Here is a 71,613-nt window from a genome sequence, read left to right as displayed (position 1 = left end):
GCTGCTCCTTACTGCAGTGTTTTTCCACCCTGACCCACCATGCTCATGTTTTGGTCCTAAGAAGAGAGTGATCTCACTAGAGGACCAGCACTGGGAGATTGAGGTTTTGGGCTCTCAGGAAAGCCAACTCTAATGATACAGAAAGGACGTTTCTATGTTGCATCATGGCCATTGCATAGTCCCCATGATCACCTGGGGTATTTTTTTTCTTTAAGATTTAGTATTGCTAATTTTAAGTCTGTGTGTGTGTGTGTGTGTGTGTGTGTGTGTGTGATCTTGCACATGGGAATACATCCATCTCAGGGGTTAGAGTTCATAGAGGCCAGAGGTTCGAGATTCCATTAGAGATGGAGTGACAGGCAATTATTATCTCTCATGCATGGAAGCCGGGACAAGTCAAAGGTTGTCCGCATGTGCACTAAGGACTTAAAAGCCAAACCATCACTCTAGCCCCACAGCAAGTTGCTTACATTGTGGAGCTGTTGTTCTGTTTTTAAAATATTTGTTTTGCTTATGAAAATTACATGTTTTTGTGTGAGGGTGCACATTCCCAATGACAGTCCACACTGGACTTTTATATGGGTCCTGGGATCAGAACACATGTGGCTTAATCTTTAGACACCAGCCATCTAGGATAATTTAAACCACTTTGTACCTTTCACAGTTTAAAGAAAAATTTCTTCCATGGAATGTTGAAAATTACCTTCTACCCTGCGTAATGAGATGTTTGCTGACAATCCCATAACCCCACAGATTGAACTGACAGACAATGAAATGATGTCAACCATGTGCACAGCACTCACAGAGGGGCAGGGAGTGGTGACGTCATCACAGAGGGAGGCTGAACTGTGATGGGCTTGGTGCATGTGAGGGGGATGATGTCAATGGCATCCTGTGGGCACATTGAGCTGGAAGGTCTCAGCCAGAGTCTCTAGTGGTCTCTGCCCACTGCCTGCTCAGTCACTATGGACACAGAAGAGGAAGGCTTGTACAGACACCCCACCTCTCCTCGTCAGCTGAATCAACAGTCCCGTGTCTTAGAACATGCCCTGAGCCACGGAGCTGGCGTACAGACACTGGCACCCAACTATTCATGTATTTGAAGCAATCCTCCTGGGCTGGCACTAGTGAGTCTCGGTTCTTATGCACTCCTTCATTCAGAAAGGATCAGCTGAAGCCCTGTTCCTTTAGGAATGGAGGTGGATTTCACACCTGTGGGAAACACATTGCCATGACACTGAGGGAGGACACCAAAGTCGACTTCACAGGACACCACTTCATCTTTTACCCTTCCCATTCTGCTCCTGTCTAAGGAGGACAAGATCTCAGGCAGCTTCCAGGACTTACTCTCAGGAAATGCCAATAGCTGAGCTCCCCTGGAGTGAGCTGGGAAGAGTTTTTCCCAGTGACGCCTCTAGAGGGCAGCACTAGGTCTTCCAGAATTTTTTTCTCTAAACCTTGAAAGAAAGCTTTTAACCTCAGAATGTTGCTTCAACACTCACTTAGACCATTCTCACACTTTCCTGAAAGCTTGCAGATGCGGAACCACCTGAAGATGGCACCTCTGCTTTACATCCAACCTATGAGCTCCCGATCAGCCCTGCACCATTTGAAAGTCTCTACAAACCGATTACTGAGTATTGCTATACAGTGTCAGCTAATGTACACTGGGTTCATCTCTGTTTCCATCTGCTCTGTGACTCTGACATTAAGGTCAGACACACCAGAGGTGTCACAAACACTTTATCATGAATCTCCAATGCTAAATACTCCTTTTAAAAAGAATGGTGTCATAATTAAATCAAGATATCATGCCATGACCTGCAATAAGCAATTAGTATTGCCTAATAATCAATATTCAAGTTTCTATTTCTATATGTCTTTTTTTGTAACTTGATTCACCTCAAATAAGAAAGTAACCAAAATAGTATTTGAATTTTTTTCTATTGAAAATATCTTTTAATATGAGTGTGTTCTTTGGTATAGAGCAAAGTAAATTTTTCATTTCTTCAAATCAGTCCTTTCCTTCTTAATACAAGATGACTATCATTTTTGGTGAGGTAGGTGTTCACATTTTTACTGAGGGAGCAACAGAAAAAGGGGCCTCTTCCATCAGGAGATCTATTTACGGGTTCTTCAAGCATTCAGGACTTAGGCCCTGCCCTGAGGGCCTGGTGGTGGTGAGCACTGGGTATGTTCCCATTATCTCCCACAAACAATGGGTTTCTGTAGTGTGTGGTCTGGTTGATCAAGGTGACATGCTTGGTGTAAGGGTTGACTGAGGCATAATTATAGTCCCGACCATCTTGGTATTGGCAGAGTCATGCGTACCAAAACAACTACCATGTAAGTAAAATTGTGTCCAGAATTTCTTGTGTGGAGTCTCTCAGCTTAGAGAAGTATTTTAAACTTGTCAGAAGTCCTATTTCAGAACAAGGCACAACCTACCTCCACCCCTGCTGCAGCCAGGAGCCACCTGATGCACTCCATCCTGCCCCTGGCATCCCAGTAGTAAAGCACGGGCTTCCCAGCCATGGCTGCAGCTGTGGTTTTACTGTGAAAGAAAAAGCAAAGAGATCAATCCCTGGGAGACTGTGCTCTGAGATACGGTCAGTAATACAGCACTAGGAAGGGCAGTCTGCCTTCTTTTACAGGAGCCAGGAAGGTCTAATGACTAATTTCTCACCCATCAATGACTGCCAACCTGCAATTGTACCAAACAGGTCTCAGTTGGTCGTATGCCTTCACTTTAAGGACATAGACAGAGCATCCCTGACCTATAGTGATGAAAGACTGGGAGTCCATTGAACATACTAAAGCAGAGCCATCATGGAGGGGATGAGACAAAGTCCCTCCTCAGCCTTTTGGTCCCTGGGTTGCTCAGTTCAGAAGCTTTTGATGATTGTGCCAAACCCTTGTTCTCCCCACAGGAGAAGGACCCATCTCTTGGTTGCAGGTCTGTTTCCCACTGCTAGACTGGATCCTGTTCTATGGTCCAGAAGGCGGTAGTTGATGCATCAACTTCTTATCACAGGGAAATCACTGCCTTTGGTGCACACCACATAACGGACAGTTGCTCATGCGAACTTCATGTAATCACCACAGAGTTTGTGGGTGAGGAGCTGCCCCTGTTTCCAGTTTCCCGGATTGATAGATGTCTAGACAGTCAGGTGATGAAAAAACCCTGGCAAGTGCAGCTCAGTTCCTGCACAGGGAGCCCACATATTGGGTCCTGCTACTCAGTGGGTTGTAAGTCAACATCATGGTTCATGTGCAGTGTCTTCAACTTGTGATATAAAAGGACATTTCACGTCTGTATTTTAAAATGGACTCTGCCAGTCTGTGTGTGTGTGTTAGTGTGTTTATGTGTGAGATTGTGTGTGTGCATGTGTGTGTGAGTGTGTATGCATTTCTGTGTGTGTGTGTGTGTGTGTGTGTGTGTGTGTGTGTAAGTGCCCAAGACTGAAGTGACAATGAAGGCTAGAAAAAGCATGGCCTCCCTGCCCTCAGGTCACAGCTGCTTCTCCTGGGCACCTAACAGTTTCCTACAGCACTTTATAATGCTCTGTTCTTTCTGTCGTTCTGTTTGCTTTTCTCTGTTTTCTCTTTTGCCCTGGAGAGATCAATGCTGGGGACTTCACAGGGACTCTGAAATGCTGAAGCTTTCAGATTACACCCCATCCTGCAGAACCTTCCCCCTCCCGGTTTTAGAGCTGCACAGTGTCTCAGAGTCCACTGGTCTTCTCCAGATTAGCCATGAATGCTTTGACCCTTAGCATAGGGTTGACCGCATAACTGCTGAGGGTCAGAGTTTGTGTTTAACTTCGTTCCTCTACAGACTCATTTCTTCATGCCATGTCTTCCTACAGAATTTTATACTGTTTTCTGGTCTCGCATGCATTTCCTCATACACACAGTTGTGATCACAGAAGAAATATGCAATCAACCTTCTCTCTGGTGTAGGATGCAAAGTTCAGTCTACATTCTTCGGACATTTTATGGTTCAATAATTCAAGATTCACACTTTTTTTTTCATTTGCTTTTTTGGGATTACCATGTAAAAACAGGTTGTGTTATTTATAATTAAATAATAAGATAGTAATAAAGTAAAAAATTCTAAGTATGAAACCTGTTACTCTGCTATTTAAACAGAATCATCAAAGCAATCAGAATCCACAGGATATGAAAAAATATGGTAGAAAACCAACTGGGAAAGGCTTTGGGAGAGTCTGGGTAAATTCAGGTTCTCATGTGAGAGGAATCTGCACGTTCTCTGTGAGACTGGAACACAATTCAAGAGAAGAACGTTATTGATCTCAGGCTTGCCTGAGAACACAATCCAGGTCTGCTCCTCACTGTTCTAAATTCCACGCGTTTAGATTCCTTTGTAAACACCTTAAACCCCACCCTTCAGCTCAGTGACACTTGAGGAGGAGGAGGAAGGAATAGAAGAGGGGAAGAATGAAGACCAGGACAGAAAAAACAGGAGACATGAGGAAGAAGGAATGGAGGAGGGGAGGAGAAATAGCTTGCTACTCAACATTAAGTACAAAATAATTCATATGAAGTAGAATCAAACACAGGTAAAGTCAATGAAACTGAGCAGTGAATATGTAAAAGTTCATATATAAATGGAAATTACATAATAAAACTGGCTCCTTCGTACAATCAATGCATGCTAAATAAAACATTGAAAAGCTATTTTCACTGATGCAGATAAAAACTTTTTACACAGGTTATAAAAGAGAGAACTGACCTAGTGAGAGTCCAGACTTCTGCTCTGCTCAGCTCCCCAACTCCTGCTCCATGTGAGTGTGGAAGCTTCTTTAATAAGGTAACCTATCTCATCGATGGAGTGGGGCCCCACAGCCACTCCTGTGGACTCGCGAGAGTTGAAGATTCCAGAGTTTCATGACAGACTAGGAAGCTGACAAATCAGGGAGGGGCTCACAAGTCCCCGCCCTCTCCTGTAAAGCCTGCCTTACTGTTTTGGTACAGTTTGAGAGCCACAGTAACAAAAGTGAGTGGGGCAAGAACCTGGAGATTGAAAGAACACACAAGAGACCTAGGTGATCTGAAAGGAGATCAGCCAAATGCCATTTATTAAAATGTAGGAAAAGCCTTAAATAGGTAGCTGCTTCACAATGGAATACCCTCCAGGCAGGTGGGAAATCACCACCCCCAAAGGGGAGTCAGCAAAGCCCTATAGCTAATCACCATGCTGGGCAGAGGGAACTCTGGAACAAACAGGATGTTTTAGCTGCCTGGCCAGAAACTGTCCTCAAGATGAACCCCAGGAGCAGGAGTAGACCCATGGGCCCTACACTCTCCTGGAGATCTGAATCTTTCAATGTTTTCATTGGTTTAATGCTTCTGTGCCTCTAAGCAACCTCTTATGCGCGTTCCTGTGAACAACCCTAATGAAGCACATTGCTCAGGACAGAAGAAACACGGGAGGGAGGACTAAGCCAGAAGCATGAATGGTGTCACAGAGTCAACCACAGAGCTCTCAGCTATGATGATAAGATGTACTTACATCTACTGAATTTGGGGAAAAGTTTGTTAAACAGCCTCAAATTACATAATTAGCACATTGCCTCAAATTCAAGGCTAAGTTGAATTTACTGAAAGACTCCTGTGGGCGTCTTCCTTAGGGAGAGACCCCGTGCCCAAAGATCAGTCGAAAACACGCAGCCGGATGCAAACAGCAAAAGGTTTATTGGATACACAGGTACCTGAGGCGACAAAGTCTCTTGAAGGACTTGCGCACCCACAGGTTGTGGGTGAGGGGTTCTTATAGGAGAGCAAAAAGCGAGGTTTACAGAAGCAAGATGCAGGGTGGTAAATTCTTAACCTAAATAACAATGAGGGGACTACTCAGCGGTTTACTTTTCCTCCTATCCTGCCCCCCTTTCCTGGCTGGTGACCAGATGTCTGATTGCACAGCCCCTGACTCATGAGAGCCCCGCTTTATACGTGACTCAGGCCTCGCAATCCTCTCTTTCTTAGTTCCTACTCATGCCAGTCCATAAATCTCCTGTCTTGCAGCCAGATAAGGCTGTCCTTGCTCTAATCTCAGGTGGCTTTGCTTAGCATTCCGGGGGGCCCTGAGCTGAGCTTGTTATTTGTTCAGCATTCCGGAGGCCCTGAGCTTGTTATTTGGTCAGCATTCCGGAGGCCCTGAGCTTGTTATTTGTGAATCCTTTGCAAAACGGTATAACTGTGGCTAAAACGAGTTGGGGTCCTTCATTACAATGTCCCCTCCTTACAGTATCTGATAATAATGCTAATATCCTGTAATAGAATATTTGTCTCAACCTTTGTCCTGTTTTAATCAGGAAGTGAAGAACAGAAAGGAATTTCACAATTCACACTTAACTTCACCTGAATGACCATCGACACACTGTCCCAGCATGCTCTAGGTCTCTGTTCATCTGGGCATCCCTGCAGTTACTGCTGTGGGAAAGCTGTCATGTCACCATTAGCAATGTCATTACAAGACAGTGAGAATTATGGTTACTTTGTGCCAAGTTCACACTCAGGGATCTTATCCACAAACAAGGACATCTGTCACTGACTTCACTCACAGACCCACAAGTTCACTTGTGATTTTAATTATAATCATTGGTTCATAGGTCTCGAGCAATTAATCATTACCTGCTGACCTCGGGTGGCTTCAGAGATGCATGTCACTGCCTGAGTCTGCACGCCCTCCCAGTGTCCAGGGCTGGCCCCTTTGTATCCTGGTGTGCACTGCTAATTTCTCCTTGTTGGACTAGAAGTCCAAACATCAGGAAGGAGTTACTCCAAACACCATTCTCATAATCACAATTGATGCTAAAGCAAGAGGATTTTTATTCTGTCATGACAGGGCCCTTCAGGTTCGGGATATGAAGGAACCCCGATAGCTGTTACAGTCCATCTTTTAAAGCAAAAAGCCACAGACACAGGGGGGAACCTGTAGGTTGTTTTCCAACTTATGGGATTGGCTTATTTAAAAGGTCACTAGCAGTGATTGATCTATTCCAGGGCAGGAGAACAGCTGCGTGGTCAGGTGAGATAAGGGGAGCATCTGTGGCCTTCCTGACTTTGTTCTAGTGACTAAATCAAACGTCAGGAACTGAGTCAACATCTGTGGATTGTCTTTGCCTTAATTCCCAGAATGGAGTTACGTTTGAAGATTATTCACAAGGACACAGGAGGGTGAACAGTCCAGCATGTGTGTGTGGGGGGGGGCAACTGTCCCGTTTCCAAGAGAAAGTGAGTGTAAGGTTTTAGAAAAACGTCTTAGGGCTGAGGAGGCTTACAAATGCATTTAGAGTCTTTCATTCCCTCCACTTGTTTTGTCAAATCCCAATCTTTGGATTTTCTGAGGTCTCTCTTGAGAACCTGATATTGGTGGGTCAATACTAAAACTTGGGTAATACAGAGTCGTTCATGAATGAACGTCAGGAGTTGGTATTTTCTGCAGTCCTGGGACTGGGAAGAATCTAGCTGGGGTTTTTAGGGAGGGAGCTGGGAAATAGCGGGGCCTTAGGACTTGGTGTGGCGTTTAGGGCCCCTGCAGGAGGGGGCTAGTTCAGGCCCCCTCCACCTTTTCGAGTTTGCTTACACCCCCCCTCCCCCAGACAAATATATCAGTCACAGTGTTTACATGCAGAATAAGAGTCCCAGAGAGTTCGTTTGGTATTATTTTTTTAAGTCCTCTGTTTAGCTTTGGGTGTGCTGAAGCTTTTATCTGGAGGGTCCTGAGTCATCCTGTGGAGATGTCAGCTTCTCGTGAGATGCGTGGATCCAGGTTGCAATGTCGTCTACTTTGAGAACTGTGGGTGTCATAAGGAGCATGGCATAGGGTCCCTTTCAGGGAGGTTTAAGGCTCTGGGACTGACATCACTGGACATACACGGAATCACCAACGGATGTGAAATCTCTGGGTGTCCGACCTGGTAGGCAGCAGCCAGAGGCTTTCACATCTGGGCTTGGACATTAAGGAGGGCTTTTAGCTGGATAGATAACAGTCTGAGAAGAACAGCATCAGGATTATGTACCTCATCTGCCTTAGTGAGCAGTGGCAGCCCTCACATAGGATCTCATAAGGAGTGAGTTTAAATCACTCTGGGGTGTTTTGAACCCAGAACATGACAAAGGGAGGGAGGTCTGTCCAGTCATTTTTGCTGGTCTCTAGGGCCAATTTTGTCAATTTGTAAAAATTCTCTTTTAAAATTTTATTTATCCTATCTATCTGACTTGAGCTTTGGGGTTGGTAAGCACAATTTAATATTTAATTGATCCCCAGTGTCTTGGCCACGCCCTGACTTACCTGGGCAACAAAGGCATGTCTATTATCGGACATAATTACCTTGGGCATTCCAAACCTTGGGAAGATTTTTTTTTATGATCTTTTCAGCCATCATATTGGCTGTCTCAGTCCTGGCCAATGTATGTTGGCTATCTTCTTTTGGCAAATGTGTGGCCTCGAGGAGGCTCAAAATTTCCGCAGATGTCAATAGTCCTCTTTGTCTGTATATTGTTCTGTGTATATGGGTGGTAGCAAAAGCATACCTGCTGTTAGTGTAGACGTTTCCTCTGCCATCTGTAGAGCTTGTATCAAAGCCACAAGTTCAGCCTTCTGGGTGGGCCAACGTCCCTGAAGGGAGGCTACTGGCCCAAATCATTTGCTTCCTGTCCACCACTGCTGCCCCCGCCTTTTGCTTACCTTCAGTCTTGTATACCTGCTGGCTCAGACCCCCAGCCTTGTGCCCCAGTCGCCTGTCCTTTCTGCAGATGCTAGTAGGATCCATAGTCCATCGACGTGAGTGGGGCACAGGAGCAGCAGCCCAGTGCAGGAGGGCACCTGTGGTAGCATTGTGAGCGCTCTATTGCAGTCTGACATGGGTGAGGGGAGCAAGACTGCAGGGTGAGCAGCCAGGGCTCATGCAGTCTTTAGGGCAAGCGCAGCACCAAGGCAGTTGCTAGGAGGCAAGATTTCTAATAATCTACACAGATTATTAGAAATGGGTTAGATCAATATGTAAGTTTTAGCTAATAAGAGGCTACAGATAATGGGCCAAGCAGTGTTTAAAAGAATACAGTTTCTGTGTAATTATTTCAGGGGTAAAGCTAACTGGGAAGTGGGCAGTGGGAAGCGGCCCACCGCTCCTTATTACAAGTCAAAAGGGCCATTTTAACTCAACCTCATCACAAGCATTGTGAGCAGTTAAGTGTCAAATTCAGATCTAATCATGGGCCGGCTTAGAAGCTCAGCTGGGCTGTTTACATGGCTCTGGCCCAGGGCCAGGACTCCTACAGTGATAGTTCCTGAAGACAGTGTAGTCCTGTATCCATTTAAACAGAGCTGGGAATTTTTTTTTTCTGGATACACTGCATAGTAAGCATTATAGAAACCAACAATCTGTAGTTTTTTTATAAGCACATTTTTTTAAAAGTGACTCAGCTTTGTTAGTCTTCTGCTGCCACTTTAAGAACCACGCCCACCCCAGCCACTTTTGGACCTCCTCTGCCGCCATCTTCTCTCTCTCTGGTGTGTGTGGGGGAGGGGGGGCGCGTGTGCGTGGGGGGGTGCGTGTGCGTGTGTGTGTGTGTGTGTTTGTGTTTGTCTCGTCTCGTATGTACGTGTGTCTTTGTTTTCTCTCTGTTTTCTCTTCTTTAAGCAATAAATGTCTCCCTCTTCTTTAAATAATACTATGTCCTGTGAGCCTTTTATCCGCCGTAACCGCCCGCCTGACTCCCCTGGCCGCATGGCGCTGCAGGGACTCACTGCCATCCTTGCCGGACTCTGCGAGCCGCCCGGGACATCCCATCATCATATTCTTTTTAAAAGAACCAAAAGCTTAACTTTTTCCAATTTTTAAACCAGAAGCTTTACCCTGGACACAGCATGTGATGACTGAAACAGAGCATCCCTAGAAGAGAGATGCTATCAGGACTGGGAGGCCCTTGAAGACATACCTGCCAGTAGGATCTGGGAAGACCTTGGCATTGGCTATAGGGGGAGGGAGCACCCTGGACTGTCTAAGGCAGCCCTCCTCCCCCCAGTCCTCCTGCATGGTGCTGGTGGACTCCAGGTCAGAATGGAGCCCTGCTGGAGCAAGGGAGGATGTCACATTCAACACAGGGACTTCAGTGGGGCAAGCATTCCCCTCTCGTGGATGCTTCAGCCCCAGTCTCTCCCTGCTGTAGCAGGAAGAACTAGCTGTGAGCAGAGGTGGGCAGGATTACACAGCCCAAGAGGAGTGAGAGCCACCAGCTGGGTTTATTCCTGAGCAGCTGCTAAGGGAGCCAAAGCCTTTGTTTGGTTTTAGTACAGCAAAGAGGGCTCTCCTGTTAGTGAGCTCCCCTGTGGAGTGGGGTGCTGTAGAGGCTCAGTGCCAGAATCCGGTACTGAGGGGAGAGTTATGCGCCCTGGGCTCAGGCAGGCAATGGTGCTAGGAGTTCGCCTGGGCCTGCCTTTTCGCCCATGGAGAACTGCAGAGGCAGAGGGGCCCGGCAGTGGCAACAGCGACAGGGACGGTAGGACTAGGTGTCAGGGAGGCAGGGTTTTCTGTTTTGTGGCTCCTGCCCGGGAAAAGAAACAGGGGAGGGGCAGACTGCCCTTATCAAAGTCAGAGGGAAGCCAGCCACAGTGCCTGTACCCTGCTCTGTAACAAAATGGTTTGACCCAGAGTAGGGGGTTCTCTGGACAAGCTCTCCCAGGTGACAATATAGGGAACCTGGTCCGGGTGGCCATAACGGTCAGCCTGGAAGACTTTTTCTTTTAACTTGAAAAATAGTATCTAGATTGAATGTCCCACCCTGTGGCCAGTCCACTTTAAAAGTGGGCCATCCCGGGGCTGGAGAGATGGCTCAGCGGTTAAGAGCATTGCCTGCTCTTCCAAAGGTCCTGAGTTCAATTCCTAGCAACCACATGGTGGCTCACAACCATCTGAAATGAGATCTGATGCCCTCTTCTGGCTTGCAGGCAGACACACAGACAAGAATATTGTATACATAATAAATAAATAAATATTTTTTTTTTAAAAAAAAGTGGGCCATCCCAGGAAGCAGACTTCTTGCCCCGTTTCTTTCAGATTTCTACAGCTCTGTCTGCAGCTTCCCTCTAAAGTTAGAGTTAAGGTCAGAAAGGTGGTTACTTACTGCCCCATGGTACCAGATTTAGACTCAAGTACAAGCAGATATACAGAAACAAAGACACGAAAAGTCAAAACCAAACTCAAAATCAGAAGTTGCGCAGCACTGCAGATTCAGATGGAGGTGAGCAACAAAACGTCATGCCTCCTGGGAACTAGAGGAGTGACCTGGTCACTCTTAGCCCCTTCGGATACTGGGGCGTCCCCCAGATTTACAGATTACTGGAGCATCCCCCAGTACAGATACTGGCCCTACTTAGGTACAATTTCAGAAGCTACACAGCACTACCATAATGACAGAAGCAACTCACTTCCTGACCAATGCACCAAAATGTTGGACTAGAAGTCCAAACATCAGGAAGGAGTTGCTCCATACACCATTCTCATAATCACAATTGATGCTAAAGCAAGAGGATTTTTATTCTGTCATGACAGGGCCCTCCAGGTTCGGGATATGAAGGAACCCCGATAGCTGTTACAGTCCATCTTTTAAAGCAAAAAGCCACAGACACAGGGGGGAACCTGTGGGTTGTTTTCCAACTTATTGGATTGGCTTATTTAAAAGGTCACTAGCAGTGATTGATCTATTCCAGGGCAGGAGAACAGCTGCGTGGTCAGGTGAGATAAGGGGAGCATCTGTGGCCTTCCTGACTTTGTTCTAGTGACTAAATCAAACGTCAGGAACTGAGTCAACATCTGTGGGTTGTCTTTGCCTTAATTCCCAGAATGGAGTTATGTTTGAAGATTATTCACAAGGACACAGGAGGATGAGCAGTCCAGCATGGGGGGGGGGGGGTAACTGTCCTAAATACCTCACTGCTTCCGCAGAGCAGAGGCAGCAGTGAGTGAACTTTCAGTGAATTATAAATGGGGTCAAAGTCAGGTCTCTGACCAATGTTTAGGATGCTTTTATCCTGTAGGCAGCCCTTTTCGTTTGTGTGTTTTGCTTTGTTTTTTGAGACAGGGTTTCTCTGTCGCTTTGGAGCCTGTCTTGGTACTATTTCTTGTAGACCAGGCAGGCCTCACTGCGATATGCTTGCCTCTGTCTCCCAAGTGCTGGGATTAAAGTGCAATACCACAGCCTGGTTTAGGATCATAGCTTTGTTCTTAGCTTTTACTTACAGAAGATCAGGTCAGTCTGACGTGTTCTTGATCTACATCCAAAGAGAAGCCCCAACTAAGAGAGACACTGCATGTACACCAACACCCCTTCGTGTGTGGAGTGTGCATGGCTCTCCTCCCAAGCCGGCCATCTGTGACCCTAACTCCTGCAGGCCAGTGTTCCTTTACATCTCTTCATCAGCCTCCTCCTCTCCCCTGCATCACTGTCCTAGGTCAGGTTCTCCTCCGTCTTTGTAGCTCTATCCTATTCTCCTGACAGCCAGTGGCTCTCTGGTCTCCCTGTGTGATGTGATAGAATATTTACCCATCTGCATATTTCTGCAGTTTGCCCTGGAATTGAAGCCCAGTGTGTCTGCAGGATCTAGGTCCATCTCTGGAATGGATCAGCCTTCCACAGAGCAGGTCTGTCTATGGCCTTGAACCCTGTTGAATGTGGACCCTAGATTGGCGTGACCATGCGGTGCTCCTTCACAGGCCATTTTTATACAGCATCCTGTGGGCAGGGAGCTGCACAGGGAGGCTCATGGAAGGCCAGTGCGGCAACACCCTGTCTCTCCCAACCTCTGCCTTTCTCTTGTCCTAGTAACACAGTGTCCCCAGACTTAAAACAGCCTACTTACTTTTTCATAGGCAGGCAAGTATCGGTTTTTGATCTTGTCTTTTACCAACAAGATCTTGGCTTCTCTTTGGTCTGAGGGACATATGACCAATTGCATCATCATCTCAGTGAGAACTAAAATCTCCTCTGTGTACATGTCGATCCTGAAAGATAAAATTTTCCATATGGTCAATGGTTTTCAGGGACTCACTATTTGATATTTTAATAAATATCTGAGAAATTTACACTGAAACTAGTTGCTAAGTTACTCACCTTTAATCAGTCGTTATCTTTTCTGTTTAATAGATATGTTAACTTTCCCTCTGGCAGAGTTCTGATACACTTATAGAATTTTTCAAACCCACACATGGCCCAACCCAAGGACAAAGAGCATCACTGGCCCTTTAGAGATGCAGTCATGATATACTTGGTGGCATCCCAGAAGATAATCATCAAACATTACAGAGGGTGCTCAGTCTCTCTCTCTCTCTCTCTCTCTCTCTCTCTCTCTCTCTCTCCCTCTCCCTCTCTCTGTCTCTCTGTCTCTGTCTCTCTCTCTCTCTCTCTCTGTGTGTCTCTCTCTCTATCTGAAATGATTTGTTCTCAATGACTAAGCAGAGATTCTCAGAGCTAACAAGGTATCTCCCAGATAAGCTCCAAACAGAGCCCTGGCTAGCCACCAGATGCGTCTGTGCACATCTCTCACTCTGCTCAGCGGCATCTAGGTCAGTGGTAGGTGTTCTCCACCCATCTGTCACAACAGCTCACACTGCAGGTGCATTCTATCCTTGCAAACATTTGACAAGATGTGGCTATTTCTTCACTCATTTCAACCACAGCACACAGAGACACATGCATCCCTTGTTCTAAAATGTATTTCACACGGTGCTTTGGGGGGGGGGGGTTCACTGTCAGACTTCCGCACACTTCCGGTGTTGGCCCTGCAAAGGTAGTATTCTGTGTTCCAATGCATCTGTCGCATTCTAAGACTGCTGACATCCTCCGATGTTAACAGAGTCTGATCCTCACTCCCTTTGCACCCCGATCCTGCCACTGTGGCAGCTGCTGCAGGAGGACTGATCTGCTTCCTCCTGATCCAGGGGGAGCTCGGGAACATTTCATAGGACATGAGCCAGGAACGTGTGTCCTAGAGTCCGCTCACTGAACATCATACGATGTTTACTCTTTACCTTTGTTTTGCTTCCCTCCTCTTCATGTATGTTCATGGCTAAAATCATACGTTGTGCTCCTCTTTCATCTTTTATTGAATATCATGGCTGATTCTACCATGAGAAAATTATAAACAATGCTTCTCCGAGTATTTTAATACAAACACTGTTACAGCCCAGTTTCTGTTTCCAACTGACAAATGTTTTTTGCACTGGGATTCCTGGCTAGCATCATGTTTAACGTTTGATCAACTGCAATACTCCTACACAGTGGTTTATGAGTGAAGGTTTTGTTGAGCTGAATGGGTCCCAGCATGGGTGGTTCAGTCCATAGAACTGCTTTAGTCCTGAATTAAATGCTTCAGGTAATCTTGGTCTTTGGGACCCTAAGCCACATTGTGTTGAGCAGTCAATACAACTGGCTGGGAATTCAGATTCTTGCTCTACTCTGTTGCTACTCATGGGATGTGGGAGGCAGTTCCTTCACCCTTCCTTCCCTAGAACTCCTCCTCCAGCCTCAAGCCCTGTGTCCTTCATCCTAAGCTGTTGGTTGAGGTCCAGCACTGAAGCCTTGAGCACCTGGAGTCATGGCTCCCCCATGCTCAGACCCTTGGCAACAATGTTTGCAACTCTGTCCCTGTTCTGTGCTGACAACATCATCCTCGGCTGTAGCCACACTCACCTGCATCCACCCTATTTGCTCTTCCCTCTCTTTCATGGACTCTTCCATCCTTGGCCTAAGTGGTTATTCCACAACGAGTCTGCTCCTAGACAAAAACTCTACTACTCTCTTTTTCATTGACAGAAGGACCCAAATCCTTCCTTTGTTTCCCCTTGGAGTAATAACAGGAAATATACCATACAGGGCTCTCTCCTTCACGTCCTTCCCATAGAGGTCGTATTTGGTGGCGATGTAGTTGAGAATGGCTCTGGTCTGTACCAGCGTCATCCCGTCAATCTCCACCATGGGCACTTGCTGAAACATCAACCTCCCGTCTGTGAAAGAAGAAAGGAAAAGGTCTGCGAGGTGTCCAAGTCTCACTTATTAGGAGCAGAAAAATTGTATTGAAGTGTCTGATCACACAAAGGGAAGATAAATGATTGGCTCTCAGTTTTTCAAGCTAAATCTCATTTACTTTAAGTTTCTGTTTCCTCTCTGCCTCATCCATGTTCCTTTGGCTTTTGAGCTTCTCACATCCATCTTTATTTCCTATCCAGACACATATTACATTTCTAGTACATGTTTTCATGTCAGTTCATGTCCCTGGGTGCACATGGAAGAGGAGGAGGGACAGCAGAGGCCTCCATGAAAGCAGAACTAGTATGCTTGACAATCTCATCATGTTTATGACATTAAGGTGATGTGTGACAGTTTCTTATGCAGTGAGCCACCATGAGTTCCTCCAGCCTGTTCTATGGGGTGATAGAGACTCATCAGTAGCTATGATGAAAACGCTCAAGAAAATCACCCCAGCTGTTTTCCACCCATGATTTTATCAATGGTAATGTACTTGTGTGGTTATTAGACCTTGTGGGTGAAACCCTGCCTGAATAAGTCAGTGAGAGGGAGCTTGACTGACCTAGCTCTCTCTGATGTAGAAAGAGTGAGAAAACATTTATTCTCATGTCCCCAGACAAATTCTTGTAGAAATCTGTGTCCCACTTTTATCAGTGTCTCCATTTTCAGACCCTTCAAGGAGCCCCACCCCCTCCATCACATTCCTCTGCTCTTCCTGACTGTTCCCACCCACCACCCGACAACATCACCTACAGCTTCTATTAGGCACCACATGGAGGACATATAGACACTTGGTGTTACCTTTGATTAACTTTTCCATGTCTGTCGGGGTTTCTATAAACTTCTCTTCAAACTGAAAGCAGAAAAAGGAAGTGCAATCTCATTAGTTCGTTCTATATCACTGTAGACTTTTGAACCTGAGAGTTCCCAGTGTCGGTACGTCTGCCAAAGTTGTGACTTGCAGTAGATATGAAGGATCTGATCATGACCACATGGAAATCCAGATTAAACTCATCAAGGAAAGGTGTCGATCATTACAAGCTGTTCATTACTGTAGTGTTCCTCCACCCTGACCCACCATGCTCATGCTTTGGTCATAAGAGAGTGACCTCACTAGAGGACCAGCACTGGGAAATTGGCTATGGAGTTTTTCAGCTCTCAAAAAAGCCAACTCTAATGATATAGAATAGAAGTTTCTATGTTACATCATGGCCATTGCATAGTCCCCATGATCACCTGGGGTATTTTTTTTCTTTAAGATTTAGTATTGCTAATTTTAAGTGTGTGTGTGTGTGTGTGTGTGTGTGTGTGTGTGTGTGTGTGGTCTTGCACATGGGAATACCTCCACCTCAGGGGTTAGAGTTCATAGAGACCAGAGATTAGAGATTCCATTAGAGATGGAGTGACAGGCAGTTATTAACTCTCATGTATGGGAGCTGGGAGAAATAGAAGTTTGTCTGGATGTGCAATAAGGACTTAGAAGCCAAACCATTACTCCAGCCCCACAGCAAGTTGCTTACATTGTGGAGCTGTTGTTCTGTTTTAAAAATAGTTATTTGTTTTGTTTATGAAAATTACACGCTTGTGTGTCAGGGTACACCTACCCAATGGCAGTCTACTCTGGACTTTTATATGGGTTCCTGGGATCAGAACCCATGTGGCTTAGTCTTTAGATACCAGCCATCTCTCCAGCCATCTAGGGTAATTCAAACCACTTTGTTCCTTTCACAGATTAAGAAATTTTTCAGTCGTGAAAGGCGGAAAATCAGCTTCTACCCTGCCTGGTGAGATGTTTGCTGACAATACCATAACCCCACAGATTGGACTGACAGACAATGAAATGACGTCAACCATGTGCACAGCACTCACAGAGGGGCAGGGAGTGGTGACGTCATCACAGAGGGAGGCTGAACTGTGATGGGCTTGGTGCGTGTGAGGGGGATGATGTCAATGGCATCCTGTGGGCACATTGAGCTGGAAGGTCTGAGTCAGGGTCTCTAGCGGCCTCTGCCCACTGCCTTCTCAGTCACTATGGACAGGGAAGAGGAAGGCTTGTACAGACGCCCCACCCCCTCCTCCTGTACTGAATCAACAGTCCCGTGTCTTAGAACATGTCCTAAGAAACAGATCAGGCGTACACACACTGGCACCCAACATTTCATCTATTTAAAGCAATCCTCCTGGGCTGGCACTAGTGAGTCTCGGTTCTTATGCACTCCTTCATTCAGAAAGGATCAGCTGAAGCCCTGTTCCTTTAGCAATGGAGGTGGATTCCACAGCTGAGGGAAACACGTTGCCATGACACTGAGGGAGGACACCAAAGCCGCCTTCACAGGACACCACTTCATCTTTTACCCTTCCCATTCTGCTCCTGTCTGAGGACAAGATCTTAGGCAGCTTCCAGGACGTCCTCTCAGAAAATAACAATAGCTGAGCTCCCCTGGAGTGAGCTGGGAAGTGTTTTTCCAGTGGCGCCTCTAGAGGGCAGTACTAACATCTACAAGAATTTTCTGCTCTCAAGCTGGAAAGAAAACATTTAACCTCAGAATGTTGCTTCCACACTCACTTGGGCCCCTCTCACACTTTCCCGAAAGCTCACAGACTGGGGGCACCTTCTGCTTGGTATAAGATTTAGCCCACAGTCCTCTGATTTCTCAGGGTTCAATAGTTCAAGATTCATACTTTATTTTTCATTTGCTTTCTTGGGATTACCATCTAAAAACAGGTTGTTTTGTTTGTAGTTAAATAATAAGGTCTTGGGTTTTTTGTTTGTTTGGTTGGTTTTGGTTTTGGTTTTTGGTTTTTTTCGAGACAAAGTTTGTCTATAGCTTTGGTCTTGTCCTGGAGCTAGCTCTTGTAGACCAGGCTGGCTTCGAAATCACAGATATCTGCCTGCCTCTGGCTCCCTAGTGCTAGGATTAAAGACGTGTGCCACCACCGCCCAACAATAATAAGATTGTAATAAAGTAACCAATCCTAAGTATGAAACCTGCTGTTCTGCTATTTAAACAGGATCATCAAAGCTATCAGAATCCACAGGACACAAACAAATGTGGTAGAAAATCAACTGGGGAAGGGCTTTGGGAGGGAGACCTGGGAGAGTCTGGGTGAATTCAAGTTCTCAAGTGAGAGGAATCTGCACGTTCTCGTGAGACTGGAATACAATTCAAGAGAAGAACGTTATTGATCTCAGGTTTGCCTGAGAGCACAATCCAGGTCTGCTCCTCACTGTCCTAAATCCCACACTTTTAGATTCCTTTGTAAATACCTTGAATCCCACCCTTCAGCTCGGTGACACTGGAGGAAGAGGAGGAAGGAACAGAAGAAGGGAAGAATGAAGACCAGGACAGAGGAACGAGGGAAAAAATAGAAAGAAGGAATGAAGGAAGGTTGGAGGACATAAAGAGAGAAGGAACAGAGGAGGAGAGCTAGCTTGCTACTCAACATTCAGTAATAAAATTATCCATATGAACCAGAATCCAATGCAGGTTAAGTCAATGGAACTGAGCAGTGAATATGATAAAAGTGATAAAAGTATATGTATATATATATATATATATGGAAATTACATAATAAAAGCAACTCTTTTGTACAATCAATGCATGCTAAATAGAACATTGAAAAGCTGTCTTCCGTTGATGCAGACATGGGACTTGCTACACAGATTATAAAGGAGAGAACTGACCTATGAGAGTCCAGACTTCTGCTCTGCTCAGCTCCCCAACTCCTGTTCCATGTGAGTGTGGAAACTTCTTTAATAAGGTGGCCATTCTCACCAACAGGGTGGGGTCCTGCATCCACTCCTATGGATTCACATAGAGTTCAAGATTCCAGAGTTTCATGACAGAGTAGAAAGCTGACAAATCAGGGAGGGGCTCACAAGCCACCACCCTCTCATGAAGATCTGGATCCTTCAATGTTTATTGAAGGTTTGATGCTCCTGTGCCTCTAAGTAACCTCTTATGTGTGTTCCTGTGAACAACCCTAATGAAGCACATTGCTCAGGACAGAAGAAACACGGGAGGGAGGACTGAGCTAGAAGCATGAATGGTGTCACAGAGTCAACCATGGAACCCTCAGCTATGATGATAACATGTGACTTACATCTACTGAATTTGGGGGAACGTTTGTTAAATGGCCTTAAATTGTGAGGCCCTGTCCTCCCTGTTCCTTGAGGCCAAAACACAGGATGCAAGTAATGTTTACACTAACCAGCTAAGCTTCCTGCTAAGTTCCTTGTTTGCTTCTGCTACAGCCTGGTACTATAGCCTGAGGGCTCTATTTTACTTTAAAATGGTAATTTCTCAACCTGCCTGAAAGAAGTTCAAGGCGCCAAGGTCCATCTGACCTGTCTGACATTGCCTTGCACCCTCGACCACCTGCCTGAGGAGAAGCTCCCACAGACGCCAGTTTCCCCAGCCCCCTCTGGGTGGGAGGAGTTTTTCTTTACTGGGGCCAAAAGTATTTAACCCTGGATTAAGTTGAATAAATTGGGCATTCTCTCCTTGAGGATGACTGGAACTCTGTATCTGTGTATGTGCATCTTGTGTTTTAACCCCTAGGACAATACGGAACTCGTGGAAGGTGGGTGGAGTGGAACAGCGACCCCCACATTAAATTACAGAATTAACACATTGCCTCAAATTCAAGGCTAAGTTGAAGTTCAGTTTACAATGTCCCCTCCTTACTGTATCTGATGATAATGCTAATATCCTGTAATAAAATATTTGTCTCAACCTTTGTCCTATTTTAATCGGTAACTGAAGGGCAGAAAGGAATTTCACAGTTCACACTTAACTTTACCTGGATGGCCATCAACACAGTGTCCCAGCATGCTCTGGGTGTCTGTGCATCTGGGCATCCCTGCAGTTACTGCTGCGGGAAAGCTGTCATGTCACCATTAGGAATGTTATTACAAGACAGTGAGAATTACGGTTACTTCGTGCCAAGTTTACACTCAGGGATCTTATCCACAAACAAGGACATCTGTCACTGACTTCACTCACAGACCCACAAGTTCACTTGTGATTTTAGTTATAATCATTGGTTCATAGATCTCGGGTTATTAACCATTGCATGCTGACCTCGGTGGCTTCAGAGATGCATGTCACTGCCTGAGTCTGCACGCCCTCCCAGTGTCCAGGGCTGGCCCCTTTGTATCCTGGTGTGCACTGCTAATTTCTCCTCAGCTGTAGAATCTGCTCCACTGCTCTACAAACAGCTGGCAAAGCAGCAGTGCCGCACTCCAGGGTGATGTGCATGTGCACAGCACAGGGTCTCAAGTCCGTGTGTCAGTCAGTTCAGTGACGAGCTGTGTCTGACACTGCTCATGAAAGAGTGCATGTCACAGGCAGCGAGCTCCTGGCAGAGGAAGAAAGAAAACCTGTGGGGAAGGCGAGTGTCCCAGGAGAGCACTGTGGAGACTGCTGGGGAGACCTGGGAGATCTCAAGTGCACAGCAAGGGCAGAGTCAGGAGCTCTGCTGAGGGTTGCTCGTGCATTTATCCCCAGTGCATGAACTGGCGTTTTGGATTTCATTTCCTATGGTGGAATTCCTTGCTCAGTCAAGATCCCGGGGTAGAGGGGCTTGGTCCTGTTTCAACCTGATATGACAGACTTTGTAGACCTCCCATGGGAGGTCTTACCCTTTCTGAGGAGTGGATAGAGGTTGGTGGTGGGAAGGTAGGGGTGCAGTGAAAGGAGAGGAGGGAGCAGGAAATGTGGTTGGTAAGTAAAAATGAAAAAAAACTTTAAATAAATTTTTAAAAGCAAACAAACAAAAACAAAAGCAGAAAACATAACAACAAAAACTGAGTCTATTGTCTTAGCCCTGAAAGAAAGGGAGTCCTCAGTTACCTGCCTATCAATGCCTTTTCCTTGGAACCATGTCCCTGTTCTTCTAGCCTGCCTGCACTTTAGTCTTTCTGCAGCCCAGACTCTGCTCTCACCATTTCTTCAGCTGGGCCTGCTCCTCTCCATCCACATGCTGGACTTCCCCACCAGGTCCCTGTCCAGGCAACATGAGGCCCTGAGCAAGGAGCTCTCCAGGACTTGGTTCTGAGTTCCCAAGGCTGGCCAAGTGTGCAGCACACTGGAAAGCCTCTGTGAGTGTGTGACCAACTTTCCTTTAGTGTTTGAGATGTGTCACCGTGTGCAGGTGTAGAAAGGACATTCTGCTGGCCCATCATGTCCCACCTCCAAACCAACTAAGGTTAAAGTTCTTTGATGAAAATCCTGGACTTTATCTTCAATGAAAACGAATGTGTTCTCCAAATACATTTTTTAAAATAACTTAAATAATACCATCTACCTTTTGTCTTTGGGCTTTTACCTTTCTCTATTCTATATACCTTTCTTTCTTTCTTTCTTTCTTTCTTTCTTTCTTTCTTCCTTCCTTCCTTCCTTCCTTCCTTTCTTCCTTCCTTCATTCCTCTCAGGCTAGTTGTGTGGCTGGGTGACTGACCCATGACATTTTCCTCTCCTTTTCTTGCTCCTCTCTCTCTCTCTCTCTCTCTCTCTCTCTCTCTCTCTCTCTCTCTCTCTCTCTCCTCCCCCTCTCCCCCCTCTTTCTCTCTCTTGCTTAGATTTATCCTTCTATTTATTCTCTCTGCATACCAGCCTCATCTATCATTTCTCCTGCCTAACTCTTGGCTCTCTGGTGCGGGACAATTGTCTATATTCTGTCAGTTATGTTTTAAATAAACGTTGATTGGCCAGTAGCCAGGAAGTATAGGTAAGACAACCAGACAGGAAGTAGAGGTGAATCAATGAGAACAGGAGAATTCTGGGAAGGAGGAAACCCAATCCCCCCCAGTCCTGCCCAGACACGGAAGAAGGAAGATGTGACCTGCCCCGCCAAAAAAGGTACCGAGCCATGTTGCCAACATAGATAAGAATAATGTGTTAATATAAGTTATAAGAGTTAATAAGAAGCCTGAACTAATGGACCAATCAGTTTATCATTAATGTAGACCTCTGTGTGATTTCTTTGGGGCTAAATGGCTGTGGGACCTGGTAGGAGGACAGAAACAGGGCAGGACAGAAATCCCCATCAACAGCTATCCAGCTTTTGATTAGACCAATCAAGTGTTTTAGACAGGCAAAGTAACACAGCTTCACAGAGTTAAACAAATGCAACCAACATAAAAGAATGCAACACATCTTTGCTTCATCAAATAAATATTTCACAGCATAAACAAATGTAACACATCTTTAACTAATATTCCACAGCACAATTTCATGCACAGTGACCCTATTGTGTGTGTCCTACTGTCCCATGTATACTATTCTATGTGCAAGGTTCCTAGCATGTGTGTTTAAGCCATTCACACATACAAGGCTATGTGCAATGACACCAGAGCATATGTCTAACAACTCATCTATGCACACAGTTCTACATGCAATGATCCTAGCATGTATATACAGTTCTATGTACAGAGATTCTAAATGTGTCTTTAACCCATGTGTATTTTGCTCATATGTACATACAATTCTGTACACAGTGATCCTAGTGTGTGTGATTAACCCAGCTATACATACAGGTCTATGTGAAATGATACTAGGATGTGTGTTTAACCCTAATCTGTGGTGGTTTGAGATTGGCCCCTGTAGGCTCATATGTTTGAATATTTGGTCCCCAATTTGTAGAACTGTCTGGAAAGGATTAGGAGGTATAGCCTTGTTGGAGGAGGTATGGCACCGAAAGCAGGCTTTGATGTTTCCAAAGCCCACATCATTTCCAGTTAGCTCTCTCTGCTTGGTGCTTGGTGGATCAAGCGTAAGCTTTCAGCTTACTGCTCCCGTGCCTTGCCTACCTGCCTAGTGCCCTGCTCCCAGCAGGAGAATCATAGCTTCACTCACTGAACCTGTAAGCCCTCAACAAACTCATCATTCTTACGTTGTCTTGGTCACAGTGTCTTATCACAGCAATAGAAGAGTAACAAAGATGCATGGGTATGGTTCTACATGCGTTTCTGGATTTGTGTGTACATATGTGATTTAATGGCAAGTTTATACCAATATTTGTCTTTCAATCCAACAGATTTCATTAGTTATCAATGAAATCCTATCTGATGGGTGCCAAACCTAAATCAATATATAAATGATACAGTGTGCATATTTTCACGCCCTCTGTGTATAAAAGCGTATCATCACAGTTAATGCAAACAATTGGAGGAAGTGTTATGGACTATTGAGTAATAGCATTCTTTATCTATAAAATTGATTTTGTTGTTCTGTTTTGTTTTGTCTTGAACTGGGCACTCTGCTCCAAACACTGCTTCCTAAGGTTTCTGGAGTTGCCGCCTGTCTCCCCTAACTCCTCCTGAAGGGTGGGTATTCATTGGGAATGCTTCTGTATTCTGCCTTGGCATCCAGTTTGTTTTTTTGTTAGTCTTAATTTCCTGCTTTACATTTTACCAAGGTTCAAAAAGTCAGGGTCATCTAGAGTGCACCCTGCACCCCGCTCCTCACCACCACCTTGTTCCCACTCCCTTCGGTCTGGCCTGTCCTGCACTTCATGGCACCCTATGCCATTCACTTCTGGCCTTTCCTTCTTTCCAGAGCTCACGTGTGCTTCTTCATGGCCTTGCCTTCTCTCACTTGGGCAGCACGCTGCTCACGCTCCTGCACTTCAGTTGTTTTTGCTAAGATCACAGGATTCTCATCCTGAGGTTACAGAGAACTCCACCTGTTGTTTTGTTTGATATCTGCAAAGTCGGTCATGGTTCGGATGCACATTTTGGACATTCTTTCTCCTCAGGATGTTGGAGTTCCAAGCAGTGCTGTGTGTGTCAGTGTGGATCTGTGTAGCTTTCCTTTTTGTTTGTTTTGGTTTGTTTTGTTTTGTTTTTTAGAGACAAGATTTCTTGTGTAGCTGTGGCTATCCTTAAACTCACTGTGTAGCCCAGGCTGGCCTCGAACTCAGAGATCAGTTTGTCTCTGCTTCCTGAGAGCTGGGATTAAAGGCGTGTGTGACACCCAGTGTGGATGTATATTTTCAAATTGTAGGCGGCAACTGTAGCCACTGCTTTAAAAAGAAACTGTACTTCCCTAGATAGAACTGTATACGTACTGTAATACTGAGTTTCTTTTCTCCTCTCTCTCATTGCTTCTTTCTCTCAATCTCTGTGTCATCATCGTCCCCCCCCCCGCCCCCACGTTCCTCCCCCATCCCGCCATCTCTACTCCTTTTTTCCTAATGGCTCTCACCATATAGCGAAGGCTCCCATGAACTAGCCATTCACGGCTCACTGTCTTTCCCTTTCTAGTACTGGTATTACGGACATGGTCCACCATGTCCACATGTAAAAGTTCATGATTTCTTATTTTCACTGAAGAGCTAGCAGCACCCAGATTTCCTCGGTTGTGTCAGAACATTCATTTTCTTTTACTTGATATTTTTTTTTCCTAGTATCCAAGCAAGCTTCTTTCAGTGTCTCAGTGACAGGAATGAAAACCTTCTGTAGACATGGGTGGTGAATGAACACAGAGTCAGAGGATGTGGGGAGAAGTGAGGAGTCCCCAGCTCTGCCACATGTCCCCTTGTGTCTTCCAGGTGTGCACAATGCTGTGCACTCTCATTGGTGATGAGCACTACGACCAACAGCGGGCCCACAGGATAGGTACAGGTGACAGGCAGCCTTTGGGTGCTAGGAGAGACCTCTGGAGCTTCCTGGGGAGTCATCAGACAGACCAGACCCATACTCCTGGTGAGCAGCAGAGTGTGGAGTTAAATGTTGAAGGTTGGGGATAACTTGCCAGGCAAGGCTAAGAGGGAAGAGAACCCACAGGGCACAGGTGACAGCTTGTCCTGGAGATCAAGGGAGGGACAGGGTATTAGGAAACATTCTTTAGGAAGCACACTCAGGGAATTTCAGGAAAAGCAACTATATTTAGAATTCCACCTCCAGAGGAACCATATTTTAGACAAGGCTGAAGAATTTTGTACCCATACAAGCTGTCTCAGTGTCCCCGTTAAGCCCCAAATCCAGAGCCATGCCCCCTCTGGTTTCTAGTGGAAAAGGTACTGGAGAAAGTGAAGTGACAGTTAGGGAGTCATACCGAGGTGGCCTTAATATGGTAGGGATGAGAGACCATGAGACTCTGATCTCCAGCAATGGAGGAGGGGGCAGGGATGTCTGGGCAGTTGTTAGTTGGATCAGCTGTGTTCCTCTCAGAGGGAGAGAAAGGATAGCAACACAGAAATAGGCCCTGTTTGGCTTCCTATGGTGCCTGGGCAGAGATGGGTGGGTATCAACTTTTGTTCACTGGAGCCAAACCCAGGGTCAACAAACCACCTTGTTCTGGTGACAGCAGCCCCACCCACTGTAGGAGTGCCTACAGTTAGCCAGGTAATGGTGGAGAACTGCCTTTGATCCCAGCACTCAGGAAGCAGAATAGGGCTGATCTTTGAGTTCAAGGCTAGCATGGTCTACAGAGCAAGATCCAGGACAGCAAGGACTGCACAGAGAAACCCTGTCTGGGTGAAAAAAAAAAAAAGTGCCTACATTGAGCATCCAACTCCCTCAGACCACAAGAGCTGATGACTTCAGCAACTGAATAGGTTCTGAGAAACACCAGACCAACACTTGGAGCCTGTCCGTCTGCTTCCTGGGTGTGTCTACCTGGCACCTCTTCAGTGAGCCACATCTTAGTCCAAGATCAAGTTTCCAGTCTCAGAGACACATGATCCATGCTTTTGATGCCTGCTGATGCCTAGGCTGGAAACTTGCTATGACCCAAGTACCCCAGTATCCTCAGGCATCTCCTACTTTCTCCTCAGGTTCCCTTTACTAGGAACCCTCACTTCAAAACCTGTACTACAGGTTTTGCCCGGGTCCTGCATACAGAACCCTGTCTTGGAGGCTCTGTAAATTTATGCCATAAAATCTTCCAGGGAGCTATTATTGCCTCCAGGATGAATCCCAGATCTTGAGCAGTTTGTGAAGAAGCCTAAATGGTCCAGCCCTCTTTATTAGCCCTCCTGACTTTAGCCACTCTTCCTCCCAGACAGATAGATCTCCATCGGAACCTCCGCCCACCCACCGGTTCTCCCCGCAGAGCTGTGAAAACAGTGTAGAGTGTTGGGTCTCTCCTGCAACCTTTCCCCTTCTGGCGCCCTCATATTCACTGAACATGCCTGCTGGGAATCTTTCCCTGGGTCAGGGAACAGCTCTATATGGGTGTAGTGTTTACAAGCTAAGCCTTTGCAATTTAGACTGCTCGTATTTGAGTCTGTGCTGTCTACTGGTATCCGTTTCCCATCTGTAGAATGGGAAGATGGTAACACATCATAAAGCAAGAGAGAACCAGAAGCAGAGTGGTGAGGGAATGAGTGTTAATCATGACATCCCTGTCCCTGCAGCCATGTTTCCTACACATCAACCTTTAATAAGATCTCAGGCACTGGGTAGAAAGATATACTAACATGCATTTTGATGAGTAGCAATGAATTCTTAGGGTTGTAGAGTTAGATATGAGGTGTGAGTGTGTATATTAGCTACTGTGTGCTTGTGTATGCCTGTGTACAGCTTGTCTTTTTCCTCAGTTCTGGGCATTAATTCTATGCTGTTACTGAAATTTAAGGAAAAATGTAATGGAATATTATTAATAAATTCTTTTAATTAAAATTCTTTTAACTAAGAACCAGTATATTCAATTAGTATAATGATCATAAGAATATAAGGACATAAATAAGCACATAAATATGGAAAGGAACATGAAACAGCATTGTTAGAGTTGGGAAGATATGGAAAATCAATTTCCTTTAAAAATCCTACAGTTGTAAACGTATGTGCACCTATCTTGATCCTGTGTTGACAAAGAATCTATTGGATGCTTATACACTCAGAAGTGGTGTAGCTGGGGCCTACAGCCAGAGCAGCCTGTCACAAGATACACAAAGGAACCCACTCAGTGACCTACTTCCTCCAGATATGCCCCACAAGTTCCCAGAACTACCTAAAATAACATCATACTGGAGACCAAACGTTTAACATAGGAGCTTCTTGTTTGTTTGGGGTAACGCAGGGAAGATTTTATGCCCAGCTCCATCAAACAGAATGCAGCTGCAGCGGCAAAAGTGAAGCATAATTAGGACAGTGTGCTGAGAGGCAACGTGTGTGTAACATTTATGTTACTGATTTTTAACTCAGAAACTTCCTGGCTCATGCTTCTACCTGGTCAAAACGCTATCTACAAAAGACACTGGTTTGGGCTAGAGAAATGGCTCAGCGGTTAAGAGCACTGACTGCTCTTCCAGAGGACCCAGGTTCAATTCCCAGCACCCACATGGAAGCTCACAACTGTCTGAAATTCCAGTTCCAGGGGATCTGACACCCCTGCACCAATGCACATAAAACAAAGATAAATAAATCATAAAATTTTTTTTTAAAAAAAGGCATTGGCTTTACAACATAAAAGCTGCTCACATCCCATTTTATGGACTATAAGAAATATAAGATTTCAATATAGGAAAAAGACTGGGAACCCTGTCTGCTTGGGCTCCCAAGGATTTCTTTATCAAGAGATAATAGAATACCGCTTGGAAACTTGAACTCAGGGTCAGGCGTCAACTAAAAGATGTCAAGAGAGCTACTATCTGCATTTTACAGGGAAAGTGCCAGAAGTTCAGAAAGATAATGTCTTGTCCAATAACCTGCCGGTAGGCAAAGCTGGGTCTCCAGGCTGCTAAGGTCAAAGTCTAGGTTTTCTCATATTGCCACTTGTCTGTCACCCACAGTGGAAGGAAGAGGCAAAGCACGGCCCTGGGATCAAAACTCTACGAAAGCTACCACCTTTCAAAAGCAAATGAAGGTTTCAAACCACAGCAAGCAGATATGGGGAGGACTTCTCCAGTAAAGACAGCAGTCGGGAGATAGGAAGTCCAATACCTCGCAGCTAGAGAGTTAGCACGCCATCTGGAAAGCCAAAATCCAGTGCAGATTTGATAAAACAGCTAGTATGAAAACAGTTGTACATGCTAACAGAGAAAAGAATCACTGTGTGTGTGTGTGTGTGTGTGTGTGTGTGAGAGAGAGAGAGAGAGAGAGAGAGAGAGAGAGAGAGAGATGCCCGCGTACACGCATGTCACATTCACTCCCCTCCCTGTGCAGAGGAATCCTACACCAGGTGTGAGGCAGTTCTGCTCATAGACAGCAGTAGAGGCGTCTCAACCGCTGCATCAGCAGAAACTGCCAAGACTTGAGGTGTGACCAGAGCCACAGGCTGGTGTCTTGAGGAATTCTGGAATCTGTTTTCTTACTTTTAGACTCATTTGAAAACCAAAGATTAATGTTTAAAAATGCTAGGAGATCGGATAGAGGTGGAGATAGTCACACTGCTTCTGAGGAACAAAGGGGGAAGGACAGGGAAGAATTGCAAACACTAACAGAATCTCAACGGCAAATGTCTTCTGAGGCCCATGTTCACCTGGCAGAGTCAAACATGTGCCATCTCAAAATAACGTCCATGGTCCATGAACTACTTCAGGCCTGGAGTCATTGTCCTGTAACTTCAGAGAGGGCCCCTTGATCCTTTTCCCTAAAGGCAGGGACGTGTGGCGATCCTTTGGGAGAAGGATAGAAACAGCTCTGATCACAGGAGGCTGCTGGTGAGGCTGTGGTGAGAGCAGAGGAACCCAGCAGTAACCCTGAACTTCTGCTAGCCTCCCCCACTGTCCCCCACTGCTACCACCCCACCCCTCCTACAACACAACCAGAATGATCTGAACTCTGAGACCTGTGTGTCCTGACATTCTTTCACAAATGCATTGTCCCTTGTCTTAAACATCTGTGATCACCGTGCTTTGGAGCTTGTCTCCCATGAAGGTCTCTGTGTGTATGGACTGTAATAAAAGGGTTGTGCTTTTCTCTCGTCACTGTGTTTTCTGGTTTCCTTCATTCAGCCAGAGAGACCACAGAAGCACTGAGAGCTGGGAGAGGGGATTCCTCCCCACAGAACAATGGTGACTGGGACCCTGGCTGGGACCACTTGTGTTCACAGTCCTTGTGAGTCACAGGGCTATCATTGCACAACTCGATTTCTGTCTAAATGGCTTCCTTTTCCAGCACCTTCTTTACAAATGTGAATGCAACTGGGTCAGCAGTGACAAGGCAGCAAGTGGTTGAGAGGTCACTTTGTGGTCACTGAGTGGAAGGTGTGGAGGACCGCACAGTTCGGAGACATTAACACACGGATCTAAATGAGTCCATAGGAGAAAGAGCCATCGCATAATTACTTTATTATATTAGTTAATAATTCATTAAATAACAACTAATTATTAGTAATTGAGTTTGACAGACAGTTTTGCTGCATATAGTAATATGGGCTGGCAATTACTGTCTTTCAACACTTGGAATACGTCATTCAGTGCTATCCTTTCTTGTAATGTTTCTGTTGAAAATCTGTTGTAATTCTCAAGTGTTTGCCTTTGTATGTAACTTTAATACTTTATTCATGCAATTTTGAATGTTTTCTTTGTTCCCTATGTCTAATACTTTAACTCTAATGTAACATGGGGTTCTTTCTTGGCTTTGTCCATTGAGTGTTCCTTGTGTCTCTTGAGCCCAGATGATCATCTCTTATTCTGAGTTTGGGGAACTTTTCTCCTATGATTCTATTGAATATATTGTTTATGCCTTTAGCTTGTTCTTTTTTTATATTGACAATTTGTAAATTTGGTCTTTACCTGCTGAGACATCTCACTGGCCCATCTTTGGTCTTCCAATGGTATATACTACAAAACCCGAGTGTCCACATATTCTCTTTAGCTGATGTTCTGTTTTTTCTATGTTCTCTTTCATTCCTGGTACTCTGTCTTCTACCTGATCTGTTCTATTTCTGTTTGTTTGTTTGTTTGTTTGGTTTGGTTTTTTTTTTGAGACAAGGTTTATCTGTGTAGCCCTGACTGTTTGGGAACTCTCTTTGTAGAGCAAACTGGTCTCAAACTCACAGAGATCTGCCTCTGCCTCCCAAGTGCTGGGATTAATAGGGTATGCCACTACCACCTGTCCTATCTGATCTATTCTATTGATGAGGCTTTATTGAACTTTTTCAAAAGACTTATTAAACTTTACATATATAAATTTTCTGTTTGATCTTTTAGTATTTCAGTCTCTTTATTGAAGAGATATTATTTCATATCCTGTATCGACTTTCTCGACTTTATTATTTTATTCAGCTATCTATTTGCATTGTCTTTGAGTTTGAGATCTTATTGTATATTCTCTTGTTTCAGTAAACATTCTTATAACTACATTTTTATTATATCTTTTAATTAATTTATCATTTGTGTAAACGAATGCCACAGCATGTATGTGGAGGTCAAAGAACACCTTGCAGGATTTGCTCTCTCCTTGCCATGAGGGTTGTAGGGATTGAATTCAGGCCATCTGCTTGGTGGCAAGGGCCTTTACCTACATACAGAAACATTATAGGCAATCATTAAAAGCATAAAGCAAGGAAAGACTCCTCTGCCTCCACTTCAAAAACAAAAACAAACAATCAAATCAAACCTGGTCCATTCTGAGAATAGCAGCTTAAACGGGAGTCTTCTAATCATTCCTTAAATTCTTTGTTCTGGATTTTGTCTAATTTGTTCTTTGGGGGAATTAATATGGAATCAGGATGGGAGGGAGTGTACCGCTTCTGCAGGGCTGTGGCTGTGAACAGTAGAGTGTGCTTTTTCTGCAGGGCGGCTTTGGTACTCAGCAACTGCCTTAGTTGGTGTTATTCCATTGGAACACTTTAAGAACCAACCACGCCCACCCCAGCCACTTCGGACCTCCCTTGCCGCCATCTTTTCTCTCCCTCTTCTCTCTCTCTCTCTCTCTCTCTCTCTCTCTCTCTCGCGCGCGCGTGTGTGTGTGTGTGTGTGTGTGTGTTTGTTTCGTGTCGTATGTACGTGTGTCTTTGTTCTCTCTATGTTTGTTTATGTCTCCCTTTCCTTAAGTAATAAATGTCTAGCTTCATGTATAGCCTTATGTCCATTTACTCTGCCATCCACCGCATCCAGTTGCCTGACTCTGCCGCTCGCCTGGGGACCCTGACTCCCCCGGCCGCATGGCGCTGCCACCCCGGAGATCTTGCGGGGACCCACAGCCATTAGCAGCTGCTCCGCGAGCTGCCCGGGACATCCCATCATGGTATTATTTTTAAAAAAGAACAATATTTGGTGCCGGGACTCGAGAGATTCACCCGCCAAAGGCCAGGGTTCCAGCTTTACCTTTCGTCCGGGACTCTGACCACCAATTTCTGGGACTGAATCGGAACCGAGGACTCCTCAACACCGCCAACTGCCTGGAATCCTTCCTACAAACAACACCAGCTTCTAATTGTAAGTTTCCTCACTCCAGTCAGCTTATCTGAGCCTTTTTAACCCAGGATTGACAGGTCCTCCCGGTGTTTCTGGGCTCGGGGAGGGGTACTTCTTTGCCCCGTCGCTGGCGTATGGCTTGCATCCTGTTAAGCCCATGCATTCCCTCACCTGGTGACCCCGGGCCTCCAGTCGTCTCCCTCTCTTATTTCATTCTGTTCTTCTTTCTCATCTTTCTCACGGAAAAGGCTGATCCGGTTCGGCCTATTACCACCCCACACGTGGATTGAGGATGCTCACCCACACGTCCAGGGTGGTCAATTACGATTTGCATCTCACCTAAACAGGGTGCCGTTTCCCATAGGCTCGAGATGCCACGGTTTTTGCGGGATTTTCATGGTCTTGACCTGGGAAAGCAAGTCGTACCAACCTAAATATGCCTTAAATTGTCTGTTTATGCGGGTTTTTCACGATTCAACAACCAGGAGGCCCCTGGCTTTTAAAATTCCCGCGGCTTTCCAATCAAGCCACAACACGTGGCTGCCGCCATGTTCACTGGGGTCAGGTGACTTTATCGCTAGATTCACTGAGAGCCAGATCATGCGACCAAGCTTTCTCATTCTTATGTATGTCCTGCCTTTCCTCTCCCCCTCCTCGGTATTCCCGTTAACTCTGATTACAGGTGTTTTGCATAGTGACGTGCTTTCTGATAGGGCCCATCAGAAACATACACTTTGCCTAATTCCTGTTCAATCTTTCTATGTAAAATAATTGTTCATTTCATCTCGTTTCAGACTACAAAATCATAAGTCTCATATTTTAAACTGGTATGTACTTTTAAGCTGTTTTCTACCATTGTCAGTTCTGCCACTAATCTTAATGTTACAAACAGTTTTTTTCTTTCTGTCTGTCTTTTTACAAATATGGATCTTACCTGTTAAGAGTCAATACAGTCAAACTCAAATCCATTCTTCCAGACAGATTCTATACTGCAGCTATACCTAATAATCAGCCCTCAACTGCTCAGAGATCTGGGGAATGTGATATTTAAATGTTTAATTATTTAAAAAACTTTTCATAACAAAAAGAGACAAGTTGGCTCCTAGCAAGCACTCTGTTTCCTCCGAGAAGACAGAAGACCAATGTCCATCTGCAGTTTGCTTCAACTGCCAAGCGCTGACCATTGGGCAAAGACTGCCTTTCACCTAAACTAGAGACCTCCAAACGTGGACAGGATCATTGGAATCGACAGCCTAGCTGCTCAGGTCAAGGTAGGCCTGTCTTCCTAAAGATTTCTTAGTCCACAGGGTCTTCAAAAGCCTGGCAGGCTCTACATTAAACAACAAAGGTCAAATGCAACCTTCAGCGACCAGGGAGGACCAAAGAGTAGCTCTGGGTGCCAACCAAGTAAGTTCTCTGTCATTGTTTAATCAATAACTCAAATAAAATCTTATCCTTCTCAAAGATCTCTGACAGTCTGATAGCTAAGAGGCTTTGCCAGATTGTCTCACCAAATAAAAATACTTTTCATTATAATTTCTGTTTTTACAAACCCAAGGAGTTCTTAATACAATATATATATATATATATATATAAAACTTCTATTTTTCTTGTGAGTTCCAGGGAACTGAATTAAAAAACCCACCATAAACAGGTCAGGTACAAACCTCTCAATTCCCTGGTCCTAAAAATTTTTTTCTCAATTTAACTTTGTCCTCTGTTCTGCCAATACCCTAACCAGGTACAAGGGACACCAGACATTTCCATGCCACAGACACCTGTCCTGTCAGGAGCAGAGACCAACTATGCCAGGATGTGACCAGCACCCAGCCTTCTCTCGGATCCCCCCACACACCCCCAAAGACAATGCCCACAAATCAGCCGGAAGCAGCCTTGAGAATTCGCTGCCCCAATTTCTTCAACCTGTAATGTCTAACCTTCTACTTTTTATTATAAAAAGGATCCGGGAATGTTATTCCATTGGGACACTTTAAGAACTAACCACGCCCACCCCAGCCACTTCGGACCTCCCTTGCCGCCATCTTTTCTCTCCCCCTCTCTCTCGCGCGCATGTGTGTGTGTGTGTGTGTGTGTTTGTTTCGTGTCGTATGTACGTGTGTCTTTGTTCTCTCTATGTTTGTTTATGTCTCCCTTTCTTTAAGTAATAAATGTCTAGCTTCATGTATAGCCTTATGTCCATTTACTCTGCTGTCCACCGCACCCAGCCGCCTGACTCTGCCGCTTGCCCGGGGACCCTGACTCCCCCGGCCGCATGGCACTGCCACCCCAGAGATCTTGCGGGGACCCACAGCCATTAACAGCTCCTCTGCAAGCTGCCCGGGACATCCCACCATCATATTATTTTTAAAAAAAACAGTAGTTGGTTCTTTGCTTTCTTGTTTTGTTTATTTTATTTTATTTTTTTTCTCTTTCTTAAAATCGTTTTTTTTCTGCCAGGCAGTGGTGGCGCACACCTTCAATGCCAGCCCTGGGGAGGCAAAGGCAGGCAGATCTCTTGTGAGTTCAAGGCTAGCCTGGTCTACAAAGTGAGTTCCTGGACAACCAGGGCTGTTACACAGAGGAAACCCTGTGTCAAAAAACAAAAACAAAAATCTTTTCCTTCTATGAAATTTAAAGGGTGGCTTTCCTTGATATAGACATTTTGATGAGAATCTGTCTGCTTTCAGGACTTGAAATATATAATTTCCTGAATTTAGATTTTAGAGTCCCTTCTGAGAGCACTGATATCTGCTTTTGTAAATAAGTTTATGCTTTTCTTTTCTATAGCCTCTGTGTGTGTGCACACGTGTATATGAATATGTGTCTATACATATGAATGTACAAGTGCCTGTGTGCACTCCTACAGAGGCCATAGTGGATGTTAGGTATCCTGCTCCAGCACTCTCAAAAAATATTTTAGATGCCCATATTTAAATTGTTTATTTTCTTTATGTATTTGTGTGTGCATGTCTGTGCGTGTATGCTCTGTGTGTGTGCTGTGACATGCATGTGGAGACAATTTTATGGCCTCGGTTCTCTCTTTCCACCTTTACCTGGACTCTGGGGATCACACCCAAGTCGTTGGACTTGCATGGCAAGAACTTTGGCTACTGCCCATCCCACTGACTCTAAATATACACGCGCAACAAAAGGTGGAACTCAGCATTCTCAAAGTTAGATGGTTAAAAAAAAAATCTTAGAAACATACTCTCGCCATCTTAAGAACCTGTGTCTTTCCCAAGGAAATTAATGTGTTCATTATGATTCAGCAGAAGGAAAGGGAGAGTCAAGTTTACACTAACAGGTGATAAGTGAGTAACTGTTGATTACACAACACTGAAATTCCTTAGTCATTGGCAGAAGGTCACCGTACAAAAGGGTCTGAGTGTTGACTGCACTCACTCATTATCACAATTGTCTTTCTAATAAGTAACTTTTCCCAGTTGCAGCAGGGAACTTCCATTGGCCAGGCTGAGTCAGGGACAAAGGTTGCACAGGTTTTGCTGAGACAACACAAATAAGAGCAAGAGATTAGATGAAGTGCTGGGGCTCACACCCATTCCATTATCCACTGTGGTATCTAAGAGTGACTCTCCCTTCTACCAGCAGTTTAGGAAAGAGCTAACAATCTCCTTAGTAGATGAGGGCAGCGAAGTTCAGAGGAAAAAAGGAAACTTGACCAGGTTTAAAATCTTTGAGTATCAGGTTCCTCCTCCTGGTTTAAAGTCAGGGCTCCTCTACCCTAGTCTGGAGCCCTATCCATTCTGTGTGCTGTTTTCCAAATACTGTTCCATATTTATCCCGAGGAACTAATTAATTAATATAATTCCATGTGGCACCACTGAAAGACCCCCGATATTGGAAGACTCTCACTCAAGCCTCAGGATAATGCGACCCCCCCCCCCAGTAACTCACGAGAGACCGTCCTTGCTGCAATCACACGAGGTTTAATGACAAGATGACAAGATGGGAGCCAGTGCACTGGGGCCGAGACTCATAACCCACGCAGGGGAAGAGTTCGACCTCGAGTGACCAGGAGAAGTAGTTTTTATAGGAAGGAACCACACAGCCCAGTAATCCGAAAGGGGGGAAGGGAGGGTGTCACAGAAAATTCCGAAAATTCCAGTGATGATTACAAGGGGGCAACTCCCTGCCTCTCACATCATTCTCAAGGTCATAATCAGCTAGTTCCTATTCTAAAAGTACCAATGATAATTACTAGGGGGTGATAATTACTAGGGGGAATCTCCCTGTTTCTCAAGATTACAATCTACCTTTATCTTCAGCTAGTTCCTGAAACCCTGAAACTGGCTAATCCTAGATTTCTGATTCTTCTCTTCCTGCTAGATTTTTGGCTCTATTTTCCTGCTAGGGGGATCTGGATTTATCCAGGTCTTTCACCACCAGAGGCTTGTCACTTGACCCCGTCAAACTGACAATCTGAACCACCACACAAAAGGATGCACCTATGATTCTAGATTAGTAAACCAAGTAACATTCTCATCTTGAAAATTTTATATTTAATAATCAATTTTCTACTGTCTTATTAGTCATTTGCCTAAAACTTCCTTCAACAGCTTGTTCTCAAATTTATTTGGCAATCTGATATGAAAACATTTTTAGAAGCCCGTAAACTTGCTATATGCTGCATGCTCTTCTTGTTGGGATTTTAGAAAGGTGTTCCATAGTGCTTTCGACCTCTGTCCACTCCCAAAACCTCAGCAATGACTGGTCTGGCAGGACCAATCACTGATACAATAGTGGGAGAGGACCGTGGGAGTAATCAGCCTACTGTGTGATTGGATTTAAGTCCCATTCCACAAGATGGAACCCATACCTGGTACCATTACCTGGCCAAGAACTGGGGCCCCTAAGGGGAAACCTACTGTTCTGATGCTGCTAAGTAGACATAGTATTAAACTGATTCCTGATTAGTTATACCCTTAGATGCATCTCTCAACTCTCATCGGAGGAGATTCCATTTGCGGCAGGCAGTGATTAATGCAGAGACCCTACAACTAGCCAAGGTGCAAAGAGTAAGAGACCACAGAGTGCTCGGGCCTAATGGAACCTCTGTCTTGTACCCCACCCCAAAACGCTCGCTACCACGCACACACAAAGCTCAGGGGTTGCTATTCCTTTGTGTCTGGTCACTTTAAGAGCAAGCCACGCCCATTTCCCAGCCACTTCTGACCTCTCGTTGCCATCTTTCTCTCTCTTATGCTTGTCTCTTGTTGTGTGCACATGTGTCTTTGTTTCTCTCTATGTTTCTCTTTATGTTTCTCTTTATGTCTCTCTGTTTTTCTCTTCTTTAAGCAATAAATGTCTCCCTCTTCTTTAAATAATACTATGTCCTGTGAGCCTTTTATCTGCCGTAATCACCTGCCTGACACCGCCGGCCACATGGCGCTGCCACCCTGGAGATCTTGCAGGGACCCACAGCCATCCTTGTCGGACTAGCGGCTGCTCTGTGAGCCTGCTAGGGAACACACCTGCCTGTTTTTTAAAGAACAATATTTGGTGCCGCGGACTCGAGAGATTCACCCACCAAGGGCCAGGGTCCCAGCTTCACCTTTCGTCCGGGACTCTGAGCTCCAATTTCCGGGACTGGATCAGGACCGAGATCTCAAAACAGACCCACCTGTTACAAACAACACCGGCTTCAATTGGTGAGTCGCTCCTCCTTCTGCTACAGAGGGTTGCTTTCCTTTACCAGAATCGTGTTTGGACGACCCCGTGGGTTGGTCCGCCTGCGTTAGCACTGCATACTTCCCGTGCTGTGCATTCGACATTCGTCTGGGGACCGGTCCTCAGTTTCTTAGTCTTTTTTCATTTTCACTTCTTTTCTTTCCTTTTTCTCTCCTCTCGTCCTACCGCCACTACGGAGTGGCCCCGGCCTCTGGTTTATCCAGCTAGGCCCATAGCTCCAGACCCATGAATCGAGGACACTCGCTCACATGGTCCTGGGCGCTCGTTCGTTGCATGGGTTTTCACGATTCGGACTCTGGATAGCAATCGTCCATGGCAGGCAGCCGCTGGCTTTTCCATCCCAGCCGTGACATGGTGCAGTTTTTTTTTCAGTTCCAGACTTTTGCTCCCCTCTGTGGCTTATGGTTCGGCATGTCAGCTCAACAACAGCTCAAAAATTGTAACTCCCCCCCCCCCCCCCCGCAACACGTGGCCGCCGCCATGTTCATTGGGGTCAGGTGACTTTATCGCTAGATTCACTGAGAGCCAGATCACGCGACCAAGCTCTCCCACTGTTATGTATGTCCTGCTTTCCCCTCCCCCTCCTCAGTGTTCACTGAAATCCTCTCCTTAACTGTGATTACAGGTGTTTTGCATAGTGACGTGCTTCTGATAGGGCCCATCAGAAGCATGCAGTTTGCCTAATTCCTGTTCAATCTTTCTATGTATAATGATTGTCCATTTCATCTCGTTTCAGACTACAAAATCATAAGTCTCATATTTTAAACTGGTATGTACTTTTAAGCTGTTTTCTACCATTGTCAGTTCTGCCACTAATCTTAATGTTACAAACAGTTTTTTTCTTTCTGTCTGTCTTTTTACAAATATGGATCTTACCTGTTAAGAGTCAGTACAGTCAAACTCAGACCCAACCTTCCAGACAGATTCTATACTGCAGCTATACCTTATAATCAGCCCTCAACTGCTCAGAGATCTGGGGAATGCGATATTTAAATGTTTAATTATTTAAAAAAAACTTTTCATAACAAAAAGAGACAGGTTGGCTCCTAGCAGCAAGCACTCTGTTTCCTCCAAGAAGACAGAAGACCAACGTCCATCTGCAGTTTGCTTCGACTGCCAAGCACTGACCCTTGGGCAAAAACTGCCTTTCACCTAAACTGGAGACCTCCAAACGTGGACAGGATCACTGGAATCGACAGCCTAGCTGCCCGGCTAAGGTAGGCCTGTCTTCCTACAGATTTCTTAGCCCACAGGGTCTTCTAAAGCCTGACAGGCTCTGCACTAAACAACAAAGGTCAAATGCAACCTTCAGCGACCAGGAAGGACCCAAAAGAGTAGCTCTAGGTGCCAACCAAGTAAGTTCTCTGTCATTTTTTAATCAGTAACTCGAGTAAAATCTTATCCTTCTCAAAGATCTCTGACAGTCTGATAGCTGAGAGGTTTTGCCAGGTTGTCTCACCAAATAAAAATACTTTTCATTATAATTTCTGTTTTTACAAACCCAAGGAGTTCTTAATACAATATATATATATATATATATATATATATATATAAAATTTATATATATAAAACTTCTGTTTTTCTTATAAGTTCCAGGGAGCCAAATTAAAGAACCCACCATAAACAGTTCAGATACAAACCCCTCAATTCCCTGATCCTAAAAATTTTTTCTCAATTTAACTTTGTCCTCTGTTCTGCCAATACCCTAACCAGGTACAAGGGACACCAGACATTTCCATGCCACAGACATCTGTCGGGAGCAGAAACCAGCTATGCCAAAATGTGTCCAGCATTCAGCCTTCTCTCAGATTCTTCTCCCCCCACAAAGATGATGCCCACAAATCAGCCGGAAGCAGCCTTGAGAATTCGCCGCCCCAATTCCTTCAAACAATAATGTCTAACCTTCTACTTTTTATTATAAAAAGGATCCGGGAATGTTATTCCTTTGTGTCTGGTCACTTTAAGAGCTAGCCACGCCCACTCCTCAGCCACTTCTGACCTCCCTCGTCGCCATCTTTCTCTCTCTTGTGTTTGTCTCTTGTTGTGTGCACATGTGTCTTTGTTTCTCTCTATGTTTCTCTTCATGTCTCTCTGTTTTTCTCTTCTTTAAGCAGTAAATGTCTCCCTCTTCTTTAAATAATACTATGTCCTGTGAGCCTTTTATCCGCCGTAATCACCTGCCTGACACCGCCGGCCACATGGCGCTGCCACCCTGGAGATCTTGCAGGGACCCACAGCCATCCTTGTCGGACTAGCAGCTGCTCTGTGAGCCTGCCAGGGAACACACCTGCCTGTTTTTTAAAGAACAACAGGGGTCAGTGCAGTAGTGAGGGGCTGTAACAGCAAGAGGCTGTGGATGATTAGAAGGAAATAGTGTTTCTGGGACACAGCAGGGTAGTTGCACATATGAACTCACAATGATTGTAGTAGCATGCAAAGAGCCTGTGCAAACTCAAGCCCCAGCCAGAATCTCAGCATGGAGACGTGAGGTGGGTGCAAAGTCACACACCTAACTGAGTAGCTACTGGCTATTGACAGCTACTTGGAGAGGGAGAATCAACTCTCTCCAAAAGTGTAATGCCTGGCAAGTTGACCACTGTGTTGATTTGAACGAGAATGACCCCCCACAGGCTCATATGTTTGAATATTTAGTGTCTAGTTAGTGGAACTCTTTGAAGGGGATTAGGAAGTGTCACCTTATTGTAGGAGGTGTGTCACTGAGAGGCAAGTTCGAGGTTTCAAAAAATTCATGCCATTCCCTGTATCTCTTTCTCTGTCTTAGTGTTGGGTATCAAGAAGTGAGCCGTCAGCTACTGCTCCAGGGCCCTACCTGCTTGCCTGCTACCACTTCCCACCGTGAACTCTAACCCTCTGAAGCTGGGAGCCCCAAATTAAACACCTTCTTTATAAGTTGCCTTGGTCATGGCATTTTGTTACAGCAATAGGAAATTAAGACAACCCACTCTCAAGTGGAAGGTCATACATACAACAACACATGGACAAGGGACTAGGGAGATGGCAAAGTTAAGAGCAAGTCCCAACTCGCTAATGGCCATGGTCTCCCTGCCCTGGCCCTATTCATTCATGGTAGGAAGCACACCATTCCTACATTACTTGGAGTGAGAACAGAAAATGTATCGTGTATGACTCTCCTTTGTATTGTTCCCATGGAGTTTTTACTGTGTGTGAATGTGGCTGAGAAGGGCTCTGATCTGTACTGACCTCTACCAGCCTCTACTTTGGACCCTTGGTTGAAACAAAAATGTCCCATGTTTTGAGGGTGGGGAGAGTGAAATGTCTATGGGTCTCAGGCTCTCAAAATGAACAAAATATTTTTTGAAATGACTAACGATAAAAAAAAAATTATGTTTGTGGTGCCATGGGCTTAGATCCGTGGCAGAACACTGGCCAGGTACACACAAAGTTCTTCCTTGTCCAGGTGCCAGCGCCAGCAAGAGAGACTTACATAATTACCTGGTAAACTTCCAACTGAAATAGTTTTGTTTTAGCTTCATGCAACTCTTCCTTTAACTGTGAACTCCTTTTTAACCTATTTCATTGGTATTTTTATTTTCCATTGAGATTCACCGTGGCCCCCACGTATGTTTACGCTGATTCCTTCCTCAGGTATTTGGGGAAAGAAACTGAGGGGGTTTTCAGTGAGGCTTCCAGATGGATATCATTTCACATGGGAGGTTCCCAACATAAGTTTCATGGCACTCACAGCATCTGAATGACTGCCACACAGGAGTCCCATTGTATGTCCTTCCAAACCTCCCCTCTCACTGGGATAGTCACTGTCATAAGCCATCAGCGAAAAAGACCCAGGCATTACCCCGCCACTCTACACTTGTTTCATGCCCTAGCCTGGCGTTGGCTTAGAGAGCAGTGTGGAATCCTGGGAGTAAAGCAGTTTATCAGCACGAGATAAGCTGCACTGGAGAAAACCCTGAGAGATCACACACAGGGTGTGGTCCCTTAGTAAATATTCAGGTTTCTCTACTCCATTTGTCCCTGTGGAAGTGGCCAGACTTGACTGGGGAGCCTTATACCATAAGAGAGTCCAGGAAACAGCATCCTCAGCTGTCTCAGATGGTGTGTGGATTGCTGAAAGCAGAGGGAAAAACAGGGGCTTGAGGTGAACATTGTCTGGATTTCTTTGCCTGATTCTAGGCAGATCCTCTGGACACAGCCCACTTAGGATGGCAGCTCTGTGTGCAATTCTTGTCTACCAGAGACAGTCAACATATTACAGGAGGAGGGGACCAGAATTTTACATCTGACCCAGATTATCTGGATCTATTCATTTGAGGGTCTATGCTGCTTGGTTAATGTAAACTTGACACAAGCTAGAGTCTTTGGAGAGGAAGGAACCTCAGTTAAGAAAATGTCTCCAAGGCTGGAGGAATTAAGAACACTGACTGCTCTAGAGGTCTCTTGAGTTCAATTTTCAGGAACCACATCACGGTCACAATCATCTGTAATGAGATCTGTGCCCTCTTCTGTTCTGCAGGCATATATGTAGGCAGAACACTGTATATGTGATAAATAAATAAATATAAAACCCTTAAAAATGATGACTTTAAAAAAAAGAAAATTCCTCCATAAAATCTACAATACGGCATTTTCTTAATTAACAATTGATTAGGAGGACATAGCCTATTGCTGGTGGCTCCATCCCTGGGCCGTTGGGCCTGGGTTCAAAGGAGCAGGCTGAGCACGCCATATGGAGCAAGCCAGTAAGCAGCACTCCTCCATGGCCTCTGAATCAGCTCCTGTCTCCAGGTTTCAGCCATGTTTGAGAGTTCCTGTCCTGGCTTCCTTCAGTGATGAATAGTAATGTGGAATCATAAGCCCAAGAAACCCTTTCTTCCCCAGCTTTTGCTCATGGTGTTTCACCGAAGCAATAGAAAGTCTAGCAAAGACAGGGACCACTGGTGATGACAGAATTGCTGTCCCAGTACCTTTTGAGCATGACAGAGGGTCTCTTGAATTCCAAACCTCTATTCCTATGGCCATGCAGACTTAGTACCCCACTCTCTATCCAAAACTCAGACCCTAACAGTGGAGAAGGGGAAGTAGAGCCTCAAAAGCTCCTTCACGCTGCTGACTTTTCTGAGATTCGCTTTTCCTTAGAAACCCATAACTTCTGCAGGTTTAGATGAGGCTCCACCCAACATATAGGCAGTGGAGTCCAAAATAACCACAGAGGAAGAATGAAGAGGCACAGCTGGTCCCCGGCTTATGACAGTCGGAAGTACAGTATTTGACAGGATGATGAAAGGGATATGAATTTAGTAAATTAATTGCTTTAGGTACACGGTACAGTTGCACAAAGCTGATGACTACAGAACCACTCTGGGGCAGGGCTCTTGTTCACGGGTACTGGGGTGGGGTCTGCTGTCATATTGATCCGCTCGCTCATCAGCGGAAGAAAGGCTGAGGAATGAGTGGAGCAGGGTGTGACGTTTGTGCGGTTGTGCTCGGTGGTGGCCCGAAGGAAACACAAATCGTGAAGTTATAAGGCAAGATAGGCGTGAGAAAATGACAGGACAGGGGCTGGTCGGATCACTGAGCAGGTGGAAGACCTTGGACAAGCCTGACCACCAGAGTTCAATGCCTATCCCTCAGGGTGACTCCCAAAGGCTGTCTTCGATCTCCACATGTACTCTGTGTCATATGTATGCACACATACACACACACACACACACACACACACACACACACACACACAAGTGTAATTTTAAAGAATAGATGGCTGTCTTAGAAGTTTGGAACTGGCAGTCACATTTCCCCAAACCACTGGCAGGGAATCTCTCCAGACCAGAGAGGCCACCAGAAGTCACAGCTGTCTGGGGCCATCACCAACTCCTCTAGTCCCATTCAGTGTGCCCTGCATGGGGTCCAGCTTCAGTGTATGACTTGGGAACAGAATAGTTCCCAATAGCTAAAGAAGGTACGTCAAAGCCGAGGAAGCTTTTGTTCAGTTTGAATAAGGAAGTATTGCGTTGGCTTTGGGTTGATCCCAGTGGTCTCTGGGATTGTCTCAGCAAAGCAAAACCCAAGTTTCAGTGGCTCTGGTTGAGGGCTGCCTGATGTCCAAGGTTCTTTTCCTTAAGAGGGTTTCAAAACTATCCCAGACATCCTTTTTACTCCCACTTTTGCACAGGGCTTACTAGACAGCACTGCTTTTCCAGTATTGATTGTCCTATTTCCAATCCCTAGTTCCCAGAAACCAATGCAGGTATTGAAGTGATCCTCTGCTCCCACGTCTGCAGTCTTCCTTCCCCGGCCACCATCTGCTCTTCTTACAGACATGAATCATGCCCCACGTAGGCCAGTGTCCTGAGTATGTCTGTCTGCTGATCACCTCTTCATAAGGACCCCTGCTTTCATGACTCTTGGAGACTGTCATCCACAACCGACAAGCTTAAAACAAACACCAAATCAAACAGAACAATTTTTCACCATATTTAATTGGCATGTGTCGTTGATAGCAGAGGGGTTTTTCTTCTCGAAGCCTCCTGGGATCTATACCTTGCTTTGGAATGCTCTGTGGCTGGCCTACGGTGACGCTGCAATTGGATACTCGCTGTGGCCACCTTAAGGCCTGCTGCCACTAGAACTTCAGAACGTTCCTGACCACCTCAACATAGTGGTCATCTGGAGGTGGCTTCCTCTGACTCCCGGGTTGCAGAAACTTCTGAATTGTAGGAATGTTGCTGATTCTTGTCTTAAATGCCTGAAACAGGAAGCAGTGGCGTCAGGAGCTCAATAGCTGTCACAACCGCTAAGAAATCAGTTTTCCCATAGAAGAGGAGCTCAGGCCTTTAGCTACAAAGCCCTGGGTGGCGGTGCTGAAGTAATTTCTTGGTGTGTTTGCTGACTTTTCTTGGTGTGGGCTGAAATGTCTTATTAAAAAGATATAATAAACATGACCAGAGCATATCAAAAGCCTTTAAATATTTATATTCTTTAGCCTATTAAGTCTTATTTTAAGAGTTTATTAAAAGGGAACAGAAATAGCTTCTGGGCAGTCATGACGCACACCTATAATCCTAGCACTTAAGAGGCAGAAGTAGGAAGATCTCTGCATTCAAGACCAGCCTGGTTTACAGAGAGTTCCAAGACATCCAAAGTTACACAGAGAAACCCTGCCTCAAAAACAACAACAAAACCCAGAAATAGCTAGAAGAATTCTAACACAGTAGCAATTTGTAAATAACGGGTGTTTTCAAAGCAGGGAAAACAATTGATGCTTGGAGACATCTCAGAGGTTAAGAACACTGGCTTCTTCCAGAGGACCAGGCTTCAATTCCCAGCACCCACATGGCAACTAACCACCATCTGCAATTCCAATCCTAAGGAGTCCAATATATTCTCTCTTTTTTTGTTGTTGTTTTGTTTTTGTTTTTTGAGACAGAGTTTCTCTATAATTTTGGAGCCTGTCCTGGAACTAGCTCTTGTAGACCAGGCTGGCCTCGAACTCAGAGATCCGGCTGCCTCTGCCTCCCGAGTGCTGGAATTAAAGGCATGCACCACCACCGCCTGGCTATGGAATCCAATATATTCATCTGGCCTCTTTTGGGCACTGTGTGCACATGGCACATTGATTTACATACAGGTAAATACTCATACACATTAAGAAGAAAAAGGTATTTTAAAAATGAAAAGGCTGGTGATCCGGGTGTGATAGCACATGCCCTTAATCCAAGCACTTAGGAGGCACAGCCAAAGGAAAGTCTGTGAGTTCTAGGCCAGCTTGGCCTTTATAATGAGCTCCAGCCAACCAGGACTACACAGTGAGAACCTATAAGAAAGAAAGAAAGAGAGAGAGAGAGAGAGAGAGAGAGAGAGAGAGAGAGAGAGAGAGGGAGGGAGGGAGGGAGAAAGGAAGGAAGGAGAAGGGAAGGGAAGGGAAGGGAAGGGAAGGGAAGGGAAGGGAAGGGCAGGGCAGGGCAGGGCAGGGCAGGGCAAGGCAAGAAAAGAAAAGAAAGAAAAAAGGGAGGGGACCCATTGTCTTTAGCTACATAGTCACTGCTGAGCCCACCATGCCCCAATGTTCCACATCAATATTCATGGGATGACCTGGTTAAACTCAGTGGTCACAAAGCAAAACAAAGGGATTTGTGGGGAAGGTTGATGAGGGCACAGGAGGGATGGGAGTAATCAGAAAGTATTATACACGTGAAAGGAATTGTCAAAAATAAATTTCACAAAAGAGTCTTTAAAGCAACAAAATAAATAAGAAAAGGAAATGGTTACACATATAAAAATGCATACATGAAAACATTTCATGATCACTGTGAAGCTATATAAACAGGCCACAGAAGAGTGTAATCCTATCTTTTGGAACATACAAAATGATAGGTGTCATGCCAATAACGTCTGTGCAGGAGGATTCAGGTGTCTGCATGTGTGTGCATGCATGTGTGCATACAATTCTTAAAGGAAATTTAAGCCAGGAACTCTAAACATAACATATGAAAGGAAAAAGGAGTTTTTTTATATTGGTAGATGGATAAAAATATCTACAAAGCATTTGTTTTTTACTTTTTTATTTTTTTGGTAAAAACAAAGGGAGCAGAGAGTTGATTCAATGGTTAAGAGCACTGATTGCTCTTCCACAGGACCTGGATTTGATTTTTCAGTACCTGTGTGGGAGCTCACAGCCATTTGTAATTCCAGTTGTAGGTGAGCTACCACCCTCTTCTGGCCTCTGAGGACATCTGCATACATGTGTACACAGACATACATGCACATGAAATTAAATTTGAAATGAAACAACAGTATTGTGTAAGAAAATTATAGCTAGGGCAAGAGTACTTTTGAACATTTGCTTATATCTTATAAATAGGAACACTGAGAGAACACACGAGAAACAGTGAAAGATCATGGGGACAGGAAGACGGGGCCACTACAGAGACGGGGTTTCTCAACTGGTTCCTTTCTTATACGGCTCTGCTGGGATATATATATATATATATATATATATATATATATATATATATATATATATATATATATATATATATGGAAAATATGCATTATATATATGGAAATATACATTATGCCACAGAAGAATACTTGTTGACATACAGATATATTCATTATTCATGGTTATTGAAAAGAACATTAAAAGCAGACCACAAATCAAATGTTTACTATAACCCTATTTTAGGGACAATACAAAGGGATAGATAAATAAGTTTCCTGCCTGTAGAATTATATTTTTTTTTCCTGTTCATCTTTTGGTTTAGATACTGTAGGAGCACAAATACACCTTTTCTTTTGTAGTAAGAAGGAAGAAATGCTGGGGTTTTTTGTTTGTTTGTTTTTATTTTTTGTTTTTTCTCTGTAGTTTTGGAGTCTGTCCTAGAACTCACTCTGTAGACCAGGCTGGCCTCAAACTCACAAAGACCCTCCTGCCTTTGCCTCCCAGGTGCTGGGATTAAAGGCGTGCACCACTACTGCCCAGTGCTGTTCTTTTTTTAAATACACATTTTTTATTTATAATTCAGAGTACCTAAAATTCTTTACATCAAAAGGACAACTAATTCCTTTTTAAATAATTTATTGAAAATAGTTATTTTCTTACAATATATTCAGATTATGGTTTTCCCTTCCTACCTCCTTCCTCAGATTCTCCTCACCCATCCAACTCCAAGCCTTCTCTCTCTTTTTTTCAAATTTATTTATTATGTATACAGTGTTCTGCCTGCATGTGTGCCTACCCGCCAGAAGAGGGCACCAGATCTAATTACAAATGATTGTGAGCCACCATGAGTTCAAAAAAAAAAAAGAATGGAAATTGAATCAAGATCTCTGGACCTCTGAGCTATTTCTCCAGCCTCCCCTGCTCCAAGAAAATGAAAGGCAAATAAAAGACAAATAAACAACAATAAAAAGGAAAAAAAACTAAGAAAGAGCAGGAGAAATGCCTACACACACACACACACACACACACACACACACACAAAACCCATAAAAAAATCTCAAAATCAGAAACCATAATATACAAGCAAAAGATTAGTAAGGTTAAAAAGAAAAACCTCCAAAAATGCCATTGAGTTCATTTGGTGTTGGCCATGTACTACTGGGCATGGAATCTGCCCTTAAATGTGGTCTGTATACCCGGTAAGACACCCTTAGAGAAACTAATTAAAAACATTGTTCTTAATAGACACAACCTAATGGTTCTGAGAAAAATGGGAGGAGCTAGAGCAGAGGCCAAATAAGTATGGCAACTGTGGGATTCTTTGTGCAAACTGAGGCAATGTGACCAAGAGATGACCCAGCATCAGGACCACTAAAAGTGGGCATCATTATCTGATAGGAACCAGGCTGAAAGGACAAAGACTCTTGTAGCGAGTAAAAAATGTTAAGAGTGCTGAAAAAGAAGAAGAAAAGACAGCCCTGAATGTTCATTCTTTGTTTTGCAACTACCAGGGACTGAATCCAGGACCTCGTACACGTGCATCACGTGCTCTGCCTCTGAGCTGTGTGCCCCAGCAGTTTAAACGTTCATATTAGAACCTCAAACACCCATTTTCCCATCATGTAAAGTGCCATTCTCTAACAGATCCTACAGTGTAAGTGCGACGGAATATCCGGAGTGAATAAAACGATGCCCTTTGAGATGGTTTCTCTTCAAGTTTTAAGTCCGGCTCCATTGGAGGCGCATCTGTGTGGACACGCATCCTACCTGCAGCAGAGGGAAGTCAGACAGAATGGGAGCGCTGAGTTCCTCCACCATCAAAATGGCTTCTAACAGCTGTATGTCTGCCCAGCTGAACCGGTTGCCAACAAGAAAATCCTCCCCGTGGTCTTTCAAAATCTACAGAAAAGAAAGACATATTTTAATGGAAGTAATGATGATTTGCCCATCTGAATGCTTGTACTGTGAGGCTCACTGAAGAGTCTTTGATGATCTCCAGAGCTAGCAAGAACAGATGAAGTCAACTCTCTTGCACGTACCATGAAATGACGGAATCTTTTTGGAATGAGTCAGCGATTATCAAGGCCTATGTGGTGAAGCGCTGGCACTTTCTGGAAAGCATGGAGGGAGAGAAAGAAAACTGTACCCGCCAGTACAGGGATACATGGGAGCTAGGATTATTGAGGACCCAGCTGTTGGGACACAAATCAAAATAAGTCACCAATGGAATCGGAAACCCAAACCAGAAAAAAAGCTAATTTTTCAGTACCCAGTGGAAAGCAGACATAAAAAGATACTAGAGTATAAAAAGCTTTGAGTAGCAAATATGTTAACAACTATGGTTAACTCCACAAAGAGGATAAGTGACTCAGAGATTAACATACACCCCTGTAACTCCAGTTCCAAGGATCTGGCGCCCTCTTCTGGCCTCTATGGACACCAGATACACGCATGATACCCAGACATGCAGGCAGGCAGAATACTCATACATATAAAATTCTTTTAAATCTAAAAAATAAAAAAAAAAAAATTTAAAGAAAAGAAAAAGGTCTTAAGCAATTAAGTAACAAAATTGACATTTGTAAATGCCAAGTAGTAGCTCCATAGAAACTCTACTTTGGAAAATCATCTAAATGATAGAACAGTGGTGTAAGAAACTTCAACAAACCACAATTATCTATAATTGAAAAGAAAACACCTCTATTTATATTGAAAAATTGGGTGGAAATACATGAAAACAGTTCTTCCACTTATCTTTTGGTGATGGGGAATAATTATCATTTCTGTTTATAGCCTGTGTTTCTGAATAAGATCTTCAAATAAATTAAGCACAGTTAACGTTTTGGTGATTTAAATGAGAATGACTCCCTCCCCATAGATTCATAGATTTGAATACTTGGTCACCAGGGAGTAGCACTCTTTGAAAGGATTAGGAGGGGTAGCCTTGTTGGAAGAAGTATGTCACTGAGCTTGGGCTTTGAGGTCTCAAAAGCTCATTCCAAGCTCCTCCTGGTGCCTGTGGATCCAGATGTAAAACTCTCAGCTATTTCTCCAGCACCACATCTGCTTGCATGGCACTATGTTCCCCACCATGACGGGGGTCTAAACCTCTGAAACTGCAAACTGTAATGGTCCCAGTTAAATGTTTTCTTATATAAGAGTTGCCATAGTCATGGTGTCTCTTCACAGCAATGAAACAGTGACTAAGACAAACATGTTAAGATCTATGATAGATGCTAAGATCTATGATAGAAAATAGTATCAAGCTACTTATAAGATAAAACCAAAATAATACAAATAGCACCCTAATTGCTCCTATTTGGATATGCTAAGTAATTTTTTTAAGTATTAAATAAAAAGAAAACACGCATCTTCATTGTTTATAGAAACCATACTCCAGAGTTAACTAAGTATGTCAGTTAGGAGAGAGATTCACGTTCTCTCTGTCTCTGTCTAGGTATGTAGTTCAGGCTGATCTTGAACTCTACATTCTCCTGTCTGATCTCCAAAGTTCTGAGAATACAGGAGTGTTCTATTGCACTTGGTTTGGGAGAATCTTTGTGTAGAGAATAGTCTATACAATGAGTGAAAAGAGCTGGGCACGGCACCTGCAGTCACATACGTAGGAGGAGACAGGAGGACTGATGTCATAGCCAGCTTAGGCTACATAGTTAAATATGAGGTTAGGCTAGAGTACATGGAACCTGTCTCAGATGGATAGGTGGATAGATATAGATAGATAGATAGATAGATAGATAGATAGATAGATAGATAGATAGACAATAGATAGATAGATAGATAGATAGATAGATAGATAGATAGATAGATATACATAGACAGACAGACAGACAGACAGACAGACCGATAGACACATAGACAGATAGACAGACAGACAGACAGGCAGGCAGACAGATAGATAGATAGACAGACAGACAGATAGAGAAGGAGGTCAACGTTTCACATCTACTAATAAATCAGCAGGTGCTGGCATTGTCTGTTGTACAAAGAACGGTTAACCACCAGACAACTTGTGTTCCTTGACGATTTACACAATGTCATCTATGAAGTGTGCTGGGGGCCAAATAATTGGACCTGAGTCCAATCAAGATAATAATTCCAGATTCCAGTACATTCAGGAAGAGAGGAGCACGTTGTGTTGACTAAAAATCATGAACTCACATAAAAATGCAATAGAAACGAGGAAGGGAAATAAGAAAGGGGTAGCTAACAGGGAAAAGGGAACCCTACATCTTCTAATCAGGGCTGTAAAGTTAAATTTGATCCAGATTCGAATAAATGAGTTATTTTTAAATGTTTTGAGAAGTATTGGCGTAGACTCCCTGGTTTACAATCTACAGCATAAGCAGACTAAGCTGTGCGACATTTTTAATGAAAGTGCTTCGCTAGCACTGGCCTTGTCCCTGGATCAAAGGAACTCGTCTAGAACACTGAAGGACTGACGGACTCGCATCTCAGTTGACACAGTATCCTACAAACCTTTAGGTGTGGGCCCTGCCATTCCACACACTGCCCTAGAGGCTTGCAGTCTTTCAAGATGTGTTGTGAAAACAGTTTTCAGTAGCATTTCCCACTGAATGCTGCACAAAAGTTTCCAATTTAAAAGCTTTTGTCTTTTTTACCAAGGCACAGTTAGCCTCCAGTACCGGATTCAAGGTGAATTCACGGTGGTTGATACCTTGGATTAGCGGCTTATTGAGTCTTTAAAAAACAGAACAGAAATTGTTTTATTAGGGGTTCTATAGTTTTGGAACCCATTTTGTTTAAGTTTGACCCTAGGGGCTAGAAAGATGAATCCGTGGTTAAGAACATTGTTTGCTCTTCCAAAGATCTGGGTTCCCAAACCCGCATGGTGGCTCACAACCACCTGTAATCAATTCCAGGGGATCAGATGCCCTCTTCTGGCCTTCAAGGGCACCAGGCATTCATGAAGTTCATGGCATACTTGCAGGCAAAACACTCATTCACATAAAATGAAAAAATAAATATTTTCTTTTAAGTTTTGACCCTGTCTTAGTTACTTTTTTATTGCTATGATAAGATACCATGACTAAATCAGTCTCTAATGGAAGAGTTTATTTGGGGCTCACAGTTTCAGAGGATTAGCATTCATGATAATTGTGGTGGGGAGCATAGCAGCAGGTAGACTGGAATAGTGCTGTAGCAGTGGATGACACCTTACATCTTGAGACACAAGCATGAGGCAGAGAGAACTCACTAGAAATGGTGTGGGCTTTGAAACCTCAAAGCCTGCTCCCAGTGACATACTTTCCCCCCATAAGACCACACTGTCTAATTCTTCCCAGACAGTTCCATAAAAAGGGAACCAAGTGTTCAAAATATACAAGCCTATGATGTAGGTGTTGCTTTCATTGGTTAATTATTAAAGAAAACTGCCTGGCCTGATAGGTCAGAACATAGGTAGTTGGGGAAGACAGAACTGAATTCTGGGAGAAAGAAGCAGAGTCAGGCAGAGTCAGAGAGCCACCCACCATGAAGCTGCTAGGTCAGACATGCTGAATCTTTCCAGGTGAGCCATGACCTTGTGGTGACATACAGATTATTAGAAATGGGTTGAATCAATATGTAAGAGCTAGCCAATAAAAGGTAATAACCAATGGGCCATGCAGTGTTTAAATGAATACAGTTTCCATGTAATTATTTCGGGTAAAGCTAGCCGGGAGCCAGGCCTCAGACCGCCGCCTCATCTACTACAAGCCTATGGGAGCTATCTCATTCAAACCGCCAGAGACCCCACAGCAGGAAAGCTCTCACACAGCCAGTCCTTTAATATATGTGTTTTATTTTGTGTGACTGTATACGGGGGCGGGGGGATATGTTTGCCATGGTATGAGGAGGCCAGAGGACAATTTGCAGGGGTTGGTTTTCTCCTTCCACCATCTGAGCTTCCAAGATTGAATTCAAGTTTTTAGTCCTGACAGCAGGTGCCTCTACCCACTGGTACCCATTTTACTTATCTTTTTGAACACTCATTCTTAAATATTCTGTATATTAGGAAATATACAAACTTACCTTCTCAAAGACAGGGAAGTAACGGGTTTTAGCTCTCTTCACTATTAAAGCATAGCTCTCCTCTTTTTCCTTCGGGGGTTTAAATGCAGCCTGGGCAATCATTATCATCAGGTCCAGGGTGCCATCAGTATACATGTCAATCCTGGAAAAACAGCATAGACTCCCATTGGAAAGGAGCCTTCAAGAGCAGGCTTCCCAGTGCAACACTGGACAGGATACATAGTGTTAGCAAGTGGTGTTTGATTCTCCCAAAAATCTTCCACTCTCAGGAATGATTTCCAGAACCAAATCTAGCCAGGTGATACAGTAGAGACTCTGAAGATGTTTACTGAACGCATGAAAGGTAATAGATGCCTCTAAGTCAAAACCTGCCACAAACAGAGTGGGACTGTGATGGTTTGGAGATTTAAAAACACTTAATAAAAAATAAGCATCAGGCTGAGCAGTGGCGGCACACACCTTTAATCCCAGCACCCGGGAGGCAGAGGCAGGTGGATCTCTGTGAGTCTGAGGTCCACCTGATCTATAGAGCAAGTTACAGGACAGTCAGGGCTGTTACACAGAGAACCCCTATTTCAAAAAAACCAAAAGAAAGGAAAAAAGGAGGAAAGAAAAAGAAAAAAGTATACATCAAAACAGTGAAACTGCACAGTATTTATAGGTCATGGAACTGCTTCTCCATCTGTTTCCGTGGGGAAGGCGTGGGAGTGTAGAGATAGACTGCTGCTTCTGAGCTTCGCACATTCCCATGTGAAACTTTCTCTGTTTTCTAAATAATGGAACTTGGCCTTTTCTACTACTGCACTTTCTATACGTACTGATCACTCTACCACGTCCATGTTTGCCATGATGAGATTTTAGGGAGCCTGTACTTAACCCCAAACCTAGATTAAATTTTATAACTGAAAGTATTTTTCTCTACTCTACATTTACTTATCTGTCATGAAAACAAACTATTTATAATACAACTATAATAATACAACTATCCTTAGCCAGGTCTCGAACAGCATATAACATAGCAGATATCTGTGGTATATAGATGCAAAACAAAACAACAACAACGAGAAGAAACCCTACAGCTTTTCGTCCTCCAGTATTTATGATGGGACCTGTCAGGCCCTTCTCTGGGTGCGTGTTTCCAGGCTGACCTTGTGAGTGACAAATGAACACAGTAGAAGTATGAGGGAATAGTTCTGGGTTGAGCTTATGACACTTACATCCTTTCCCTTTCACTCTTAGAATTTTGTCTGTGTTCCATGAGAAGATTAGAATGACAGTATGGAAGCTCTATGGCCTATTCTTCCCCCAAACCAACAATCTGCAATACCTAAACCCAGAACTGCCTAGCTCACTACTGATTGGCAGACATGTGAGTCTAGCTTGGATAAACCCAGCCTAAGCCAGATAGAGGCCACCCAGAAACTTATAGACAAATGCTTGCTCATTGAAATTTGCTTCAAGTTCATAGCTGCTGTGGAAATTTCTTCAGGCAATAGCCTATTGGTGACTGGCACATTTTGGGCATGATCAAATGTACTATATAAATAGATGTAAAATCATGTGTAGCCCATTGGCTGCTAGATTAGGTTCCTGTTCCCTGCTCATGCAGAGGACTGCTGATCTGTGAGTCTACCCCTAAATAAAGATATCTTTATTATACTCCATTCTGAGCTAGTGTGGTACTTTTTTAAAATTGTAATCAACACCAGACTGGTGCCCAATGAACAGACATCAAAATGCCAAATGTTTTAATTAAGGTAGAACAGGACATCTAAGAAGGGATTATAGACAGGCATTCCTAGAAATAATGTCTCCCCTGGAAATGACAAAATAGAAGGTCTCAATCTTGAGGATTATGTAGAAGATGCGGCAAAGTCTGACATTGGACCAATGAATGTAGATCAATAAGAGACAAACAAGGCAATACATTACCATCAGAAAACTCCTTGTGGGGTCTCTCACAGGCCCACAGGTCAAATGTGGTCCAGTCATTCCCAGCCACTGTGAAGGACTTGTCTCCCCAGGAAAATTTAAAATTCCAGTGCCTGTTGTAAAAAACCATACTGTGGCAGACGCCATGAATCTCCTACCTGAGTTGGATGTAGGTTAAAATTCTGCTGGTAAGCCACAATCATGTGGTGATACACAGACTTAATAGAAATGGGTTAACCAAGATGTGAGAGTTAGCCAATAAGAGGCTAGAGCTAATGGGCCAGGCAGTAATTTAATTAATACAATTTCTGTGTGATTATTTTGGGTGTAAAGCTAGCTGGGCGGCAGGACGCGGCCTGCTCCTCCTACTACACATACTGTTCTGGATGATAGAATAAATATGGAGGATGAGTAAAAAATTCCAGTAGAAAATAGGAAGCGTATATCTTGGTAGACGTCTATAAATGCTCAAAGACCAAAGCTGAGAGTACTACTAAATAACATTGTAATTGAGGGATTATTGGACAAGAGTGCAGATACATGAGTATCATTACTCCAGAATCTTGGCATCCATATTGGCCTCTTCAAGAGACAGATATTCAATTCCTAGGATTTGAAACCCTATTTCAAGTGAAACAAAGCATGAGATGGGTTGAATGCATGGGGCCAGAAGGATAAAGAGGAAGGCTGAGGCCATAAGTGGCTAATATACCAGTGACTCTCCGGAGCCATGATCTGCTACAGCAATGGAATACTCGAATTAACATTCCTGTAGTCCTAGAAATGGGACATAAACCAACTCATGTATCTGGGATTGATATTATAAGGTACTATAAAAAGCAGTCACTGGTCATCCAGGCAGTACAAAAACACAAAACAACTAGCAAACATTCAGAGATACAAATGGCCCTACCTTTAAAATGGTTACCTAAGAAATCAATATGAATTAAACAATGACCTTTTACAGAAAAGAAACTACAGGTTTTAGAACAGGAGTTCTAAAGGATACAGGAGCAACTAGGTGAAACAACCAGCCCTTGGAATTCTCCTGTATTTATTGTTAAAAAGAAATCTGGAAAATGGAAAATGATTACAGATCTAAGAGCTATCAACAAGGTGATTCAACTAATAGGCTCTCTACAAACTGGAATTTTTTTGCCTTCCCTATTACCTAAAGGATAGCTTCTTATAGTTATTGATTTAAAAGATTATTTCTTCACTATACTTTTGCAAGATAGGACAGAGAAAAACTTACCTTGACAATGCCTATTTATAGTAATTCTCAGCCTTCTAGAAAATATCAATGGACCATCTCCCACAGGGAATGTTCAATAACCCCACCTAGTCAGCCATTGGAAATAATACATAAACAATTGCCTAAATCTTAATTTACCATTATATGGATGACATTTTGCTATCTGATTCAAATGTAGATACTTTAGAAAGAATGTTTGAAGAAGTAAAGAAAGTATTGCTTAAATGGGGATTACAAATTGCTCTTGAAAAAATACAAAGAAAAGATTCTATCAATTACCTAGGTTATAAAATAGGTTTACAGAAAATTAAAACACAAAAAGCACAAATTAGGAGAGACCCATTGTGGACTCTTAATGACTTTCAAAGATTGCTAGGAGATATTTCCTATCTATGACCCATTGTTGGGATAACACCCAATCTAATAATTCATTTAAACAAAACCTTAGATAATGAGAAAGACTTAAATAGTTCCAGGGAATTTGCAAGTGAAGCTGAGAAAGAATTAACTTTGATTGAAGAGAAATTACAGAAGGCACATGTGGATTTGGTGGATCCAAATCTTAACTGCATTCTAGTCATATAGCCCTCCAGAATTTACCCTATAGAAATTTTAATGCAGAGGGAAAATATTATCTTATAATGGATCTTTTTACCACATAAACCAAGTAAAAAATTAAAAACTTATGTGGAAAAGGTCTTTGAAATAATTATAAAAGAAAAATTTAGAATTCATCAGTGAGCTGGAATAGACCCAGCAGAGGTTATAGTACCTTTTACTAATGAAATTAAAAAACTATGGGAAGACAATGAACCCTGGCAAAGAGTTTGTGCTAATTTTTTAGGAGAGATTAATAGCAATTATCTCCAAAGCGATAGACTTAACCTTATAAAAAGAACTACTTGGATTCTTCTCCACATTGTATGTGACACAGCAATATCCATAGCCCAGACATTCTATACTGATGCAAATAAATCAGGAAAGGCAGGTTACAAATCAAAAGATTTAAGTAAGGTGGAATAAAGCCCTTATAATTCTGTCCAAAAGTCAGAATTCTATGCTATTCTCATGGTACTAAGGGATTTTAAATAAACTCTCAATATAGTTCCTGATTCACAATATGCAGAAAACGTTGTTTTGCATACTAAAACCACTGAATTATATCAAATGATACAGAATTGACTTCATTATTCATTCAAATTCAAGATATAATTAGGAATAAGCTTTGTCCCGTATGCATAACATAAATCTGATCCCATATGGGTCTGACAGGTCCTCTAGTTCAAGGTAATGCAAAAATTGATTAATTATTGATTGGAAATGTGCTGAAGACCTCAGAATTTCATAAAAAATATCATGTCAATAGCAAAGGTTTAAAGAAAGAGTTTTCTATTACTTGGCAACAAACTAAGAAGATTATAATAAAATGTTCTATTTGCTCTTTCTATAACAAAATACTGCTACCTGCAGGGAATAACCCAAAGGGTACTCAAAGGAATAAAATCTCACAGTTTCACTTTGCAAAATTTGGAAAATTAAAATACGTACATCACACCATTGACACCTATTCAGGTTTTCAATGGCCAGCTATCTTGAGCTCAGAAAAGGCTGATTCAATAATCACGCATTTATTAGAAGTTAGGGCCATCATGGGTATACCTGCACAAATAAAGACAGATAATGGTTCCACATATGTCTCCAAGAAAATGAAACAATTTTTTGGCTATTATAATATAAAGCATATTATAGCTATACCAAACAATTCTACAGGTCAGACAGTCATAGAAAAATCAAATTGAACTATAAAGGATACATTAAACAAATAGAAAGGGATGGAAAATATCCCCAGAATTAGATTGCATAATGCTTTATTAACCTTGAATTTTCTTTTTTTAAAAAAGATTTATTTATTTATTATGTATACAACAATCTGTCTGCATGGATGTCTGCAGGTCAGAAGAGGGCACCAGATCTGATTACAGATGGTTGTGAGATGTAGAAGGCCGCAACCACACTCTCCACCATAGATGGCGCTGCACTGTCAGGTGAGCTAGAAAGCTCACACGTGTTGGTATTTTTCCACTACTCCCAAGGTATCACCTGGGACTGGGAGCAGTTGACCAATCCAAGAATGACACGTTCCAAAGCAGGGTCTGTTTCCTATATAAGGGATGGGTTCCATCTTATCTGGGTCTCCGCCATGTGGCTTATGCTCTAGCTCCCAAGAGGATTAAAGCCTTTCTGCAGAAGTATCCTATGTGTACCGCGTGGTTCTTGCTGGCGAGACGGTAGCGCGGGACAGTGAGCCACCATGTGGTTGCTGGGAATTGAACTCAGGACCTTTGGAAGAGCAGCCAGTGCTCTTAACCTCTGAGCCTTCTCTCTAGCCCCCAACCTTGAATTTTCTTAATGCTAATAAGAAAGGAACAATGGCAGCAGAGTGACATTAGATAATAGAAAAAACTTCTGAATTAAATCATCCAGTGTATTTCTAGGATGTGTTGGCCTCATAATAGAAACCAGGAGATGTGCTATGTTGGGGAAGGGGTTTTGCTCTTGTTTCCACAGAAGAAGAGAGGCTACAAATACCATCAAAATTAATAAAAATTTAATTTGAAAAAGAGAGACCTCTTGAGAAAGAAAAAAAAAATGACAGCTCATCCACAGAGGTGACAATCATACAGGTGGTAAGGAAACCTCATAAGGATTGGGGCAGGGTTCTGATCTTGTCTTTGCAGGAAAATCCTCATCTTTAAAAAGTCGAGAGAACTTGGATATCTAGATGCCTAAAGAAGAAAAGATAGCTATCGAAAAATATTCACCACCAAAGAGGAATCTGACTTATGGTACCATACCCTCTACAGGGCAAAATTTTATTATATATATGATGTAGGTGGCTCTTCTGTCGATGGTTACTTTCATTGGTTAATAAAGAAACTGCCTTGGCTTTTTGATAGGGCAGAATTCAGATAGGTGGAATAGACAGAACAGAATGCTGGGAGAAAGGAGCAGAGTCAGGGAGACACCATGATTCTCCTTTCCGAGACAGATGCTGGTAAACCACGACCAATTATTAGATATGGGTTAATTAAGATGTGAGAGTTAGCCAATACGAGGTTAGAACTAATGGGCCAGGCAGTGTATAAATGCATACAGTTTCTGTGTAATTATTTCGGGTGTAAAGCTAGCCGGGAGGTGAGAAATGACCCACCGCTCCTTTTGCAACATATATACATATATAATTTTTTTCTTAGTATAATAAAAACATAAATCACTTAAAAATCAGAGATGACTTTGGAATTGGACAGTGTCTATTCTTCTCTAAATCCAAGCATGTTGTTTAAAAAATCAGAGTTTCTGTCTCATATCAAGAACCATCTGGTATGGGACAGAAAAAAAAAAGAATTTAGAAAAAATTTTACTTTTTCCCATACCTATTTTGTCTCTATTGTACCTTTCATTAAATATATGTCTATATGAATAATGGTTAAGTTTTCCCCAATGAACAATAAATTCTCCTGAAGTAGTCTTTGAAGTTTCCAGGAAGAAGATGGGACCCCGCAACAATGATTCCACCTGGTTGATATGATGTCATGCTGCTGATAGTGGTACTTTAAGATTGGTTTTGGGTACCAGCTGCTCAAGATGATTCCAACTTGGCTAGCTGAAATGGTGCACCTTCTTACAACATTCTGGCCAGAACTTCAAATAAGAACTTCAGAGAAACCCTACCAACTACTTAGAGACTATTTATAATTATACCAGACAGTAATCTTGAAACTTAACCATCATTTTAGTTTTTACAGGATCCCATAGCAATAACATTGCCCCCATGACAGCTGAAAGTAATTCTAGAAGACGATATACCCTCTCCCAACAAAGTATGTCCTCAGGGTTAGGTACAGGGGTTAATTACAAGTGGTATAGGGTTGGAGTTGAGGTAGAAATTATGTGGCTCAGGGGTCTCTTAAAAAAAAAAGAAATTGGATGGGATAATAGGTAGATCAGTGTGAGTTTATTCATAATAATAGTAATAAAGTGAATACTTGTGAGCTACTATTTATAGACAATCTACATTGCTATAAATTATTGTATATTGTTACAAATTTAAATTGTATGTTACATTGAATATGCTATTTCTGTTTATAATATTTGTAAACCTATGCAAAGTTATTTTGTCATATTGTGTGCATGCATGTTTCTACCTTGGCTTAAGATATTTTGCATATTGATACAATTTCAGGATATATTTATCATATTGTACTATGATACATTTCTACCTCTGATCAAGATACTTATACACTGTTTACATTTTGGGGTCCTTGTCTTCATTTACTGCACAGTTGTTTAAAGATTGTCTAATATTTTAATATAAAGCCTTAGTCTTGGGGCTGGAGAGATGGCTCAGTGGTTAAGAGTACTGGCTGCTCTTCCAGAGGTCCTGAGTTCAATTCCCAGCAACCACATAGTGGCTCACAGCCATCTGTAATGAGACCTGGTGTCCTCTTCTGGCATGCAGGCATACATGGAGGCAGAATGTTGTATACATAATAAATAAATAAATCTTTAAAAAAAAAAGCCTTAGTCTTTTAAGCTATATAGGTATTAAGATTATAGGTCAATAGTCATCTATGTTTGTTATAGTTAGACTAATCAGATTCTTTAGATACACAGAGATTCTATTCTGCATAGATAGGTAATTTTCAACCACTTCAAAGAACTGTAGAATATGGGATTTAAATAACTTAGGGTTCTGTTGACGCGAGACATCATTGCTCCTGGCAGATCCGATGTATTCCAGAGAGAATATTGGGCGCCGAATACATTCCTCTTGGAGCTTATTTTCTTCTTGGCAAAACTGGCCTTTGGGCAAGGAACTGCTAATGCCTCAACCACTGACAAAATGCACAGTGTCCAAACTGGACAAGCAGGATACAAGAAAAAAGACTGCCAAACCTTGCCAAGACAGGGTAAGATGTTTTTAAATTTTTCCTGCCTCTGAAAATAGTCTGTCAGTTACTCTAGGCCTTAGCCAAAGTTGGTTGCTCCAACATTGCAAATGAGATTTTGGGTGATTGCCCAGGTAGCCAGTTGTCTCTGTCATGTATTGCACCTTTTGGAAGTTGCTTGATTGCACTTCTTGTTTACTCAAGTAATATTATTTCCCTTCTCAGGTCTTTGATGGGTTTGAAGACTAGATAGTCATAGTTACTTTCCTCTCATGACTTAGCCAAAAAATTTCTAAGATAAGACTTAGAGTCCATAGGATAGGATAAGTATTGAAACATTTAGCATATGTTTCATGCTTGATATTATTTATGCTGGTTATAATTCTAATTTTTATATTTGATATTTGTTTTTATTATATATAGGTTTGTATTAGGCTTAGAACTCTTTTATTTTAGATAAAAGGGGGAGGTGTTGTGGGAATTCCCTCAGCCAATAACCTTTAAGATACTGGCCCATTCTGGGCTTGGTCAAATGTACTATACATACAGATGTAAAAACGTGTGTGGACTCCTTGGCTTGCTGGATTCCATTCCTGTTCTCCGCAAATGCAGAGGACAGCTGATCTGTGAGTCTACCCCTAAATAAAGAGATCTTTATTACACTCCATTCTGAGCTTATGTGGGACTATTTTATTGTAATCGACAACAGATAACAAAATAGATCATCGATAAGATGTTCAAGGTTTGTTTGCTGAATCAGTCATTCGCACCTTCATGTAAAATACTTTACTAGGTTAATTTCTGAGATCATAGTTTTCTAGGCATGAATATGAGACTATTATAAGCTGACTAGTATGGGTTATATCCAAGGAGAGGGTAGATATGTGCTCAGAATTCTGCACAAGCCCTGTCTCCTCTAGCCACAGTGCCTCCCCTTTGTTCCCTTACTCTTCCCGTTTAGTTCTGGTTGAACGATGCAATCAAATCAGGTTTCGGTTGGTATAAGATGCTTGATTTAAAAATCTAGTAGAGGAATGAGCACTAAAGTACCTGAGTCTCTCCTTCAGGTCCTTCCCGTACAAGTTGTACTTGGCAGCGAGGTAGCTGAGGATGGCTCTAGACTGTGTCAGCGGCATTCCATCAATCTCAACCAAAGGGACTTGATCAAAAAGCAGACGGCCATCTGCAACATGAAAGAGAGGGTAAGATAACGTCTTCAACGATTTCAACGGTTGCAGCTCATCTGCAGGATGGCCCAACTAATTCCACAGAACGGTTTTTGCTTAAAATGATAATGACAGGTCACAGTAGGTAAGAAACAACAATCATTTATTTTATGTCAAATCCGAGCTTTGTTTGATTACTTCGTGCTTTTTGTGTGTGTGTGTGTGTATTGAACAACAGCAATTTTAAAAAGATTTTTCTGGAGCTGGAGAGATGGCTCAGCAGTTAAAAGCACTGACTGCTCTTCCCAAGGAGCCGGGTTCAGTTCCCAGTACCCACATGACAGCTCATAGCTGTCTGAAAATCCAGTTCCAAAGGTCTAACACCTTCACACCAATGCACATAAAATAAAGTTAAATTAGAAAAAAATTTTAAAAAAGATTTTTCTGTATTCATTCTAATATATATATATTTATAAACTGTTTTATACAAATACATATACATATATTTTTACAATATATTTGTACATATGTTTATACAAATACATATACAAATACAGAGTAAATTTTACATGTATATAAAAAGATCTCAAAGCTTAAACTGTGTAACAGTGTTTGGGCATAAAGGTTGCCAAGAATGCCTCATCCTCAGATATTCTGAGTGGGGACTGAGGTCTGAGAATATGCGTCTATTAAAAGCACATCACTTACTGCTGTAGGGCATGACAATAGGAAGGACGCAGCCACAAGAGCACATCGCAGGCAGTCATGCATTACTAGACATGCACGCTGGAACGTCGGCATCCTGTCTCTAACAATAATATCTATTTAGCAGGACTTTGAAAGGAGATAATATCACATAACAATGCCAGGAATCCAAGTAAATCAAAACCAAGTTTTCATTGGTGACTGCTTACATAACTGTAGTTTATTGTTGCTCACCAGCAGGAAAACCTTTTGAGACTTGTGTATTAGGTAATTTTGTCCTTGTGTGGATACTGTAGTGTGTACACACACAGACTAAGATGCCTACGGAGTCACTAGGCAAAATAACCTCTCCAAGGCTTAGGCTGCATCATGAAGGAGGGGCCAGAATGGATGCAAGAGTGAGAGGATGGGGGAGGGATGCTGTGAGATGGTGCCTCTGGGTCAAATGCATCAGAGGAATCACAGCAGTTATGGTTACTGGGACTAGCTTAAGACTGGGCCCATCAGCATTCCATCACGGATAGGAGGGACACTAGGGCTCCATTCTTCCCTGAGGAGCCATTGATAGTTAATGGATCCTGGAGGAGGGGGAGTCATTGTCTTTAGTGGTGTGGTGTAAAATGTCTGTGCTCTAGTAAACAACCTCTGACCCATGCTCATGCAAACAATTCTAATTAAATTCTGTGAGTCCAAAGGAAAAAAAAGAAGACATAAAAGTAGGAAGGGGGCTGACAGAAAGAAGAAAGCATTCAGTGGGGGGATGGGGAGATTGGAGAGGGTAATGGGGTGTTATCAAAATAATTCATATACATGAATGGAATTGTCAGAGAATAAATTTTAAAAGTAAAAAAAAAAATGGGCATGGTTCAGTCTCAAGTATATCCTGTGTGTCACAATTTGATAGATTTATTAAAAAACACAAAGAAAAATTAGGTGTGAACCACAAAACGTTGGGGCTAGTCTCCTTACCCTGCCCCTCAGCCATGGAGACAAGGTTAAGCCTTGCTAAAGGGTGCAGAGCTGCTAAGGAACGTATACTATTAATTAATTGAGGCCGGTGCTGTCAGATACTTTGTTCGTATGAAGTCTACAGAGATCCGATAGTTGATGCATTAGCTTTGCATCAGGAAAACGAGGATTAATCAGCCAGCATTTGTAGGAATGTTGGTGCCAGTCCCTTCCAGTAGCTGCCATTCCTGAGACCTGTGTTCTATATGATGACTGACTATATTTCCAGAAACAAGTTTTGATTTTTTTTCCGATAAGACAGCATTGAATGAATCAAGGCTCACCTTTTAGCAACTTCTCATATTGTTCTCTTGTCTCCAGAAATTCTTCTTCAAACTAGAGTAAGGAGAGACATGGTTATAACTTTTAAGATGGGAAGCAGGGAGACAGAGATTTCAGTACCTTTTGGAAATATGTTATAGCTTTCAGAATAAAATCTAAAAGGGAACCGCAAAGCTGTCGGCTCCCACCTAAAAGTAAGATGGGGCACGTATTTAGAGATTAACTGTCAGGGGTGTCCAGCCTTTTGACACTGTGACATGATCTTGTCATCTACTAATGCATTGGCTGCATTCATAGCTATCCTGGGATGCATGTGGCTGGGGGGCTTCTGCTTGGATGATCCTGAGGGATGAAAGGGACCGGAAGACCCTACATCAAGGATTTACCTACATCAAGGATCCCCAAGCCCCTCTTTTCCCACTTTTGTTTGCCTGGACTAGCTCTTCCCTTACTCCAAACACTTGTCTTTACCCCAAACTTCTCCAGTGATTTTCCCTCTGCCCCACCCCCCTCTTCTTTCTATTTGGTTTTTATAATGTTTCCTTCCTACCAGATCAAATTCAGTTTATCTTTAGGACTGATGTATTCAAAGAAAGAGATCCAAAGATCCCACTCAAGTGAGGCTGTGGTCATTTCCTGCTAGGTTTTCTAAAGCTTTGCGAGGGTAGTTTTGTCCTTCATGTCTTGAGATGGTGTGGGACAGTTGGGCAAGCTAAGGAAGAGTCCTTATAGGGAAAAGTGGAAAGCAAAGGCAGCAGAGAGCCCTTATTCCGAAGGGCATGGTATGTATGCAGACTGAGAGACACAATTCTAGGCCAATTCTATATTCGGTGGCAGGGGTTAGAGATAAGGGAAGAGCCAGTTGACATATCGCACATCTGGGCTGGGGCTCCAGTGGGCAGCCATGAACATTCCATTAGTGAGGGGCTCAGAGAGGGGTTAAATGGCCTCAGAAAAACCAACCAGTCCAGTGGAGAGAATGAGCTAGATGTACAGTTCTTCCTCTAAGATCTTTTCATCTCTAGGAGCTTCAGACTACCCCAGGCCTTCATCTTCCCTCTTCCCTGGTGACTCTAATCTCCTCCCTGCTTTTCTCTTATCTAAGAACACAGCTGGAAAAAAGGGGAAGAAGGAGCTGGGCCTTAAGTTCCACCCCCATCCAGGAACTAACCTCCACTCCCGCCGCAGCCAGCAGCCAGCGGATGGACTCCATCCTGCCTCTGCCCTGAAAGTAGTAGAGCTTGGGCTTGGCTTCCATGACTCCTGGTTCAGTTTCCTAGGGGGCAGCAGTAAAAAGTACAAACTAGCACAGTGTATACTTTGTCTCCATTCATAGCCAGGATGAAACAGGGTAAGCAAAGTCCTTGTGCAGGGATGTGTCCTTGTGCGCGCACACGCGCACACACACACACACACACACACATACACACACACACACACACACATACACACACACACATACACACACACACACATACACACATACACACACACACATACACACACACACACATACACACACACATATACACACACATACACACACACACATACACACACACACATACACACACACATACACACGCACACACACACATACACACACACACACACACACGAGGTAAAGCTACGGAGAAAAAGCACACAAAGGCAGGATAAGGGGTGACTCTTATGAACATCTGGCTAGGACTGGGGAGGGGCATTTGAGGTTTCTTGGCTGTCAACAAGGTTCTGCTTCTGGAACAGAAATAGCAGTCTTTAAAATTAGCCACTGAAATGTGTATAAATTGTTTGCTTTATGCTTTATAAAATGCTGTCACTCACAACTTGAGACACAAGAACAAACTATACTCAACAAGGGTATATTATTTGAGATCACCTCTGATTTTTGGAGAAAGGAACCAGGAATTGATATAATAGTTTCCTGAATATCTCTGAAAAAAAATATCTTTTCTAACATCAGCAAAGAGTCGGGCCTGCTTGAACTGGACTGTCCAGTAGGAACTTGGAGCCTTTAATTGGTGCCAAAGACTTTATTTTTCCAGGTAATAACACGGCAACAAAATAGCATACAATATGTTAATCATAATGACAAGTTAGAAAATACCAAGTTGGGGCTGGAGAGATGGCTCAGTGGTTAGGAGCACCGACTACTCTTTCAGAGGACCTGGGTTCATTTCCTGCACTCAGATAGCAGTTCACAACTGTCTATAACTCCAGTTCCAGGGGATCTGACACCCTCATACCAATGCACATAAAATAAAATTAAATAAAAAAAGAAAAAAGTGCCAAGTTAAGAGCTAGCTAACTTCATTACCCACTTTCTCCAATAGACAGATCATCTGAGCGAAAATTAAACATCTGAATTAAATGACATCATAAATCAAACGGACCACAATGTAATAAAGCCTAAAATCAATGAATTACTAGTAGTTATACAAACTCATGGAGATTAAAAACCACATTACTGAATGATGGCTGGGTTTAAGAAACAACCAACAACCATACAACCATAGGAAAATTTATGAAAATTCCTAAAATCAAATGAAAATTAAAACAAACACAACAAAATATCTGGAACACATTAAAACCAGCCCTAAGAGGAAAATTTATGCTCTGGAAATTAGAAAGAGTTGGAGATATGGGTAGGCAGTTATGAGCACTGGCTACTCTTGTTTAAGACCCTAGTTCAATTCCCAGAACCCATCTGGCAGCTCATAACTATTTGTAACTCCAGTTCCAACCCCCAGCTCCAAGGTAATCAAATGCCCTCTTCTGGTCTCCTTGAGCACTGTATGTATTTGGTGCACTTATACACATGCAGGCAAAACACTCATACACATAAAATATACATACCTAAACATATGTATATATTTTACTTAGAAAGAGAACAAATAGATGACTTGATAAATCTCCAGAATTTGGAAAAACAAAAACAAATCAAACCCAAGTCTAGTAGATGGGAAGAAATACAATAAATTCAAGCAAAATGAATGAAATAGATACAAAGAAAACACAAAGAATCAACAGATCTAAGAGCTGGTTCTTGAAGAAGCTAAACAAGCTCAATAGACTGTTGATCCAATTAATCAAAAAAAAAAAAAAAACCAAAAAACAGAATCAGCCTTGAATAAGAAAACATTACCACAGAAACCAAAGAAAGTCAGACTCGCGTAAGGGAATACTTTAGAAACCTATATTCAATTAGGTTGCAAAATCTTAAAGAAATGGATGAATTTCTAGATGCACCCAAACCACCAAATTTAAACCAAAAAGAGGTCAGAAACCCAAAGAGATCCATAACAAACAAGGAAATTGAAGTAGTAACGAAGAGAGGTCCCCAACCTACAGACCTTTAATAAGAAGACTGAAGCAGGAACGAGAAGTCTTCCAGCTAGTAGAGAATGGCTGGACCCAGAGGGACTCGCCGCGGAATTCCATTAGACATTCAAAGAAGATCTACAGCCAACATTTCTTGTATTAGTTAAAAAAGAAAGCGATAGAAAGACACTCAAAAACCCCTTCAAACCCAGTCCGGTATACAAAAGAGCAAAGCATTTAAACAGTGGTAAGAAACCAAGGCATTGCCAGTCCTGTGTCTCTCATCCAGGTTCTGCTTGAGTTGGTCTGAATTAAATTATTTTTAAATATGCAAAGTGCGACTGTTTTCAGTAATCAGTTCTTCGTGCACAAAGAAAAAAGTGGCACCTGGGCATAGACGCACACATCCCAGGCTGAGGCAAGAGAATCCTGTTGCACGTCTCCAAGTGTCTGGTCATTTATCAAAATTATTTAGCATCTGCTCTGTGTATAGAAAGTTCCCTTAGATATGCTGTTCCCCCTTTTCAATCCGCCATCTGTGGTGGCACCGCTGCCAGGATGCAAATTTTCGTGAAGACCCTTACAGGGAAAACTGTCAGGCTCGAGGTTGAGCCCTCGGACACTATAGAAAATGTCAAGGCCAAGATCCAGGATAAGGAAGGAATTCCTCCCGATCAGCCTCTGATCTTCCCTGGCAAGCAGCTGGAAGATGGCCGTACTTTGGCTGACTACAACATCCAAAAGGAGTCCACCCTTCATCTGGTGTTGAGACTTCGTGGGGGTGCTGAGGAAAGGAAGAACAAGTCTTACACCCCTCCCAAGAAGAACAAGCATAAGAGAGAGAAAATTAAGATGGCTAGGCTATATTGAAGTACTATAAAGTGGACGAAAATGGCAAAATTAGTCGTCTTTGTCAAGAGTGTCCTTCTGATGAATGAGGTGCTGGAGTTTTCATGGCTAGCCACTTTGACAGACAAGTGCTGCCTCACTCACTGCTTCAACAAGCCAGAAGACAAGTAGCTGCGTATGAATAAATAAAAAGACAGGAATTGATGTTTAAAAACAAGGTTTGCTGTTCCTAAATATATTTTGCTAAAATACATTACGATCAATCAGGTAGGCCTCACACATAAAGATTAAAGTTTTTACCAGAAGAAAAATTATCACACCTTTTTTTTTGGTTAAGTATATTGAAAGAAATAGTATCATTAAAGCAAAAACAACAAAATACCACATTGTTGGCGTGTGTGTGTGTGTGTGTGTGTGTGTATATATATATATATATATATGTGTGTGTGGGCGCGCGTGCGCAGTGATAGAATATTTGCTTCACAAGCAGAAAGTCCTGGGTTTCACACACACACACACACACGCATGCACACACGCACGCATGGTGAGTACACATATAACACAGCATTACAGAAATTGCACAGAGCCTTACAGAATGTCTTAGGTCACTTTCTGCTGTTCTTTGCTTTCTGTTGCTCTGCTAAAAACTCTGACCAACAACACTTCACTTTTCCTAGACATCGTCTGCTGAGGGAAGCCAAGGCGGGAACGGAAGCATGGAAGGTACACTTTCTACTTACGGGCGAGCTTCTCGGGTCTTGCTTAGGCTGTAGCTTTAGACTAGCACTCTGAGAGGCAGGAATGAACTTGAGAACCAACAGATCGAAAAACTCCAGTTCGTACTCCTCAAGAGTTGTCCAAGTATGAACCGAGTTAAACAGAGCTGGCTCACCAAGTGGGCTTTTGGTGCGCCGACCTTGGGGGGTGAGGTTTCAGAATGGGAGCCGGTGCACAGCGGTTCATCCCAGAGCTCATTTGGCTTGAGCAGAGCGTAGCCGTGTGTGATAGCTTTGGGCTAACTGGGTTACTGCTTAGAGAAAAGGAAGTAAGTCCAAAATCTTCTAGAAGACGGAACGAGTTAAGCCACAGGTCCTAGCTGAAATTTCAGCTCTAAGCCAGGCAGGAGGATGGTCTAGGGCTGCCTGGGCTACAAAGAGAGTTCATCGCCAGCTTGAGCACTTTAGTAAGACCCCCATGTCAAAATAAAAGTAAAAAGTGCGCTGGGGACATAGCTCAGAGCGGTTACTGAGTATAAACAAGGCCCTAGGTCAATAGAGGAATAAAAGAAAAAAAATAATTGCACCTCTCTTTTCAACTAGGTTCTCAAATTCTGTGAGCCTCAATCTTCTCATTCGTTCAAGACCAATGGTGTTCTTCGTTTCTGTTCATTGATAACTCATTTCGTTAGCTATGTCGTTGAGAGGAGATATCAAGTGCAAATCGCTGAACAGAGCAACTGAAAATTGACCCTCCTTCCTCTCAGATGACGGCAACATTTGCATGTGGGAAAAGAGGAACCTTGTTTCTGTCAGGAGGGAGCAGCTTTCTCCAGAGTACACTTGTGGGCCACCAGAAGCAGTTTCTAGGTGCCTCTTAGGAAGGTAGAGATCGGGGCTGAATAGATGGCTCAACTGTTAACAGCCTTGGCTGCTCTTGCAGAGGAATTAGCTTTATTTTCCAGCACCCACATGGCGGCTCACAACAGCCTATAAGTCCAGTTTCAGGGGATCTGACACCCTACTGTACAGATGTGGTGCCCAGACATACATGCAGGTAAAACATACACGTTATTTTTTTTTTTTTTAAGGAAAAGAATTGAGGAGACCTGGTTCAGATAAAGTTTGGGAAACTGAGTCTAGAAAGAAAATTCAACCAGCCTGCCCTGGTCTACTTTTCCCATAAACTAACCACTGGGCCAACACGGGGACATGGGTCTTCGTGTTGGATGTCGCCAGCTAGCATAGGCTCCTGCTTGAAATCAGCCCCTCCAAATAGCTCCCAATAAGTTATGTGGATTTTTTACTGCAGCCACACAGCACCCCTGTGGGACAGAGGGTCTAACCCGGGTGCTTGGATCATCTACTCCCCATCTTTCTGACTCAGACACTACACTTTTTATCAATTAAGTGGATTGATTGGTTTGTGTTCCCCAAATGCCAAGGGCTTACACACTTTCTTAGATAAAAAACATAAAGCCAAGCTAGAGACTCTTACCTACGTAGGTCCTCATAGCTACTCAAGAATAAACCAAGTGAGCTGCCCTGTGGTATTTAAAGGCTGGGCAGGCAAGTCCGAGAGACCAGCAGCAAGTGAATCAGAGCTTTTTTTTTTTTTTTTAGAGCCCCAGCTTCTCAGCTCAGCACAGCTCCCTCCCTGCCCGTAGGGAGGAAAACTCCAGAGTTGGATTGTTTGAGTGGAATCTTCCCAACACACGGAGTAGATACATAGATGCAGAAAGATTTTGTTTACCATTGAAGCGTTACGGCATGCTATGGCAGCCGCCTCTCTCCTTCTTAAATAGGAAAAAAAATATTTGAAATTTTTCTAGGGAGGAACAAATATGTATATAGTGGCTCAAATACTAAAAAAAAATTTTTTTAATTTTCTGCTTTGTATCTTATGTCAATCAGTCAATTAAAACCCCACTTAAATCTTACGTACTTACTTTTGAAGTTAGAGCTAACGTATAATGAGTGAGGGTGTCTTAGCACGCCCAGTCATATAAGAGCTGTGTACAGACAATGCAAGCCTGTAGGCCTTGAATGGCTGTCCATCTGCTAGTTTCTTGTGTTACACACACTCCCCGGTAAGCAGGGAGGAAAGTTAGGACGAGTAATAAAGATGAACTTTCAAGATGGCTGGCTTCTTCTTCACCCTGCTGGCTGAAGACAAAGGCCAGGCCCCTTCAAACAAGGCCTTGGAGGCTTTTGTTCTCCTACAAGCGGGCCCACTGATGAAAAACTAGCTCAGCAAATTCCAAGGGGGATCAGGGTGTGTTTTACATAACGGTTGCAGGCCTGCAAAACACCTTTCTTTCCAACTGACCGACCCTAAATTAGGGGAGGAAAAACAACTCTTCAGAGACTTAAGACCCCAGCCCTGTGGACGGCTTTCACTCCGTGCATGCTGCGCGTGCGTGGCGCCTCATCCCCAGTAAATGCCTCTCTTCGACTGCAGATTCTCTCTGCTCCTGTCTGTGGTGTTTGATCTCGTCACGGCCACCTCTTGAGGTCGACGTTTTCCCTGCCTTTTAATAATTTAATTGGCAGAGAAAGCGAACCCTAACAAGACCCCTGGATCGTATCAATCACTTATCTTCCATGCAGAAAAATTCGTGCCTTTTATCTGGCCTACACAGCTTTGAAATAATGGCCATCAAATAATCACAAATTAAAACAATTGCAGATTATAAACTGTAGATTTAGTGTAAATAGTCAATGCAAGAGGAGTACACACACACACACACACACACACACACACACACACACACACACACTAACCTTATTCTTCTAAGACCGGTCTCCAGGCACTGGAAAAAGAAGCTGCTAAATCTGTTAAGTGAAAGTTCAGAGCCCTTCAGATTTGATTGCAATCTTCTCCCATCAGCCAGTGAGCTTTTAGGAAGTGCGCAAGCCTCCAAGGCTTCAGTTTACACTCAGTTCAGTTAACTCTTTGTTCCCTGGGGAGAACTGGTGTGCTGGAAAAACTGGTGTGCTGGCTCATTCAACAGACATTACTGAGTACCCTCTTTTGCAGTGTTGGCACTACAGAGGGGCATGGCGATTCCACTTCTTGCGCTGGCAGTGTTTACGTTCTCTTTGGGGAAAGTTAGGTAATATAAACATAAAGATAAATGCACCATATTCAAAATAACCATAGCAGCAACATATTGAATGGTTATAGCTTGTAGATTCATGGATTAATTGTATGTCAACAAAATCATGAAGAACAGTAGAGAAGAACAGGCAAATGGGAACATTATGCTATGGTTCATTTTTGTGCTGCTAAAACAGAATCCTTGAGACTCAAGAGTTTACTTTTGAAAACAAACAAAGTTTACTGACAGTTCAGCCGGTTGGG

The 71,613-nt window shown here is 43.3% G+C and overlaps 3 protein-coding genes, 1 long non-coding RNA gene and 1 pseudogene across 7 annotated transcripts in view; 2 read left to right on the top strand and 3 right to left on the bottom strand.

Annotated features, from left to right (window-relative positions):
* The window catches only part of LOC148122233 (glutathione S-transferase A1-like), a 22,529-nt gene extending 6,640 nt beyond the window's left edge, over window positions 1-15,889 (bottom strand). Inside the window, exons 1-3 of one of the 2 annotated variants that reach the window (XM_087905415.1) lie at window positions 15,856-15,889; window positions 14,900-15,032; window positions 12,890-13,031 (exon numbers count right to left, since the gene is read on the bottom strand). In XM_087905415.1, coding sequence (XP_087761541.1) covers window positions 12,890-13,031; window positions 14,900-15,032; window positions 15,856-15,874 — 294 coding nt within the window. In that variant the 5' untranslated portion in view covers window positions 15,875-15,889. Of the gene's footprint in view, window positions 1-2,448; window positions 2,555-4,756; window positions 4,915-12,889; window positions 13,032-14,899; window positions 15,033-15,855 lie in introns of those variants that run through there. The other variant, XM_087905414.1, reaches the window with a different exon arrangement.
* LOC148122232 (glutathione S-transferase A2-like) overlaps window positions 1-18,787 on the bottom strand; it is a 44,213-nt gene extending 25,426 nt beyond the window's left edge. Inside the window, exon 1 of the mRNA XM_087905421.1 lies at window positions 18,740-18,787. The gene's annotated coding sequence lies outside the window, so the exon portion shown is untranslated. The remainder of the gene's footprint in view (window positions 1-18,739) is intronic.
* Window positions 18,788-36,179: 17,392 nt separating this feature from the next.
* Window positions 36,180-39,017, top strand: LOC148122231 (uncharacterized). The gene is made up of 4 exons (XR_015737681.1): window positions 36,180-37,037; window positions 37,814-37,846; window positions 38,110-38,294; window positions 38,791-39,017. It is a non-coding gene; the product is annotated as an uncharacterized LOC148122231 (long non-coding RNA).
* Window positions 39,018-43,535: 4,518 nt separating this feature from the next.
* On the bottom strand, window positions 43,536-71,190 carry LOC125393231 (glutathione S-transferase A4). 3 transcript variants are annotated; one of them, XM_085689436.2, is made up of 7 exons: window positions 71,034-71,190; window positions 64,535-64,639; window positions 63,366-63,417; window positions 61,253-61,385; window positions 52,067-52,208; window positions 47,783-47,914; window positions 43,536-43,819 (listed from the first exon to the last, which is right to left on the bottom strand). In XM_085689436.2, the coding sequence occupies exons 2-7, from the start codon at window positions 64,619-64,621 to the stop codon at window positions 43,697-43,699; spliced, it is 669 nt and encodes a 222-aa protein (XP_085545562.2). In that variant the 5' UTR covers window positions 64,622-64,639; window positions 71,034-71,190; the 3' UTR covers window positions 43,536-43,696. The 3 variants fall into 3 exon arrangements, with proteins under 3 accessions (XP_085545562.2, XP_048279501.3, XP_087761534.1); XM_048423544.3 differs by lacking the exon at window positions 71,034-71,190 and adding an exon at window positions 68,274-68,397; XM_087905408.1 differs by lacking the exon at window positions 71,034-71,190 and adding an exon at window positions 66,717-66,822.
* On the top strand, window positions 67,243-67,704 carry LOC125393232 (ubiquitin-ribosomal protein eS31 fusion protein pseudogene; annotated as a pseudogene).
* Window positions 71,191-71,613: the final 423 nt, after the last annotated feature.

Source organism: Myodes glareolus, chromosome 4 (assembly GCF_982192425.1).
Source record: "Myodes glareolus chromosome 4, mMyoGla1.1, whole genome shotgun sequence".
NCBI lineage: Eukaryota > Metazoa > Chordata > Mammalia > Rodentia > Cricetidae > Myodes > Myodes glareolus.
This window is presented reverse-complemented; position numbering and strand designations above follow the sequence as displayed.

Coding starts and splice junctions, on each gene's coding strand:
- LOC125393231 (XM_085689436.2), bottom strand. CDS start 64,621: ATGGAAGCCAAGCCCAAGCTCTACTACTTTCAGGGCAGAGGCAGGATG. Junction 63,418..64,534: donor TGGCTGCGGCGGGAGTGGAG/GTTAGTTCCTGG, acceptor TCCTTACTCTAG/TTTGAAGAAGAATTTCTGGA. Junction 52,209..61,252: donor GACCTGAAGGAGAGACTCAG/GTACTTTAGTGC, acceptor CTGTTTTTCCAG/GATTGACATGTATACTGATG.